The sequence below is a fragment of the Lissotriton vulgaris genome, chromosome 3_1 (assembly GCF_964263255.1).
Source record: "Lissotriton vulgaris chromosome 3_1, aLisVul1.2, whole genome shotgun sequence".
Lineage (NCBI taxonomy): Eukaryota > Metazoa > Chordata > Amphibia > Caudata > Salamandridae > Lissotriton > Lissotriton vulgaris.
The window spans coordinates 56482143-56554231 of NC_141689.1; the positions used below are offsets into that span (position 1 = coordinate 56482143).

The window sequence follows — 72089 nt, forward strand, 5'->3', positions numbered from 1 at the left end:
ATAGATAGGGATTCCCTGGCTGGGTCCAGTGTCAGGGGCAATGCCCCTTCCCTTTCCCTTTCCCCAGAGGAGTGGATAGATAGGGGGGAGCACCAGCTGGCTTTGGAAAAGCTCAGGATAGAGCATGCCAAGGAGATAGCGCAGCAGGGTGTGGAAAAGAGAAAGCTAGAGACTGAGAGGGTCTTAGCGCATGAGAGGATGGCGGAGGCTGAGAGGGCCATTGCCAGAGAGAAGTTAGCTCTAGAGGATAAATTAGCCCCTTAGCACATTTGTAGTTTTCTGGATTCCCCAGTGAGGGTAGAGTCCAGTGGTGGCAGCAATATTGTGTCCAGTGCAGGAAGTCCCATTCCCAGTTCTCAATGTATGGTACCTTGTTCCCGAGAGGAGGAGTACAGGTTGTAGTTCGGGGACAGTAGGAAACTGTCTCACCAGTCTTGGGAGGATTTTTTGGATGAATGTGATGAGGCACTGTCTGATTGGGTGATGGTTAACCCGGAAGCTGATTATCAGGAACTGTTTGACCTGGTTCTCAAAGAGCACCTGCTCAGTTGTTGTTTGCCGGGTTTGCGTCAACACCTGTTGAGGTGTGGGTTGTCTGAGCTATTGGAGCTTGCGATGGAAGCAGACCATTGCAAAAGTGCCAGGGGTTCTGAAGAGGCATTGGTGAGTGATCCCAAAAGTAGTGGTTCAGGTATCTTCCAGCCCAGAGTGGTGGAAGAGGTTAAGAGTAGCCCAGCTAGGTCCCAGGATAGCTAGAGGGGTGTAGGGGCTCACGTCCTGTCTCAGTGGAGTAGGAGTGAGTGTGGGACTACGTGTGCCCAGGTGCCCGAAACCCAGTCTCAGAACCTGGATGGTTTCTTCAGGTAACACCAGGTTGGGGACCTAGGCTGTCCTGTTACTCCATTTGAGGAGGATCTCCTAGTGTCTAGGGAACCTGGAGCGTCTGTAAATAGAGCTCCAGTGGTTCTACTGTCTGGCAGTGCCACTCCAGTTGGGAGAGTACAGAAGTCCAAAGTGAGGAGTGAATGGGGGATGTGTTTCCCAGTGGAAGAACCAGTGGGTCAGGGACTACCCAGTTGGGCTAAGTTCCCGTGGAGTGAACATGGTGACACCACTTCTGTTCCGGGGGATCTTCGTGCACTGTCAGGTGGACTGGGGACAGGAGATCTGTGCCAGACAGATGGTCACACAACACATGAGTCATGTGTTACCCTCAGGGGGATAGTGTGTGAGTCCCCAGAAGTCCTGGAGTGCCAGGCAAGTATTCCGCCAAAGGTTTTAGACCCAATGTTGGGAGGCCAATTTCAGGATCTGCCTGACCTGGAGGGAAGGACATCTGTAACCAGTGTCCTGACCGGTTCATCTTCCAGGGGTAGCACTCCAGTTGGGAGGGTGCAGAACTCTGGAAGGGGGTGCAGAGGGAGGGAATCCTCGCCTCTGTCCCCGGTGCAACCTGAGGTGTTAAACCCTAGGGTGGGAGAGTGGTGTTCTATGGGTGCCTCTCAAAGAAGGAGGAACCCTAGAAGGAGAGGTAGGGGGAGGAGAGCTTCACCCGTGACTTCTGGTCCGCCTGAGGGTGCAGACCCTATGTTGGAGGATTCGTGGCAGTCTAGAACTGTCCTGAGAAGAGGAAGAGTCGAGAATGTCTTCTATGTACCAGGGGTTACTACCCCCGCTCTGCGAATGGGAAAGGACCAGTGGCACCTCAGTGGCCTAGGGCCTGGTACGGGCCGCGGACAGCTTGGGAGTACCAGTGGGGTAGCCCAGTTGTTCCAGACAGCTTTTTCAGAAGGAATCACATGGGTTCACCGTGGCGTAGAACAGGAGGGTTTCCCTGCAGTTGCGGGCCCACGTCCGTGTTCTATCGCCCAAAGCAGGGGAGCCCATCACAGTGGTGGTTGGTCTGCCCTGCGTTTTGGCTGGAAGGGGGTTGTGTTGGACTTGGCCCTTTTGGCAGGTTCACCCCTAAACTTTTTGCTTTTAAATGTGACTTGGAGTTGGTTGTTTTTGACTTCTGCGCACTTTAACCCTGTGTCCCAGTGTAAAGTGCATGCGCAATCTGAGTGTGTGTGGTGAGATTGGCCTGCCCTCCCATAGGAATGCATGGGGAATGTGTGTGTCCATGGTAGTTCCTGATGTGTGGGGAGTGCAGGGGCGAGTTTGGTTTGTGCAAACTCGTGAGATTAAATGCTGCGCGACGGTCTGCGCAGATTTAATGTGTCTAGTGTAGAAATGCCACTTCTAGAAGTTGGCATGTCTGTGTAGTAAATGTGAATTGACTGTATAGCTTGTGATTGGCTGGAGCTGGCTGGTGTGCCTGGCTCCAGGAGTCAGGATGGGTCTGCCCCGGGGGTGAATGGAGAGATCTGCATGTTGATGGGAGGAAGGAGTGCACCTGGGACCTGAATAGGCCTGGGCCTTCCCTACACAATGCTGGCTCTGCCCCCTGTGGTGCGACTGATGTCACTAGCCTGTCCTGTGAATGGGGAGAAGGGTTGAGCACAACAAAGTGCTCCAGAACCATCTGCGTCTGGTTTTCCCCTACCCTGCACCCTCCATACAAAGGAAATATGGTATATAAAAGGGCTGTGACCCCATGCAAGTTATTCTCTCTGTGACCAAACTTGAGGGGGGCCTGCTGCTGCTGCTGGGCGCCAGGAGGACTGCCACTGGGGGTTGCCTCCCTTCTGAAGGGCCCTGTAAGCTGGCCCCTGGGCCCAGCCTTTGCCCCCCTACATTCTAAAGACTTTCCTTGGACATTGCGCTCCAGTGTCTGGGAGGCACTATATCTGGACTGCCTGAGGATCCCTTTAATTTTTATTCCTAAAGAAAGGGCTTTGCTGTCTTGAGGAGCACTGTGTTGCTGTCCAAGGAGGACTGCTGGGGGCCAGCAGCACGAAGCTGCACCGTGTGGGGTTGCCCCCGTGCCCCTTCCATGCAGGTGCCCACCCTGCATCAAGGACGCCTATTTTCGACCTTCTCGAGCAGGTGCCTACCCTACAATATGGCCGCCGTGCTGATGGTCATTTAAATTGCACGGGGGCCTACCCCTCGACTTTTGTCCATTTTTAAAGAGATCGGGTGCCCACCCTGCTGTTGTGGCCTTCGAGGGGACCCCCGGCGTGGGGATCCCCCTGTGTGCCGAGAGGAACACAGGAGCACACCCTGCATTTGCGTCGTGTTGCAGAGAGGGGCCGCTGCACTGCCTACTGCAACCCGGAAGTCAGGCGGCACCTTTCCTGACTTCCGCTGTCCTGGAGGAATCCCCGCGCCCACGAGAGCCCGAACGAAGGATCCTGAAGCCGAAGGGAGTCCACCCGCGCTCCTGTGCTGAGGAGAAAAGTGAGGTGTGGTGCGGAGGAGGACGGGAGACCACCCCGCCCCACAGGACCCTGGCAAAAGCCTCGCCGGCTCCCCATTGACGTCCCAGTCCCAGACGAGGGACCGGGCAAAGAGGAGTCCCACCGAGAATAGCCGGTGAGTGAAGCCGGCTGAGGGAAATACACGCAAGGCACCATGCCGGTACCTCTTTCCAGAGCAGTCCCACTGGACAGAGGGCTGCTCCAACGGGAGCGAGAGGTGCCTGAGCAGGAACGGGGGCATATTTGTTTAATAGATCCCACTGGGGGTCCAGAGGGTGCCCGGCCCGTATGTCTGTCTCCAGCTGCCCCGATGGTTAGAGGGCAGCTGCCACCTGGGCCATAATTATTTACAGGGCCAGCGGAGCCTATGTCCTATAGGTGGCCATTTCCTAAAGGGGGCACAGGATTGTTTTTAGAGCCTAGGTGGCTCCAACGTTTTGCTCACTGTTCTCAGAGCCCAGTGGCTGCATCAAACGGGGCATAAATAGTTTTAAGGGCCATGGGAGCCCAAGCCCCATTTAACTATTCACAGCTGCCCAGCAAGTATTTGGCAGCTGCACCGTGTAGGCGAACAGTTCTTTTGGGGACACAGTTGAAGTTAGGAGTGAGATGCACTCCTTCGCCCCATCCCTTTCCAGCTGCCCTGTAAGTAGTGGGAAGCTGCCACATTTAGGCTGTTCTTTTTTTCCTTGCTGGTTTCGCTGCGTGCGCAGCCAGCCCGGACATTCTGGACTAAGGGTATTTGAGCCCCAAGGAAGGCCAGTGTGCCTGGGGTCAGTACCTAATGTGATTTTTGCGCAAGGTGATGCCTAATGTGATTTATGTGTAATGTGCAATGCCTTTTTATGCCTGTGATACCTCTAAATGTGTTTTCATGCTTAGGAGGTTGCTTTTCTTAGTACAGTTTATACTCGTGAGTTTATGTGTACCTGCGTGATCTATGCCTCAGGTGATTAGGATTGCGTAGTATGTACCTACCTTTTACCAGTGGTTACTGGTTGCGTTCTATAATGGTTATTTTGTGATACAATTATTCTATGTCCTACTAAGTGCTATTTCTACTAAGTGCTATTTCTGATGGTGGCCCATGTGGCCCTGTCCTGTGTATATAATCCCCTGTAAATATTGCCCAGTGCCAGTTGGCAAAGTGTATCTGTGTGATTATGATCTAATGTGTTTATGGAAATACAAAGGCTATTTTTATATATAACCTTGTATGGAGTTCCTTTTTGTGGTGTGCCATGTGTGTTGCTGCTGTGTTTGTGTGTTGCGCAAACGCTTTACACATTGCCTCTGGGATAAGCCTGACTGCTCGTGCCAAGCTACCAAGGGGTTGAGCAGGGGTTATCTTGGAGTGTTACTCCCTTGCCCTGACTAGAGTCGTGGTTTCTGCCTGTCTTTGGCACAAGCCTTAGCCAACCAGAAATCCCATTTCTAACATTGGTTGTCAGCGGTGAGGATAGGACTTGTGTTTGCGCAATACCACAGCGACAACTGGTTGCACTATAAGCTCTGCATTTAGATAATCACATGTTTGGGGATTATTGTTTTTGAGTTTTATTCTATTGTTTCTCCTAAGAGTGTCATTTTTAGATTGTGTACTCTTGCTTCAGCTCAGACTGTTAGGTCCCCTGTGTGCATGTGTCCCTGAGCGTCCTGCCAAGATGGAGTCTGCTTTTAATTTCAGTGTTCTGTTTATATACAGTATATATGAGTTGGTAGAGTTCTGTGAAGAGAGAGACATAGCAGTGAGTATGTAGGACACCTAGTCCAAACTTAGGGACAATCTAATCCAATGGCAGAAGGATGAATGGGAACATGTGCGCAGTGAGGAGGAGTGGGCCTGGCCCCGCACGCCATGAGGGTGGTGGATCTGAGGGGAGCCCTGAAGAGTCTGAAGAGGAGGAAGAAAATGACAGTACATGGACGCCAGTAGATAGTGAAGACCCCATAGATAGGGATTCCCTGGCTGGGTCCAGTGTCAGGGGCAATGCCCCTTCCCTTTCCCTGTCCCCAGAGGAGTGGATAGATAGTGGGGAGCACCAGCTGGCTTTGGAAAAGCTCAGGATAGAGCATGCCAAGGAGATAGCGCAGCTGGGTGTGGAAAAGAAAAAGCTAGAGACTGAGAAGGTCTTAGCGCAGGAGAGGATGGCGGAGGCTGAGAGGGCCATTGCCAGAGAGAAGTTAGCTCAGGAGGATAGATTAGCCCCTTAGCACAATTGTAGTTTTCTGGATTCCCCGGTGAGGGTAGAGTCCAGTGGTGGCAGCAATATCTGTCCAGTGCAGGAAGTCCCATTCCCAGTTCTCAATGTATGGTACCTTGTTCCCCAGAGGAGGAGTACAGGTTGAAGTTCGGGGACAGTAGGAAACTGTCTCACCAGTCTTGGGAGGATTTTTTGGATGAATGTGATGAGGCACTGTCTGATTGGGTGATGGTTAACCCGGAAGCTGATTATCAGGAACTGTTTGACCTGGTTCTCAAAGAGCACCTGCTCAGTTGTTGTTTGCCGGGTTTGCGTCAACACCTGTTGAGGTGTGGGTTGTCTGAGCTATTGGAGCTTGCGATGGAAGCAGACCGTTGCGAAAGTGCCAGAGGTTCTGAAGAGGCATTGGTGAGTGATCCCAAAAGTAGTGGTTCAGGTATCTTCCAGCCCAGAGTGGTGGAAGAGGTTAAGAGTAGCCCAGCCAGATCCCAGGATAGTGAGAGGGGTGTAGGGGCTCACGTCCTGTCTCAGTGGAGTAGGGGTGAGTGTGGGACTGCATGTTCCCAGGTGCCCGAAACCCAGTCTCAGAACCTGGATGGTTTCTTCCGGAAACACCAGGTTGGGGACCTAGGCTGTCCTGTTAGTCCATTTGAGGAGGATCTCCTAGTGTCTAGGGAACCTGGAGCGTCTGTAAATAGAGCTCCAGTGGTTCTAGTGTCTGGCAGTGCCACTCCAGTTGGGAGGGCACAGAAGTCCAAAGTGAGGAGTGAATGGGGGATGTGTTCCCCAGTGGAAGAACCAGTGGGTCAGGGACTACCCAGTTGGGCTAAGTTCCCGTGGAGTTACCATGGTGACACCACTTCTGTTCCGGGGGATCTTCGCGCACTGTCAGGTGGACAGGGGACAGAAGATCTGTGCCAGACAGATGGTCACACAACACATGAGTCATGTGTTACCCTCAGGTGGATAGTGTGTGAGTCTCCAGAAGTACTGGAGTGCCAGGCAAGTATTCTGCCAAAGGTTTTAGACCCAAGGTTGAGAGGCCAATTTCAGGATCTGCCTGACCTGGAGGGAAGGACATCTGTAACCAGTGTCCTGACCGGTTCATCTTCCAGGGGTAGCACTCCAGTTGGGAAGGTGCAGAACTCTGGAAGGGGGTGCAGAGGGAGGGAATCCTCGCCTCTGTCCCCGGTGCAACCTGAGGTGTTAAACCCTAGGGTGGGAGAGTGGTGTTCTATGGGTGCCTCTCAAAGAAGGAGGAACCCTAGAAGGAGAGGTAGGGGGAGGAGAGCCTCACCCGTGACTTCTGGTCCGCCTGAGGGTGCAGACCCTATGCTGGAGGATCCGTGGCAGTCTAGAACTGTCCTGAGAAGAGGACGAGTCGAGAATGTCTTCTATGTACCAGGGGTTACTACCCCCCGCTCTGCGAATGGGAAAGGACCAGTGGCACCTCAGTGGCCTAGGGCCTGGTACGGGCCGCAGACAGCTTGGGAGTACCGGTGGGGTAGCCCAGTTGTTCCAGACAGCTTTTTCAGAAGGAATCACATGGGTTCACTGTGGCGTAGAACAGGAGGGTTTCCCTGCAGTTGCAGGCCCACGTCCGTGTTCTATCGCCCAAAGCAGGGAAGCCCATCACAGTGGTGGTTGGTCTGCCCTGCGTTTTGGCTGGAAGGGGGTTGTGTTGGACTTGACCCTTTTGGCAGGTTCACCCCTAAACGTTTTGCTTTTAAATGTGACTTGGAGTTGGTTGTTTTTGACTTCTGCGCACTTTAACCCTGTGTCCCAGTGTAAAGTGCATGCGCAATCTGAGTGTGTGTGGTGAGATTGGCCTGCCCTCCCATAGGAATGCATGGGGAATGTGTGGGTCCATGGTAGTTCGTGATGTGTGGGGAGTGCAGGGGCGAGTTTGGTTTGTGCAAACTCGTGAGATTAAATGCTGCACGACGGTCTGCGCAGATTTATTGTGTCTAGTGTGGAAGTGCCACTTCTAGAAGTTGGCATGTCTGTGTAGTAAATGTGAATTGACTGTATGGCTTGTGATTGGCTGGAGCTGGCTGGTGTGCCTGGATCCAGGAGTCAGGATGGGTCTGCCCCCGTGGTGAATGGAGAGATCTGCATGTTGATGGGAGGGAGGAGTGCACCTGGGACCTGAATAGGCCTGGGCCTTCCCTACACAATGCTGGCTCTGCCCCCTGTGGTGCGACTGATGTCACTAGCCTGTCCTGTGAATGGGGAGAAGGGTTGAGCACAACAAAGTGCTCCAGAACCAGCTGCGTCTGGTTTTCCCCTACCCTGCACCCTCCATACAAAGGAAATATGGTATATAAAAGGGCTGTGACCCCATGCAAGTTATTCTCTCTGTGACCTAACTTGAGGGGGGCCTGCTGCTGCTGCTGGGCGCCAGGAGGACTGCCACTGGGGACTGCCTCCCTGCTGAAGGGCCCTGTGAGCTGGCCCCTGGGCCCAGCCTTTGCCCCCTACATTCTAAAGACTTTCCTTGGACATTGCTCTCCAGTGTCTGGGAGGCACTATATCTGGACTCATATAATCAGGAGGGTAGGGAGGTAGAGAGAAGATCCTTTCAGTCTCCGGAGTTAACTCATTATAATCAAGGGGGGGGGGAAAGGATCACTTGTCCTGCTTAAACCTTGGGTTTCACAAGTAGAGGAACTGGTATCTCCCAAAATATAACTCTCATACACGTGTACTTAGGATGGTTCTTTCTTAGCGGTATATACTGGGTACCCGCTTTTTTACACGTGCGTGCGTAATCACTGAGTTATTTTTTGTATTGTGCACCCTCCACCAGGAGGTATTGCCTTTGGTTTAAGGCAGTAGTGATCGTGAATAGTAGGGGAGGGGTTGTGGTGGCGGTGTGGTTAAAAAATCCGGACAGCCAGACTGAGAGAATTTTAATAAGTCTGGATTCGGAAATGATTTAAAAGTTAATAGTGCACTTTTTGAAATTGTTAGTGGTTCAAGTGCATTTCGTATCTTAAAAAGAGGTCAACATGTTTCAGCCTTTGGTAGTCAGAGGATCTTAGGCTTTCGTCAGGACCAGTAGGGGTGAATAAATAGTGATTAAAGCAAAAATTGTGAGAAGGAAAAAGGTAAATTGACCTGATCCTTCGTTATTCAAGGTTTCATTGTACATAATATGTACAGTAGTGCCTAGTCCCTGCCACTATCGAAGCATGAAAAAGGAAGAGTTGACGCCTGAATTGAGTATGAGCTAAAGCATTGCTATTCATGAGTTCCTTAATATTTGAAAGGCACTACTGTACATATTATGTGTTTTCCCATCCCCTATCTCCCTTTTGTTGTCGTTTGTGTATGTCTTCTTTTTTTCACAGGTACAATGAAACCTTGAATAACGAAGGATCAGGTCAATTTACCTTTTTTCTTCTCACAATTTTTGCTTTAATCACTATTTATTCACCCCTACTGGTCCTGACGAAAGCCTAAGATCCTCTGACTACCAAAGGCTGAAACATGTTGACCTCTTTTTAAGATACGAAATGCACTTGAACCCCTAACAATTTCAAAAAGTGCACTATTAACTTTTAAATCATTTCCGAATCCAGACTTATTAAAATTCTCTCAGTCTGGCTGTCCGGATTTTTTAACCACACCGCCACCACAACCCCTCCCCTACTATTCACGATCACTACTGCCTTAAACCAAAGGCAATACCTCCTGGTGGAGGGTGCACAATACAAAAAATAACTCAGTGATTACGCACGCACGTGTAAAAAAGCGGGTACCCAGTATATACCGCTAAGAAAGAACCATCCTAAGTACACGTGTATGAGAGTTATATTTTGGGAGATACCAGTTCCTCTACTTGTGAAACCCAAGGTTTAAGCAGGACAAGTGATCCTTTCCCCCCCCCTTGATTATAATGACTATATCTGGACTGCCTGAGGATCCCTTTAATTTTGATTCCTAAAGAAAGGGCTTTGCTGTCTTGAGGTGCACTGTGTTGCTGTCCAAGGAGGACTGCTGTGGGCCAGCAGCACGAAGCTGCACCATGTGGGGTTGCCCCCGTGCCCCTTCCATGCAGGTGCCCACCCTGCATCACGGACGCCTATTTTCGACCTTCTCGAGCAGGTGCCTACCCTGCAATATGGCCGCCGTGCTGATGGTCATTTAAATTTTGTGGGTGCCCACCCCTCGACTTTTGTCCATTTTTAAAGAGATCGGGTGCCCACCCCGCTGTTGTGGCCTTCGAGGGGACCCCCCTGGCGTGGGGATCCCCATGTGTGCCGAGAGGAACGCAGGAGCCCACCCTGCATTTGCGTTGCATTGCAGAGAGGGGCCACTGCGCTGCCCGTGGCGACCCGTAAGTCAGGCGGCGCCTTTCCTGGTGTGAGTCGGGACTTCCGCTGTCCCGGAGAAAGCCCCGCACCCATGAGAGCCCGAGAGAAGGAGCCGGAAGCAGATGGGAGCCCACCCCGCGCTCTGGTGCTGAGAGAAAAGTGAGGTGCCATGCGGAGGAGGGCGGGAGCCCACCACGCCTCCACAGGACCTTGGCAGGAGCCTTGCCGGCTCCCCATTGAAGTCCCGGTCCCAGAAGAGGGACCGGGCGTAGAGGAGTCCCCGCCGAGAATAGCCGGTAAATGAAGCCGGCTTGGGGAAATACACGCAAGGCCCCACGCTGGTCCTCTTTTCAGAGCAGCCCCACTGGACAGAGGGCTGCTCCAACGGGAGCGAGAGGTGCTTGAGAGGGAACGGGGGCATATATTTCTGTCTCCAGCTGCCCGATGGTTATAGGGCAGCTGCCACCTGGGCCATAATTATTTACAGGGCAAGAGGAGCCCGTGTCCTAGAGGTGGCCATTCCTTAAAGGGGGCACACGATTGTTTTTAGAGCCTAGGTGGCTTCAACATTTTGTTCACTGGTCTCAGAGCCCTGTGGCTCTAACAAAGGGGACATAAATAGTTCTAAGGGCCCTGGGAGCCCAAGCCCTATTTAACTAATCACAGCTGCCCTGCAAGTAGTGGGCAGCTGCACCGTGTAGGCGCACAGTTCTTTGGGGGGCACAGTTGAAGTTAGGAGTGAGACGCACTCCTTCACCCCATCCCTTTCCAGCTGCCCAGCAAGTAGTGGGCAGCTGCCACGTTTAGGCTGTTCTCTTTTTTCCTTGTTGCTTTCGCTGCGTGCGCAGCCAGCCCGGACATTCTGGACTAAGGGCATTTGAGCCCCATGGAAGGCCAGTGGGCCTGGGGTCTGTACCTAATGTGATTTTTAGCGCAAGGTGATGCCTAATGTGATTTATGTGTAATGAGCAATGCCTTTTTATGCCTGTGATACCTCTAAATGTGTTTTCATGCTTAGGAGGTTGCTTTGCCTAGTACAGTTTATACTAGTGAGTTTATGTGTACCTGTGTGATCTATGCCTAAGGTGATTAGGATTGCGTACTGTGTACCTACCTTTTACCGGTGGTTACTGGTTATTTTCTACAATAGTTATTTTGTGCAACAATTATTCTAGTGCTATTTCTACTAAGTGCTATTTCAGACGGTGTGGCCTTGTCCTGTGTATATAATCTCCTGTAAATATTGCCCAGTGCCAGTTGGCACACAGTATCTTTGTGATTATGATCTATTGAGTTTATGGTAATACAAAAGGCTATTTTCATATATAATCTTGTGTGGAGTTCCTTTTTGTGGTGTGCCTAGTGTGTTGCTGCTGTGTGTGTGTGTTGCGCAAATGCTTTACACATTGCCTCCTGGAAAAGCCTGACTGCTCGTGCCACATTACCAACGGGGTGAGCAGGGGTTATCTTGGCGTGGAACTCCCTTGGCGTGGAACTCCCTTGCCCTGACTAGAGTGGTGGTTTCTGCCTGGCTTTGGCGCAAGCCTTAGCCAACCAGAAATCCCATTTCTAACAGGGTGGTTAGGGATTATCGTGCACCCTGTGATGGACACCACTTGGTGCCTGCCACACTGTGCATGAATCGGTCATCGTATTTGCTCACTCTCTATAGTCTATAAAGCTGTACAAATCAGCTCCCGAAAGGCTCTATGTCTCCGAATGCTTTTTGGAACCGATTGGGTCAGCGCTAGCGGATTCCACGCATCGTACTTGGTCGTTCAGAATTGGGAACGAGTCGGTCGGAAACAAGGGCTCTGGATCGGTTTAGGTAAAAACAAAACTGATTCGAAGTCCTTCTGACAGAGACCGGAATTGACCCCTTAACATGTTAGATTACAATAGCTAAACATAAAAGCCCTCCCATGTCTAGGATAAAATACAAAAGCTGGAATGCATGTTTTAGTTAAAGTACTGAAAACCAATCATATTGTTGTCTGTAAACAGCGTATGGGAAGTCTGTGACCTGTTTAGCTCATACCCAAATTACAAAACATAACCCCTATCTAAAACATTTGGCCCACATTTATAAAGGTTTTGCGTTAGATTTGCAGACATTTTTTAACTCGGGTCCAATGCAAAATCTTTTTTGGTATTTACAAACTAACGCATATTGGTATTTATGTTGATTTGCAACAAAGGACCAATTTGTGTTTCTCTGCATCAAAGGGGCAAACCCATGAGTAGTAGATGGGTGTTCTCATTCAACCACCCATGCATTCTGATACAAAAGCATATCTTCTAACAATTTGTAGATAGTTTTATGTGCCAAACCATAACAGCACTTGAAAGAAGACAGAAAGGAGAAATACTTTTATTTTTCCATTCTTTCTGACTTTGCAAATGTTCTGCACTGTACACCACACACAAAATATGAACAGTTTTACAGCTTGTCTAGACATAGTATTTTGTATTGGAAGGATATCCTTCCAGTACAAAGTCTATGCAGGTGCAATGGTGTATGCATGGTGCTCAGCAGCCTGATTCTGCGTCAGCACTAGGGAAAGGGAAGGAGAGTGCCATATCTCTGTAGATATGGCATGTTCCTGCTCCCTCCCTGTGATGCAATGCAATGTAGTAACTTTGGGTCTATGATGTGTTCTCTGACACTTTTCTGGGCCTAGGTCTGCAGGCAGACCTGCCCTGAAATCCTGAACTAAGCAGCTCTGAGCCACAGGTACTTTAAATTCAGAATTCCTGGTCAGAAGAAGGCACTGGAATCAGGTACCTGTAACCACTTTGATTTGAAAGGGCAGACTATTTGAGACTGTGTTGCGTCCAAGCACATACATATGAGCTCAACAACAGATTTAGCTTGTGGCCATTCAAACTCCCCCCTCCCCCTTATGGATCAATGTCTCATTTAAAGGCAGAGTTGTTTAGTGTGTCTTTGAGGTTATGCATCGAGGTATCTAACAAACCCATGCACAATAAGTGAGAAATCATTGCTTGATACCTGCGTGTAATGCGACTTCCATAGAGTGACATATCAGGCATGATTTTAAATGAATGGATAACAGGTTCCTGTTTTTTCTTTCACATGTGACCTGCTGCTGGTCTCTGGACTTGTGGACTATTCTGTGTCCTCCAGGAATTAGAGTGCGCTCGGTTGTATCCTCACTGGAATGACCTGTCCCTCTGCTTATTTACTCTTTTCGGATTCATAGCGGATTTCTGTTGGGTTGGGGAATGCGAAGAAGGGAAAGAAGGGAGTAACGCTGCTGGGTTCCTGTCTTTCTCTATCAGGACTATCAGGACTTTGTGCAGTTTTGCATCCTATCCACTTCGTTATGTGAAATTCGGGTGGAATCACAGAGTAGCTTCAAGACGGGCGTTTTTTATGCTCTCCGTCCTTTGCACTCTTGTTTGGAGTTTTTTTGATCCCCTTTGTGTTTAGTTTTTTCCCTTCCTCCCTGCCAAATTAAGAAGGTGTTATTTGTTGGGGATTCATGTTTTAGGACTTACTACCTTCGTTTTCACAAGAAAGAATTCTTCTTTTGTGTATTGGAGTCTTGTGTTCCTCCTGTTCTAAGACAACTCCACCTGCCTAAAGGGGGAGCCGCTTTTGCCACAGCCTCCCCTAAACCTCGGTGATTGGAGGGGGACTCGATCACCTAGAGAGCCCTGCCTTTGGCGCCAGGAGGCGCCGATGCTGCTGCTGTGCGCCCGGGGGCGTATATAACAACTCGCGGCACCCGCTTCACGGGACGCGCCCGAGCGAAGCGCGTCAGTGACTGGAAGAGGCTGGGCCACCTCTCTAACTCTTGAAAAGTAAGCTTTAGTTGGATACAACGGACAAACCACATAAGTGTGTTCTTTGGAGGTCAGAGTCTAGCAATATGAGTAAAGTGAAGGTGGGAGTAGGGGTTGTGGGTACGTTTGACGCTTTTTCCTCTAGGGCAGAATCAGTGCTAATGCATGAGATCCAAATCACTGAGCGCAGGTTATCACTTGAACCCCAAACGTCCCTTGGCACCCACAGCTCTATAGCTCATCCCTCCCAATCGTTGACTAATTGTACCAATGATATAGCATATAGCAGATTCACGACACAACTGAACCAGTGCCGTTTACCTCACCCATTTTATCTAATTCGGACTGCTCTACCAATATGTCCATGGTCACTACTTTGGGCAAGAAGCTTACTGGGGTTGCAGGTAGCGAACCGCCTTAAAAAAAAGGAAAGGCAGTGGACCTTCAAAGCCAATTCCTCCACCCTCCAAAGTAGCTTAACGTAAGGCAGTCACAAACGGAAATGGCAATAACGGTAGCCAACAGTCTAAAGAAAAGCCAACTATTGCTACATGCCCCCTTACTAGTTCTGCCCATTTACCGCCCTCGTTTAACATGAATGAGTTTGTTCACAGATAGAACTAAAATTGATAACTCTGATTGACCCCCGACTCAAGAAAGTGACCTCGATCAAAGATAGACTTAATAAAATAGAGCAGGGCATACTTAGTAGCCCCCGATAACTCTAATGGGCAGAGGGGCGCTGGTACTATGACACAATCGGTGAGAGGAGATGTAACAGTACCAAAGGGACCCCCAGAAAATGCATGCTGCCCTCTACCAACAACAACAACAGCAACAACCTCTGAGGCCACTCAACCCGATAACGCTCCACAGGGTGGAACGCTGCCGACATCAACTTCGCAGCTAGGGAAGAGCGGTCTTCGGGTACGGCATTCTGAGCCTTATGCTGCTAGTACTCAGAACCATCATACCTTCCTACAACTCCCCCCAGAAGCTACTCCTTATAAATTTTTTTGGGCCAATGTTCCAATGCTCCCATCCAATGCACGGAAGCACTAGTCAACAGTAAGAAACATTTGTTGAGTAATAGGATTGGCTTAAAGGAGTATATTTTTGTCAAATTTAAAATGGTTTGTAGAGTCCCCTGGGTTGGGAAATCTCACAAGTCTTTACCAGGTGATTGAATAGTCCTAAATTTCAGGTCACCAAGTCTGGTCCAGCATATATTAGAGAGGGCTGGGAACTTTTTCATCAAGGAAGATGACATAAACATCTTTCGGTAGTTTTTTTTAATCAACCAACCAGCACCCTCAGGTGTAGTGAGATGAGGGGGTTATCCAGAACACACAGCCAACATGAATTCCGGTGATCACAAGCAATCGATTCTTTAGAGGACATAGATTGACTGGGAACAATAGACAATCCCCCTCTAACTGGAACACAAGTATCTATGGGCCAGACAGGGTCTGACTTAGGACCGCGTATTCCCGACCCCGCTGTAATATCTGAACCTATGGCCAGTTAGAAAGTTACATATGCCAATAGTTCTGACATTGAAGGGGGTGCGTGCCAATCGCAGATGGAATTAAAAATTGGGGAGGGGAGAACACTTCATCCCACACACTTTTCGTAAGATCTCACACTTCATCCAGTACTCCCAGTCTGGTAACTGCAGAAAACGATCATGTATCTAACTCCCAAGTAAATACCAGAAACACAACCCTAGGGCCCTTAAAAACACATATGCCCATAGCCTCCTGGAACATCGCAAGTCTATCTTCCAAAACCTCCTCAACTGAGTGGTCAACATATATTGACAGTCATGATGTCTGGATATTCTAGGAGACTGGTCATTGGATAAAATTGACCACTCTGGCTTTTTACATGTTTCAAAGGCTGCTTTAGGAGGGCAGAGAGGGAGACCTATAGGCAGGCTGACCTGTTGCGTCATACAGCAAGGGGGTATTTCGGTGAAGGAAGTATTCATCTATAGTCCAGACATCATGGCCATACGGATCAGTATGGTGCATGGACCTGATGTTTTGATTGTCAATGTTTATGCAAGAGGGCAGCCGGGTGGCAGGGGATTAAGTGTGGGTATCGCACCCACTTTAATTGTTGCTTCGATCCTCTGGACCATAATGACGGAAACATTAGTGCAGAGAAGGACGTACAGTGGAACATTCCGCAATTGGAACCTTGCCCCATTAAAAAATGGACAGAGGCTGCACTACAGTTATAAGGGCTGTGTTTGGAAAGGGGACTGAGGGCAGTCAATGGGTGGACACAGTCGGATAGGAAAGGAGCTCATACTTTTGATAATGGTTGTTGAAGCAGCCGCATAGATTACATCTACCTCAATGTAGAATTTTGGCCATCCCTCTTGGATATGAAGGTGCAGGGGTGGACTGAAAGCAACCGTAACCCATTGGTCTTACAACTGCAAGCTACGGGCTTTTTAAATCCAAATAATAGGACAGTTGAATAAGTAACAGCAGAGGCCATGCTCACTAATGATATGAGGAGAGTTCGATGGGCTAAGATTATTGAAAATGAAGGTACTCTGGAACAAATGAAGGAACTGGTTGCTTATTCGACCACTACCCTTCTTAACTGTGATTCCCAGGAGGTCATTAATTCTATTATCCCCCAGGTTCAAGCAACTGAATATTTTTTTAATTAAAAGTAGCAAACTAAGGAAAAACTTTTGTGCTAAGGCGGCTTCTTGGTACAATAGTTCTTGCCAACAGGCTTATAAGATTTTATCCAGGGCTATTAGATCCAAAGTAGGGGGCAATATTAAAAAGGCTAGAGTAAGGTATAAGAAGCCCAGCAACAAGCGAAGAAGGATTGGGATGAGAACCGCTGGCAAGACTTGGTCTCAGCCAGCAAGGAGAAAAACATGATCCAATTCTGGAAGCTTGTCAAATGGGGTAGTGGAGAATTAAATCAGACACCCACCAATCATGTTGCCCCAGAACAATGGGCCCTTTATGAGGCTCAGTTCACTGCCACCAACGGCAGTGATAACATACCCCTACGGCCTATTTCAACTACCATCCTGTGCTTCACCAGTTTAGAGGTCAAATCAGTGCTAAAATCTATTCCGAGAGGTAGGACCCCAGGAACCGACTGTATACCAGCAGATTTGTTTGAATATGATAAAGACCATTGGGTTTCCCATATAAAGTTACTGGCCAATGCCATAGCTAGCAGTGCTTCCATTCCCGACATGTGGTCATGTGCCGAAATCCTACCCATTATGAAAAGGGGGACCGCTCACTACCAGGTAACTACCGGCCAATTAGCCTTATTGATTCCATCCAGAAGATTGTTGCCAGGCTAGTTCTCGGCGGAATCCAGGCCTGGATAGACAAGACAGATATCCTGACACCTCTTCAGGCGGTGTTTCAACCACATACAAGCACCCTAGATCAGGTCTTTAGGTTTGTGCTCATCTACTGGCGGGTGGTTATAATCGGAGAAGGTGCAATCTATGCAGTTTTTATTGACCTAAAATCCTCATTTGAATTAGTCCCCCGTACGAAAATGTGAAGTGCCTTTGTGGATATGGGGATGCCATCGGAACTGTTGGCTATTTTAGTTAAACTGCTATGCTCAGGTCTACTGGGGAAAGCAGGGAAATGTTACTGAGAGGTTTCCGGTTTCCAAGGGGGTTCGTCAGGGGTGTGTTTAGCCCCAACCCTGTTTTCTTTGTTTATAAACAGGGTTGTTCAGTACTTTTCTACCCATCCCACAGATGCTCCAGTGTTACCCGGCATGACGATACCCCTGCTAATGTTCGCGGACGACATCTTGATAATATCTAAGACTCGTCAGGGCCTGCAGGCCGTTCTGTCACGCTTCAAGGTGTTCTGCCACGACCATGAATTAGTGGTAAATGTGGAGAAAACAAAGTTTATGGTGCTCCACAAATCCAAAGCCATAACCAGGAGAGTGTATATGAATAATGTCCCCTTGGAACAGACTGATGTTTTTACCTATCTGGGTTTAACACTAGGTAGGGAACTAAACTGGAAGGCCCAGATCGATATGCTGGCCTTAAAACATGCACAATTAGATGGTGTATTGATAAAAGAGCAGAGGCTTTCTCAAACCAAACCCATTGTCCCCAACCTTAGGATTTACAACTCTAAAATCAGTACCTCAATATTATATGGCACTGAACTTTGGGGCTTTGAGGATATAACATTGATGGTATTAGCCCAAAATAAATTCATTAGCGCACTAATAGGCCTTCTGCAATCCACTCCACTTACACCCCTTTATCTTGATTTGGGTTGCTACAGCATAGAGGACTCGGCACGCTTCAGACCTATAGCATTCTGGAGAAGGCTCTGGACCACACCTGAGTTTACTCTGTATTCTAAAGCTCTCCTTGAAGTTCGGGAGTTGAGCTGCTTATACAAGATCTCCTGGTTTAATAACATCAAAACCACCCTGGCTAATTTGGGGATGAGTACCCTGTGGGAGGACCCATCTGCTAACCTATTTCCATCTAAAAAGTACTTTAAGGCAGTCTACTGGAATATGGTCAAAACTAAGCGGTTCTCCTCTATAATGAGGCCCACCCTGACTAGAGAATTCCTGAAGCTTAAGCATGAGACCAAGTTTGAAACCTATTGGGACCTCATCATCAGGTCAACAGACAGTAAACTGTATCACCCGTTCAGGGTGGGCTCACTCCCTATAAGATCTCTTACTAGTAGTTGGCATCCGCCAACGGATGACAAATGCATTTCATGTCCTGCCCAAATTGAGACATTAGCGCATATTTTGTTCGTATGCCCAGCCTATAATCCACCAAGGACCAAATGGCTTAAACCTATTTGTATGAATCTGGGCACAAGATTGGCTCTGGAGGCCTTAAGGATCCTAACGACAAACACCAAAGATTCTATAGTGGTAGCAGTGGCAACATTTTTGAGCTGGATGTGGGTCATCCGTGCCAACAAGATGAGGTATGCTAACGTTTTTATTTCTATTCTTGAGGGTTGAGATAAGATGGAATGGGTATGTTGATAAAATATCTGTCTAGACCCCGAGATAGATGAACACCTGCTGACCCTTTGCCTAAATTTGGTCCCCATTTTATGGGCTGATAAAAGGAAACTGTACTATCATAGTTGTTGTGTTTTTAAGTACATCCATTTTTCTATGCGCTTTTTAAATGTGCTTTTATCTTTTGTATTTACAACTTTGTCATTTTATGAAACAATGTTTTTAACTCATATGTAAATATATTTGCGATTTTTACATTAGTCTGGATGATTGTAGATCGCATATTATATCTGATGTATTTTAACTAATGATGTACTTTGTCTTTTATAATTTTAAAAATCGAAATAAAGACTTTATTGATGATAATGCAAGAATGGGCAACATTTATTTGAAGCAAGAAATGTGATACACCAAATGTAAAGTTGCTGCTATCCAAATCCATTGAATGGAACAGATTCCACCCACCACCTCCAAATCACACCTCAAGGGATTACCCATTACTTAAAGAGAACTTTTTTGCTCTCTTAGACAAAGCTAAATATGTCTCAACTTATGTTACTTGAATCTTCCACTGTGTTTGCCCCTGCATTTACAGCTTCACCAATTTGCTTCTTTTCGGCTGCTGACATGGGTGGGATAGCTGATCCCAGCTGGCAATTGATTGCATCAACTCTTGCCTCTATACTCTTGTCAAAGTCTTGTTTTTTTGAAATCACCAAATCTTGGATTGATTTTTGAGCCTCAGCACAACCACTTTGTAACTTCTCGCGCTCCAGCCGGAATGCAGGATTTGAGGGAGTCATGGTGAGAAGTCTTCCTAATGCGCTCACGCGGTCCATCAGGTAGCGTTGTGACACCTCGCAGTAGGTAGACGAGATCATGTGGACTAAGTTGGCAATGTTGCTGGCTTTGAAGGCTTGGTTGTACAACATGTCCTTCACAAAGGCTTCAGAAGAATAATTGGGAATGCTCTGCACCAATTTGGCGGACTCCACTAACTCATTGACATTTTTTCCTAGGCAGGAGTTAATGAGGCTGGATAACATCTGAAAGAAGCGGATCATCTTCTCCCACTGCTCCTTCACCTTCCCCAGGGCGTCCAAGCCTTTAATGAGCATATTTTTGGCTGTAACAAAATCAATTTCCTCCAGTTTGTGCCCCCTCATTTCAACCAGGATGGCTGTTAGTTTCTCATTTTCTCTTTTGACATTCTCAAAGGATTCCTTGTACATGTCCTGAACTTTTTTTAATTGAAGGTTGGCTAGTTCCACTCGTGCCTGTGCCATTTGTGCAGACTGAGTGCCGATGCCGACACGGCCTTGAGTGCTGGCTGCATTTGGTGGCTTTTGCTGCAAAGGCTGAGAGTAAGTCACTGATTTGCAGTAGGAATCAACTTTTAATGAGCTGCTAAACAGTGAATGTATCTTTTGAGCTATTGATTTCAATTCCTTCTCATCTGTATTATTAGATAATGCAGCTCTTTCCAAGTCTTCACAAATAGCAACAGCAGATAGTAAAACAGCATCCATAAGTGTTTGTGCTTTACACTCAGCCTCATCCGCTACATCCTGTTTCAAAGACAATAACAGTCTTTTTACATAGTTTGTTGTCACTGCGTTCTCTTTCTCATCATAAACTATCTTTAGGTTAATAGTTGTGCCTGTAATATCCAAGACTTTTCGAAGGCCGTCTGTGATAGCTGTCATCTGATTGGACTTGGAGCAAATATTGTGGGTTGCCTGGGTGGACTTCACATCCCTTGTGTCAGCAGTACCAACACTACCAACACTACCAGCAGTCCCACTGGCATGGCCACCTGGACCAAGAAATATGTCTATAACTTTGTACAAAGTTAAAGACAGTGCATCAAGAAGGCCACCCACAAAATTAGCACCTATGGTTTCCCACACAGAGGGCACTTTATCCAAAGCCTTCTTATAAGCAACTGATGCATCCTGTAGTTGTGTCTCAGTAGTCTTCTTGAATTCCTCTGCCATTTGCACAGATTTGTTTGAGGCTGCTTCTCTTATGGTGAGCTGTTCCAGGGCAATCTTCACATCAGTCAGCTTCTTCTCATAGCCCCTCTTGGAGTTCAGACAAGCTTCAAGCACCTCCTGGACTAGATGAATGGTGTCACTAAAACTCATCTCCACAGACTGAGCTAATGATATGCATTCATTGGACAAACTGAGCAAAGCGCTGAGGCGCTGTGGGAGCAGGGCATTAACAATAGCAGTCTTCTGGAACAGAATCTTGAAAATGTCTGCATTGGCCTGTGGCATGGAACCTGTGAGGAGCCTGATCTGATCCATGTTTTTGTTTGCAGTGCTGAAGGAAACCCAAGCTTTATTGCAGACCTGCATTAGGGTGGCAGCGAAGGACTCTGGGTATTTCATGTACTTGAATCCATCTTTTGGTGGATTCAGGTTGATAGAGAAGTCCCCCTGGCCTGATGAAATGGCTGCCAGCTCTCCCAGAATGGCGATGGAGATGGGGGCGGGCACCAGGAACTCTTCCCAGTTAGCGTAGGGTTTCATCATCAGCTCGGTTTCCAGCCTCACGTCCTCAGCTTTAGTGACACTCCTGACTGCATCGTCGAGGTTAGCAGCTGAAGATTTACAGTTGACTTCCCTCTTGAATCCTAGGGAAAACAGTTTAAAAAAATTGATTCATTAGTGGCTGACCATTAAACTTGAAAGAATAAAATAAATAACACCAAACATCTGGAGGAAAATATATCTTGGAGAGGTCAAATCATTCATTCTTTAAACCAAACATATGTAAACTGTACTCCTGCTGCTGAGCTAATCCCTCTCACAGAACCACACTTCACATGTGGGGCAGCAAATACAAGGTTCATCTTTTGTTTTCAAAAGTTCCTAATTTGGGGCAAATGTAACCTTTTCTCTAAACTATGTAGCAACAAGAATCCATGGGCGAATGAGCAATGTACACGTTATTAAGTAACTTTTCATCTTACATGTAAAAATGAGAAAATAGGGCGTGCAATCTCTTCCGGGTGACCCAAGTGCACATCCTGTTCAATGGCAGCTCCCTCTTTGATGCCTTATTTCATGAATATGTATGAAATGACTAAAACAAGGGCTTACTGGAAAATGTAAGGGAATATCAGGCATAAGCAATGAAGGCGAGACGGTGCTCCTAGGAGATTGTAAACTACGAGTTAATCACTGTGTCAAAACAAGAATTGGCAAAGGCAATAGGGCTGGTGTTGGCCAACCACCTTTGGAAACTCTTGTTTGTTTTGCCATGCTTTTGTAAAACTGTACTGCTCATGAAGCTCCTTGGCCACCATCAATCTAAAACCAGAATGGTCTTGTCAGCAAATTGGACTCTAAACCCAGAGACAACACTAAAGTAATTATAACGCGAAAACAGAAAGACTGGTACTTAGGGAACTACCTTGCTGAAATAAACTGACCCATTGCCCAGTACTTTATGCTGTAGTGGGCTGATGCAAAATGCAAATAATGCAACCAACCAATGGCTGAAGAGAGGTGGCTGAACGCCCATTTTCTTTAAGTAGGTATATTATTCACCAAAGCAACATGAATTCACAAAAGTTAATATTGCTGCATAAAAATGACCACTCTTACGTAATATTACCTAAAGCCAGTTCAATACTTTGCAGGAGCGAATCTCACACGAGTGGACGAGATTTTGTGTTCCAATGCATGGTCAGCCTTGAAAGTTTATCAATGCCCACATACACCTAAGGCTGTGCCAGGCACAAGCTCTCTTCTGACCCTTTTCCATTCAGACCTAGTTGGAGATTTTCTCTTAGCAAGGAAAGGAAGAATTCATTTTCCAGGGATGGTAGGGTAGAAGACTATCCCCAAACTTCGTGGGTGTTAGCTAAGTGATTCCTCAATGGAAATATTATTTTTCCCCTGAAGAAAAAAACGTGCAATTGCAGAATTAAGTTGACTTTTTTCCCTGACTAAATTGCACACAGATACTCCATTGGAAATGATGATCCAAATGAACATATAGGAATTTGAGATGTGTTCCTCAAGCATGACCGGAAAACTGCAACGTTGCAGAGGGTATCAAGACAAACTGCTTCTGGAGAAAGTAGAAAATCTGCCCCAGTGCAAAGCTGTCATTCTCTGACTGCAGGTTTAGCTGTTTACATTAGTCAAACTAACTAGATCTTCCTACCATACCAGAAGTCATGTTATGCTAGGCATATACTAGTAATATCAGACATGGATGTATTAGAATTAGTGCAGGATACACCTCAGGCAATACATTTCAGAGCATCAGAGGATAAAACTGGGTCTGACACACAGTAAGGAGGATTGAATGAAAGATATCTAGTTGGGCAGTGCCTCAAATGTAGTGATTGAAAATTAATGTGGAATCAAATACAATCCATATAGGCTCTCATTATCAAGAATGGACTTGTATTTCCCCACACCTAGAGTTACTGATGCCAGGAGTATTGACAACTCACTTGGGGATACAAATCCCACCAACCTGAGGATTCACTTAGAAATGATTAAAAGCAATTTTGTTCCTTAGATGCCTTCCACGAAAACAGAGGAATCATATTCTGTAGTAAAATGAGGAGCATATGTGGGAAGATTAAATAATTGAAGATTCTATGAATTTTTAGTGAGCTTGTGTATATGGACCCTTCTTTAAATATTGCCAGTCACCAGGAATGCCCAAGACAACTAGTGGCCCCTGGTTAGTAAGTATGAATCTTTGAACCTACATGGGCCATTATAGCAGTGATTCCTAACCTTCTGGCTTCCGATGATCCCCACTTAATCATTACTGGACTCCAGGTATCCCTGTTGATTCGTTATTATAATCTGAGACCCCCACTGAGTTATTACTGGAAGTTGAGTAGCCTGGCATGATCATGTTGGATGATTTGAACCACAAAATAAAACACAAAAATAGAGACAGGCATGCATTAATCACAAAATATTAAATATTTTATTTAATTATCAAACAAATTACATTTGAATTTTAATGGGAAGCTTAGAGATTTTCTAAACTCAACTGAGGCCACCCATTGTCTATATTATACTCTGGGTGATACACCTGCACTGCGTCCAGGAATCAATATGAAGATACCAACTTAGGGGCCAATTAGGATCTCGAGCGGATCGCCACAGCCCGCATGGCGGTGGCGATTTGCCCGAGATCCTTCCTCGCCCGCCACCCATTTCCCACTGCCATATTACTATGGCGGGGGACCGTGGCGGACGGAAAGACAATCCGCTGCTTTACCGCCCGGTCAGATTAAATTGAACGGGCAGAAAAGAGTTTAATATGGTGGTGATGTCTCTTAGACACCGCCAGCCATATTAAGATGGGGGCGGAAACATGCCTTTCTTCAGTGGAAATGCTGGGGATTGCTTGCGGGGGCCTGTTGCGGGCCCCCAGGGACTCTGGGGGGTGGGGGTGCACATGGGGGGGACCTATGGTACCCCCTGCAGTTCCATGCACAACATGACAGGCACCGTGGGGTGCCTGCCATGTTTTGCATGGAAGTGCACGACATGCCTTCCTGGCATTGTGGCGGACGGGCTGAGTGCACCGCCCACCACAATGACAGGAATGCAGGATGCGCCCGCCACTGTGGCGAGCGCATCCTAATAGCCCCCACGGGACCCCTGCCCTTATGGCGGGCCGTCCCGTTTCCCGATAGGAGGGCGGGCGGACTTTGTCCGCCCGCCATCCTAATGACCCCTTTAGTTTCTGGCTTCCAATTTCAAATTCCATCATAATTTCAGAAGATTTTAGAAATTTCAATTTTACAATTGATTCTTTATGTATGTATATTGTATTGATTTGTTAATATTATTTAATTTTGTAAGCAGTCCGGGACCCACTAATTAGTTATCCGGGACCCCGAGTTGTGCCAAGACGACAGGTTTAAAAAAACTACTTTCTGTCTACAGTCACAGATTCATTGATATGACAATGCAGGATGCTGATGCAAAATTTGCGGGGTTCAGTGACATAACAACATAAGTGCCATTACCAAAGATTGAGCACGCCAAATAGGGTGTGAGGGTCTGTTGAAGCTGTGTATAAGTGTGTATTCTGCTGTAGTTTACAGGATACAGAGAGTGTGTGTAAGTAAATAAGATTTTTATAGGTAAGAGTAAGACGTGTTTATAATGCTGTGTCTGCTTTTGTGATTTTACAGGCATAAAATCGAATAGAGCTTGGTTTGATCGGATCGGTGTGTAAGTCAATAAGTTATAATGCACTATCTGGACTGCATCAGCTCTGGATACAGTACTGTCTTCTGCCTAGCAAAGGGATGGGTTCAGTGAGAACAGAGTGCGGCACCAAGGTCGTGATTCCCATCAAGGACATCCTTCTTCAATGGAGCTCTTCGCTTCTAGGTTTAGACAGAGCCATATGTGGCTTTTGTCCTTTTCTCTTAACTCTTTCTGTGCTGATGACGGAACCGCTCCGTCATCAGCCACAGTGGCGCTGTGCTGATGACGGAGCGGTTCTGTCATGGCCCGCCCGACGCGCCTGCGTGGCGCGGATTCCGCGCCTGCGCTGGGCGTTCTATTGAGCAGGCGGGGCCATGACGGAACCGCTCCGTCATCAGCACAGCTCAACCGCAGCTGATGACGGAGCGGTTCCGTCACCAGCATGTGCGTGCCGCACGGCCCCCCGCCCCCTAAGCCCTGCTGCAAAATAGCCGCCGCAGCGAAGGTGTTAACTGCCCAAATCATGATGTTACTGAAATGGGTGACTTTTCCTCTTCAATCTGAGGGGCACATATGGCCCGCATCCCTCTCTACTAACTGCCCACACTATGATATTACACACATGGATGAGCTCTCCTTCACACCATGAGAGACACATAAGGCTTTTGACTCTTTCTATTAACTGGGTAAGCCATGACTTTACACACATGGATGAACGCTGTGTCCTTAGATTACATTTGGCTTTCTTACCTCTTCGTAACCTGACCAATCCATAACTTTACTCACATGGATGAACGCTGTGTCCTTAGATATGCATATGGCTTTCTTCCCTCTTTGTTAACTGTCCAATCCATGACTTTAAAAACATGGATGAACGCTGTGTCCCTAAATATACATATGGCTTTCTTCCCTCTTCACTAACTGCCCAATCCATGACTTTACACACATGGATGAACGCTGTGTCCTTAAATATACATATGGCTTTCTTCCCTCTTCGCTGACTGCCCAATCCATGACTTTACACACATGGATGAACGCTGTGTCCTTAAATATACATATGACTTTCTTCCCTCTTCGCTGACTGCCCAATCCATGACTTTACACACATGGATGAACGCTGTGTCCTTAAATATACATATGGCTTTCTTCCCTCTTCGCAACCTGCACAATCCATGACTTTACACACATGGATGAACGCTGTGTCCTTAAATATACATATGGCTTTCTTCCCTTTTCGCTGACTGCCCAATCCATGACTTTACACACATGGATGAACGCTGTGTCCTTAAATATACATATGGCTTTCTTCCCTCTTCCCTAACTGCCCAATCCATGACTTTACACACATGGATGAACGCTGTGTCCTTAGATTACATTTGGCTTTCTTCCTTCTTCGTAACCTGACCAATCCATAACTTTACTCACATGGATGAACGCTGTGTCCTTAGATATGCATATGGCTTTCTTCCCTCTTCGTTAACTGTCCAATCCATGACTTTAAAAACATGGATGAACGCTGTGTCCTTAAATATACATATGGCTTTCTTCCCTCTTCACTAACTGCCCAATCCATGACTTTACACACATGGATGAACGCTGTGTCCCTAAATATACATATGGCTTTCTTCCCTCTTCACTAACTGCCCAATCCATGACTTTACACACATGGATGAACGCTGTGTCCTTAGATTACATTTGGCTTTCTTCCCTCTTCGTAACCTGACCAATCCATAACTTTACTCACATGGATGAACGCTGTGTCCTTAGATATGCATATGGCTTTCTTCCCTCTTCGTTAACTGTCCAATTCATGACTTTAAAAACATGGATGAACGCTGTGTCCTTAAATATGCATATGGCTTTCTTCCCTCTTCACTTACTGCCCAATCCATGACTTTACACACATGGATGAACGCTGTGTCCTTAAATATACATATGGCTTTCTTCCCTCTTCGCTGACTGCCCAATCCATGACTTTACACACATGGATGAACGATGTGTCCTTAAATATACATATGGCTTTCTTCCCTCTTCGCTGACTGCCCAATCCATGACTTTACACACATGGATGAACGCTGTGTCCTTAAATATACATATGGCTTTCTTCCCTCTTCGCAACCTGCCCAATCCATGACTTTATATACATGGATGAACGCTGTGTCCTTAAATATACATATGGCTTTCTTCCCTCTTCGCAACCTGCCCAATCCATGACTTTACACACATGGATGAACGCTGTGTCCTTAAATATACATATGGCTTTCTTCCCTCTTCGCTGACTGCCCAATCCATGACTTTACACACATGGATTAACGCTGTGTCCTTAAATATACATATGGCTTTCTTCCCTCTCCGCAACCTGCCCAATCCATGACTTTACACACATGGCTGAACGCTGTGTCCTTAAATATACATATGGCTTTCTTCCCTCTTCGCAACCTGCCCAATCCATGACTTTACACACATGGCTGAACGCTGTGTCCTTAAATATACATATGGCTTTCTTCCCTCTTCGCTGACTGCCCAATCCATGACTTTACACACATGGCTGAACGCTGTGTCCTTAAATATACATATGGCTTTCTTCCCTCTTCGCTGACTGCCCAATCCATGACTTTACACACATGGCTGAACGCTGTGTCCTTAAATATACATATGGCTTTCTTCCCTCTTCACTGACTGCCCAATCCATGACTTTACTCACATGGATGAACGCTGTGTCCTTAAATATACATGTGGCTTTCTTCCCTCTTCGCAACCTGCCCAATCCATGACTTTACTCACATGGATGAACACTGTGTCCTTAAATATACATATGGCTTTCTTCCCTCTTCGCAACCTGCCCAATCCATGACTTTACACACATGGATGAACACTGTGTCCTTAAATATACATGTGGCTTTCTTCCCTCTTCGCAACCTGCCCAATCCATGACTTTACACACATGGATGAACGCTGTGTCCTTAAATATACATATGGCTTTCTTCTCTCTTCATAACCTGACCAATCCATGACTTTACACACATGAATGAGCGCTGCTCAGTTGCAAAGTAACACACATGGCTTTTGTCCCTTTCTAGTAACTGGCTAAGTCAAGAATGTATACACATCGATGTGTTCTGCTGTGTGCCCCTCAATGACGACACATGTGACTTTAGTCCCTTCTTTATTTAACTGCCCAAACCATAACTTCAAACAGATGGATGAGCCCTGCTCTCTGTCCTCAGAGACACATATGACTGTTGTACTGTTTCATTAACGACCCAAGCCATGACTTTACACGCATTGGCGAGCTCTGCTGGGAGCCTTTGGAACTACATTTAAAAGATAAGAATAATGACTAACGTGCACAGCTTTCTGCTGTATCAATTTATTCAAAACACATGTTCAACACTGTTTCAAGAAAGTGAAATTTGAGTCTTCAAAACAACTTGCAGGAAAGTGGTGGTCCTGATGTGCAAACTCCTGTTTGTGCCTGTATCATAGGTGAAGCAGCTCAGTGAATAGGGTGTCCTCTGATCACCTCTAAATGGGGCCTAAGCCACGTCTAAGAGCATGAATACCATGGAGACATCACTAAAGCTGAGCGGCAGCATATCTGGGGTGTGGCAAGGTTTTGACCAAATATATGGTGCTTTATTACTCTTTGTAAGGGTGGGATGGACTCCACCCTCTTGCAGGGGGGGGGTCTAATAGTGTCATGATCACTGTCCCTGCATGAAGTCACTCTTTAAACTGAAGTGCTTCAGACTCCTGTGTCAGATCACTTACTGTAAATGGCAACTGGACCAGAATAGGAGCTTTCCAGGATGGAGATCACGATGAGCAGCGAGTAAATCAGTATTCGGGGTCCCATGGTGGCAGGTTTCAGCGATTTGCTTGCCGGGTCTTTGTCCTGCATAGGAGGGCAGAGAAATCATTTAGCACTGATGTAGAAAACAGAGACAGCTAAATACCTGAAGCTGTGACAATCTAGAACAGCATTGTGGCTGAAAAAGACTCCATAGAAAGGTTGTGAGGTTTGCAGCAGTTTGTCTCTACCTCAACCTTTCTATGCTTGCACCTTTTCTCCTCCAGGACCTCACATGTCCAAACACACAGCCCCCTCCCCCATCACACTGAAGTGCTTAGGAAGTACAAGAGATGGAGAAGGTGTGTTACTCGGGGTGACAGAGGTTGGGTGTAGTATTCCCATGCTGGATGTGCTGCATCAGAAGAGTCTCTCTGTTGACAGACTCACCTCCATCCCCGGGTCCACACTGCCCCTGCTGTGACGGTCAGCAGTTCTGGAGGTGCAGTGTATTGCTGTCTGCTTCAGTCTATACTATGACATTGGAGTGGTGATATAAGACATGGCTCAGGTGCCAGCAGTTGACCAATCCTGTCTTAAGATTCAGCTCTTTGCTGACTCCATGTTCACATGGAGATGCATCTGCAAGAGACTCCCCTGTGGTCCAGCTCATCACTAAACTGTTGATGGTTTTAAGGGAATCACCCACTATTCCAACATAACAAAAACAATACTAGGTGTCTGATATCCTTTTGTTAGGTCGAGCCTCTGAGACAGTGCATGCTCTCTGGCTGCGCAAGATCTACTGTCCGCTTACCAAGATTTTGCAGTGTCTTGAAAGCCCACCTCTGCTTGCTATAGGGTGGCTTTATTGTCACTCTCATTTGCTTGCTTCTTATTGGATGACTTGCATTGTCCATCTTGCCTTTGTCCTTCCCTTGTAGCATAACCTCTTTACATGAATCCTTCTACTGCTAGGTTTCAGGGAACAATTATTTTGCTGAAGCGCTCCATAAGAGTGCTTTTGTTTTCCAGCTGTCTCCACCATGCCCTTCTCTCCTTTCCTCTTTCTTATTTTTCTTTCTTTAGTCTGTCTGCTTTTCCTCCCTCCACCGGCTTCTCGTTTCTCTTTTATTAAACAATAAGCACTACACAAATGCAGCTGTCTGATTGATTTGATTTGATTTGGGATTTATAGAGCGCGTAGCTACCGTAGGGCATCCCAGCGCTAGTGATCATAGCTCCAGAAAGGTGGGGAAGGAGGGGAGAGGTAATCAGGGGAAATTAGGGGAAGAGCCAGGTTTTTAGTTGTTTCCTGAACCTGAGGTGGTTGTGTTCTTGCCTCAGAGAGAGTGGGAGGGAGTTCCACAATCTGGGGGCATTGTAAGAGAACAGACGACCGCCGGTTCTGGCCTTCCTGATTCTAGGGACGTTCGCGAGAGATAGAGAGTTGGATCTTAGATGTCTACAGGACTGATGCTGTGACAGAAGTGGTCTGAGAATGGGGGGGCCTTCATCGTGCATTATTTTGTGGGCAATGGACAGGGTTTTGAACTTGATCCGTTCTTTTACTGGCAACCAGTGCAGGTTTCTGAGGGCTGGCTTGGCCGAGCTCCTCGCTTTGGTTCCAGTTAGGATTCTTGCGGCCGCATTTTGTGCACATTGAAGTTTATAGACTACAGAGGCTGGAGCCCCCAGATACAGCACATTGCCGTAATCTAATCTGGAGTTCACCAGCCCCTGCATCAGGAGTTTCCTGGATTGGGGGGGGATTAGATGGAAATTTTTCCGTGCCATCTTTATGAGGCTGAAGCAGGTTCCCGCCGCTTCCGGTGTTTCTACCCCCCTTCATTTACTCTCTTACCTGTGTACTGCTATTTCCCCAGCGCTACACTTTCGCCTTCTTGCATTTCTCAGTGTTGCCTTCTCTCACCTGTGTGCTTCTGTGGTGTTCTCTCCCCTTTTCCCTCACCCACCCCCACACACTCCTCCATATTACCCACAAGCCCTAGGATCTCTCTACTCATTCCGCTGGTGAGTACGTGTGCTCTCATGCATGTGTCATTGCGCCTTTACTGTTTTTTTTTTATTTTGAGGTACAGCATCATCACAAGCAATTGTCTGAGCCAATAAGCTCCAAAGGCGAGGCACGGTGGCTTTGCTGTGGCAGCGGCTCTCGGCCGTCTAACAGGTAGGTCGTATAGTAGGGTATGACAGCCCCTTGAGCGGCCAGAACTATCTCTTTTTATTGTGGACAAATCATTCAAATGCGCAGACAAAGTTTTTTCAGCTGTCTGCACCAATCCATAGTCAGGACCTGTCGCGATAGAGTGAGTGAAGGGCAGAGCCCGCTCCTGTGTGTGCAGCTCTGGGAGGGAGGGCTGAAGCCTTGCGGTGCATCCATTGGGTGGCAGGCGCTACCAGGGTTCAGTGGGGTGGGGAGGGTATTTGAGAGTCAGTAGACTCTCCCCCCCAGCACCCAAGCAGGTCTAGAGCTCATGAGGTCACATTGACATCCACAGGTCATGCCTCTGTTCCTGGGTGGGATGCAGACGTGGAACATCTGCTTTCATTCTGAAGTGTGCCGGCCCGAGGGTGACACAGATTCCAGGACACCCCTCCATGGATGAGGGGTGCACTGCAATCTTCATCTATCATGCCCCTACTTTATCTGAGACATAATGGACATATATGCAATATGTAATTTCAATGATAATATTAGAGTTGCCACCAGACAACTACAGCTGTGTGGAGCCAGATGTAGACAGTAACAGAGTGCCTGCCCCTTCTCAGGATATCTGTACTAGAGATATGAGGACAGTGTTCTCTGTTCAAAGGGGCAGGATACACTAGAAGACAATAGGTAACTAGCAGCCACCATTGACAGAAGCATCGTGCAAGTGTGTGCTATTGTGGGACAAGGAAAATAGAGGGTTGCTCTGGTCACGAGCTCTGCAGGTGGCATTAGGATGTTGGTTGCCATTCCGTAAAAGTAAACACAATCTGCACACATGTACTTCGCACACAATGCATTGTGACTTTGTGAACCAACTTATGTGCTAATAGGTCATTCCACAAAATACAGACCCATAGTGCGTCGCTATTCAACCTACATCATTGATATTAATGACGTAGGTTGCAAATTACAACCCACATTGCAGTCAGAATGCCACCACATCTATGATTGCTTTTAAATAAAGCAATATTTTTTAAAATATGCAACACGCTTTCCTGAAAAGATAATTGACAGCATTAAAAAAGTGTCTCAAATCTTGTTAGGAGTAAGCAGTTATCCCATGGACCAATGCCTGCTACTAAAAGAAATAGTTTTCAGCATCCCCAGTGTGACAGGACCTCTTCTCAATTGCAAATGGTTAATTTGTTAAAATAGAAGGATCATACTTATCAAGGTTTTGTGTCTCCCTTGCGGCATGAAAGCAAATTCACGGCGACACAAAAGGTAGATGTGATTTCCAAAGCCACACAAGACTGGAGTTACTCAAAGCCCGCACAAGTAGCTGCCTTACGTTACTCTGCTCCAGGTGGGCATTCCAGGGTGGAGTGTGGGACTCTGGCTTTCACCAGCCTTTACCATGAGTGGCGGACCTTGGAATGCATGAACATGCCACACCTTCCCAGGGGAGGCGGAACAAGGAGAAATATTTGTATTTCTCCTAGTTTTTTCCTGTTTAACATGTGCTGCATTCTGTAAAGGAGTGTTTCTGTGCAGCAGGCGTCCCTTGATGCATGAAATCAATCCTGCCTGCATTGGCACGAGGCAGCCAAAGTGCGCCAGTGCACGGCGAAAGCAGGACTGTGGCGGGTTTTGATAGATGTGGCGCATGCTTGCCCTCTCCGTTTCACACAGCGCAGCAAGGCGTCTTGCTGCGGTGCATGAATTAATGGTCATTATGGCCGTCAATGTTTGCGGATGGATTAATACCCACCAGCATAAACCTGTGTTTAGAAGGAATGCCCCTTGCAAACACCAGCTCGGTGTGGTTTCCTCAACCTGTTCAATGACTCAGAAAAGCTTTTCCGAATCGTTATATGGGCTCAGATCATTTGAAACCCCTTTGAGATCCTGCCCTAAGCAATACAAGTCTAAAACCCATGATGGGAGTGCTAGAGGGGGATACTATGCTTATTTAATGGAAGCACTTATGTTGGAGAAATGCCTCCTCTGAACTGTGTGTGCCCTTTGAAAAGGATCACAGGTTTGCAAGTTCCCTCTTCTTTTCTTGCAGAAGATGTTTTTTTCCCACTAAAAAGAAGGGGTTGCAGTTCTCAAAACATTTGTTGCCAATAAAAGCCCTTCTGTTGCTGACGATTTCTCACACAAAGTAACATTTTGCAGAGATGTCCTGCTAAGACATTTGTATTTGTATCTATTCAAACTTCACAAAGTTGCCAAGAGAATAACCTTCTCACCTTCTGGCTGATTACTGGAGGTCAGGTCACTTCCCAGGTGGATTTCCTAAGCTCAGAAGGGCTCTCCCACACTCAGTGAGTGATGGTGTCAGCTCTCACCTCTGCCTGCTGCTCTCTTCTTCCAGCTCAGGATGGATCTCCCGCACTCAGTGAGTGATGGTGTCAGCTCTCACCTCTGCCTGCTGCTCTCTTCTTCCAGCTCAGGAGGGATCTCTCCCACTCAGTGAGTGATGGTGTCAGCTCTCACTCTGCCTGCTGCTCTCTGGTGGGATGTCCCACTCAGTGAGTGATGGTGGAGTGGAGATCTTTGTAGACATAGAATCTGCAATGCCAACAATCACCAGCTGGAATTTTTCGTCCTTTAACTATTAACCAGATGGTGAATAATCTCGGCAAACACCTGTGAGCAAATATTGCGCATTTTACTGATATTAGGAGTGACATTCAGAGCCCCCCTGAGCATTAAATCATACTCCACCTTCCTAATAATAAGTGTAGTTCCTGGACAAAGCATTTAATGGTGCACATGTAGGCACCCAGGCTCATGCTACATGCACCCTACCGAAGGACAGTGTGAGCCAGGCCAGTACATGGACACATTTCTGGGAGCCTGGAGTGTCTAAGCATGCTTCTGAAATGTGACATAACAGACCTAAAATAAATTCAAATACTGACTTGGCTAACATTATTCATTTCATTTGTATTCAGTACAAAAGTGCAGAGGAGGACCACATTATGTTGCAGGCTTGACTAAATCATGTAGCAGGACAAGGCAAAGTTTCAAGATTAAACCGTGACATTCAGAGAATAAAGATAGAAGTTGTAATATCTTTTTCAGTTAAAGGACCTAGAGAATTGCCTTATCAGGTATTTTATAAATCATCAGTGTTTATGTTTTACTCTGAGAAATGATTTAGTATATTCTGTTCAATTACAGTACTTTTACAGAATGGTATAGCCGTATTAAAATGTTGCAAATACGTCCCACATTTTCAAAAAACACAGCAATAGGATTTGGGTAGAGAAACTGATGGGTTTACATGTACAGTCCAGAAAGAGCATACCCTATTCAGATGTCATAGTCTACGAGAGCAAGGAAATTCAGCTTGTGAATATTTATCAAATATATAGTCCAGTTTTGCCGTAGTGGCGTGTTTGGGCCACTTTGGCAAAATATTGTGTGTAAGTGATAAAGAGGAGAACGTGGGGGCATGTTATCAAGGGCCTTATCGCCGCTTTAGCTGGACTTCTTCCCGCTAAAGCGGTGATAATTTTATCGCCCTATTAGCAAGCTGTCGCTAACAGCAGTTAACAACAGTTTGTAGGCGCTAGCGAGACAGCAGTTAACAACAGTTTGTAGGCGCTAGCGAGCGGTTTGGGGCCCGCTTTGCATGTCAGCGATATTTATCGCTAATGACATGCAAAGTGGGCGTACCCAACCTGTTAGCGACTGAAAGCAGTCGCTAACATCGCTGTCACCTATTATCAACGCAGGCGTAGCGATAAAAAAATTTGCGCTAAGTGCAAATATTGCTGAAAACTAGCGCCTGCTCAGACCACTTCTTAACCTGTATATCCAATGAGAGTTAGATATTCAGGTTAGGACCCTACTGGCGTTAATGCCTGAATATCACAGGATTTCCAGCGATATTCACGCATTAAGCCGCTATCGCTGGATATTTTAACGCATTTGAGATAAACGTTGCTAATAGCACGTTATTGCTGCGATAAAATCCGGCGATGCTTGGCGATAGAAAAAATGTTGCTAAGGTTATTTAGCGATTAATATCGCTAGTTGCTGATAATATGCCCCATGGATTTTTGGCTATGGGATGTATAGCATTTTGCCTCTATATTCTAAGCTTGCATCACAGCTGTAAGAAGTTGGGTCATCGGTTGAGGAGGGTGAACCCCTACTCAAGCAATAAACACAATCCTTGTCATGTTGACACATAAAAGTCGCTAAAATATACTTTGCTGTACCCATGGAGAGGTTCGCACCAAAGCAGTCAGGCCTAACTTAGAGGAAGTGTGTTTATGCCGCACACACAGCGATGAAGTGAAAATGTAGGAAACTTGGTTTTTGTTGCAGTTATCCCCCGACTTTATTGCACCCCTTTTTTTTGCTAATAGATGCTGATTTTTTACTTTGACAGTGCACTGAGGCCTGCTAACCAGATCCTAGTGCCAGTGCTCCTTCCTTGAACCAATTTGACGTCTGATTGTTGACAATTGGCCAAGGACTTTATCTCCCTTTGTAAGTCCCTAGTAAATGGAACACCTGCTGTCTAGGGTGTGGGTACAAAAAACGGTCCCTAAGGGCTATCTTATGCCATCTAAGGGACCCTCACACAAATTCCACCCAGACTGCCATTACAGGCTGTATGACGGGGAACAAACTATGAGTGAAAACACAACCTGACACACTCCTGGGTGTCATGCCAAAGTCACTGCATTTAATATATGTAAGTCACCCTCCAGCAGGCCTTCGAGCCCTAAGGCAAGGTGCATTATGTTTTATGTTAGGACATATCTGCATGAGCAGATATGCCCCTGTAATGTCTAATTCTATTTCTAGACATTGCAAGTGAACAGGGAAGCCATCCTAAGGTATGCACTGGGCACTGGTCAAAACGAGTTACTCAGATACTTAGTGACATCACAGAAAGCTATGGTGCTTGGTATCAAACACCTCGTATTCATAAACTCACACTGATTCCAGAGATGGTTTTGCTAATACATATGCCCAGAGGCTACCTTAAAGGTGCCCCATAACTCTACTGGTCCTCTAGTGTGCTGGCTAACTGGTCCACTCCAGCCTGTCACCAGGTTTCTGACCCTCTAGGAGGTGAGAGCCCCGCTCTCCGATGTCAGAGATAACGCTTGCTCTCTGAAGAGGTGTTTAGACCTTCTCCAGCAGGATGGCAAAAAAAATTAGCATGTCAAGGCAGGGAGCTTCAAAAAGCACACCACCTTTGATATGTGAGCCTGGCTTCCCACAGACCTGGGAGATGCCACCCCATGCCCAAAGGCCCCTGTGACACCAGGACAGGTGGAAAATTAGCTATGCAAGGTGGCGTGTTGTTGCACATCAAGGCTAATCACACCCCTAAGGTGGGCAGCCTGAAAGAGAGAATTCTATCATCTTGTGTGTGGTGGAATAAGGAACTCTGGGACAGGGTGATGCCCACTCCCCACAGAAAATGGTAATCCAGCGTGTAGTGACCCCAGGGATAAATAGCCAATTGGCTACTACTCTTCACTCCCCTTAACGCCTCTAAATAGATTTTATAGTGGCCCCATGACACCAGGAAATCAGATTCAACTACTGGGAGCCAATGAAGAAAGAAGAAGGACCGAAGAGAGTGAGAATTAAAGACCTGCCCCAAAGATTGGTGAAAATCCCTTCTAGGCTGAATGCACTTTGACAATTGCTGGACTGCCTTTGCTAAGAGCTGGACATCCTCCCCAAACCCTTGGAGGATTTCCCAGCCCCTCAACAACCGGGTAAGATATCCCTTGGAGTAGCGGAGCTGCTTCCCTGCATCTGCAAACCTAGTGTTCTAGCACAACTCTAACTTAAAACAAAACATCATGGATTTTTCACTGTACGAAAGAATGTATCAAAAAAATACTCTGATATTTGTCCAATGATATTGCAGATGTTTCAGTTTTGTATTCTAAAGCAATGTTTCACAAGAGACTGATCATTATGTCATATTCAAATGAACAGGTGCTCCAAGTAAAAATCAGTGATGCACAACAAATGGACTAAAATAAAGTAGAAACAGCAGTAAGGAGAAGAATATGGTAATCACCTATTCCGACAAATCAGGGGGAAGTGCAAATCAATCATAATCCCACTAATAATCCTTTCTGATCCCAAATGTGTATGGGGATGTCAATGCGTACTCATAAAAAATCAGTGACAAACAATGTGTCTCCTCCATTTTACATTAAAATTATGCAGTAACCGCAAATCATCTGCTGGCACCGTGTTGCTAGCCATCTGGTTCACCAAAGGAGCAGCCCAACAGGAGAAAGGTCTTCGTGCTCCAGGAAGACAGATCCTTCCCCTTACTGAGTTTGAAGACCCCAGGATTTCCATGAGCTGCCCAGCACAAATACCATGGGTACAGGAGCAGTTGCAGCAACCTAGGCTTGATGTTGGTCCAGCACAAATGCAAGATCTAGCATTAGGGGACCACAATATCCAACAGGCCAGCACTGAGAGTGGCCCTGCTGCCCTATTTCCCCTGTTCACCAGGTCACCAAGACTTGGAGAAAGTCTCGGATTGACCGCGAACCAACGCATCGAAGGACTCCTGCACCCCACAGCCTAAATTCAAGGGAGACAACAGTGCAACTCGGTTCTGAGATACTCTAAAGCTATGCCCCCCCTTTGGTTTAGCCAGACTGGTCCTCCAGTCACCACCTGCAGCATCTTTCTACAGGAATCAAGAACTGCAAGAGTCTACAGCAATGTGACCTCGCTGGACAAAGCCCCACTGCACACGGGCCCCCCAACCTGAGTTCAAGTGGACTGATGTTGTTCCTGCTGGACCAAGACCTTCAAGACTTGAGCCCCCATGTGGGGTCTACCGGACTGGAACTCCAGTCCCCATTTGCAGTCTCTTTTCAACAGGACTCTTTCGCATTGACTTTAACGGCGTACCTGATGCCAAAAAGCACTTCTGCACCCGGACGCCCCAGAGCTGATCGAGGTGATCTGTTGTTTCTGCCTTGAACCTTGCCCCATACCTACCTTAATTCCTGAAGAACAGTCATTGTCAAGTGACTGGATGAAGTATATGTTTTTCCCATAGGATAACATTACAGCTTTAAAGATACATTACAGTGCATTTTCTAAGTCTTGAAAAATCACTATCTTAAAAAGTACGCACTCGATTACGATGATCTATGTGTCTAAATTCATATCAAAATCTGTGTTATTTTTATAAATTGGTGTCGGATTTCTTTATTGATTGTGTGTCTCACTTATTGACTCTGTGCGTGCAATAAATGCTGAACTAAGCCTAAAATACTCGCCCAGTCTACCACAAAAGAGAGCATTTGGGATTATTATTTTAACCCCTGTAAACCAGTAAGGGTCGCATGGACTCTCTACACAGTGTACCTCATTTTGGGGCACCATCTAGAGAGACAGTTTCCTGCAGAAAACACCACACAACAGAAATCCCAAACCAATTTAAGATAATGAGATAACAGTTATTGATGACAAGAATTAAATCAGTAGAACCAGAGCTATCAACTTTCCAGATTTTCAGGTAGATACAGCACCTGAAAGCACAAAGCACTGCTCCTGGTCAACTGGTCATTTGAGACTGGTGGAAAGTCACAAGTTCAGGCCAGCCGTGATAGAGTGCAGGCCAGATACAGGGACCAGGTTAGTCCTGCTCAAAGTCTGGTGCAAACAGTTCCGTTTGTGGTGAAGGCGACTGTGATGAGCAGGGAGTGCATCGAGGATGGAAGTCGCTGTAGCATGAAGAGCAGGCCGGGCAGTGCAGGCTGTCTCTCATTAGCGCAAAGAGCCAGTCAGGCGTCACGGACTATTTTTGCTGGAACTTCTTGTTGGTGGCAAAACTCTTGCGCAAACAGGCCCTTTGGCCATCACTAAGAGCCCAAAACATCAGTGTTTCTCCTTTCTTCACAGATTAGTGCACGTAGATGTCAGCCATGCATCTAGGACCTGGGAAGGAACATTTTGGGGATCAGAGGCCTACTCTAGCAGAGGCCAGCAGAGCTCAGGCAAGTCAAGTTGCAGGTCCAGGCTGGTCACCTTAACAGATGCAGGGAGACCTTTGGAGGTTACTGTGTCCCTCTAGATTAGAACAAGAGGTCAACTAACTTACCTTTGGAGTCACTCATGTTAGCCTGGGATGAAGGAAGCAGGCCCGGTCTTTCTTCTGAGAGAGCAGGACAGGCTTAAACTAGCACAGCAGTTCTCCAGTGAGCAAGGCAAGCCTCTAGCAAGAGGGCAGTCCTCTAGTGGAAGCAGGAAAGCCCTCTGTGGAACACAGCAGGCCTCAAGCAGCAAGGCAGTCCTCTGGGGGAAAAGGCAGAACTTCTGCTGTAGTCCACAGGGCTGGGAGTGTATCGAAGATGTGTTCCGAGGGTACAATATTTATATCTACCCCACATCTTGTTTTTGAAAGTTCTTCCCCTGCCAAGGCACCAAGAAATCTAGGGTGATAAAGGGCCAGTGTCAGGTTCATTTATGTGTGTGCTGAAGGCAGCCCTTTGAAGTGTAAGTGGGGAAGAGAACAGCTACGCCACAGCCATACTGGCAGGATGACCCATCCTGCCAACACCTAGTCCTTCTTTCTCTAACGGTCTAAGACACACAAAGCCAAGTTAATCACAGTCATGTGACACAGGACACTGGCGTCAGGCACACAATGGTTACAATAAAAAAATCAATTTTCAAACTTTACCATTAAAGATTATTTTAAATTGCTATTCATTTCAGCATAAACAAGCCCCTTGCAACATTTTTACGACACTGTTGTGTCACTTCTGTGACGCACCGGCGTCGGAAACCATGCACCACTATGCAACAGATTTACTAGTGAGATGCGTCATGTTGTAAAGCCCTGCGCTACATTAAACCTGCGTCAGGTATAATGAATGCAGGGTGGGCGTTCCATCACAAGGAAGCCCCGTAAAAGTGACGCAGTGAAATGTACAAGATTTCACTGAGTCACTTTTACATTCCCGTTGAGTCAAAACCTTATGCCTGCTTGTAGCAGACATAAGGGGTGACGCAGCACAGCAAGTATAGGCGAGCCCTGAGCACTGCTGGAGTTGTGTTGTGTTTGTGATTTGACTCCAGCACTGCGCCACCTATAAGCTGACAGATGCGTCGCGCATCTGTCTCTCCTTCCGCCATGATGCCCTGCATTGTAAATGCGGCGTATCCATGGTGGCGCAAGGGATGCCTAACGTCACACAACATAACTGGAGCATCCCTGCTGATCTTCAGGGATGCGCCAGTTATTGTAAATCTGCCCGACATCTTTACCGCGCTCCCAACCCAATTTTATCAGGTATTCAATGTAGTACAGTAACCCAATGTTATCCAATAGGATAAATAGGTCTTACAGTAGAGAAAAACAAATGTATGTATTTTTCACTACCAGAACATATAAAGCGCAAACCCACTTATTTTACTTTTTAAATACATTGCCCTGTGAGCAATTAGTTCACCCTAAGTTGGCAGGGTTGCCTAGACGTGGGTCCCTGCTTACTTTGCCACTGGATTCAAGCTAGCCTGGCTGATGAAGGGTGTTATCTAGAAACCGGTCCCAGGATGCTTGTTTCTGGTTCAGGGAAGACCTGGCTTGGCAGTTTGGGCTGAACTGTTCCCATGAGACACAGGGTCAAGACTAATTTGCATATAGCTGGGTCTTAACTGAGGTGGCATAGTGAGCTAAAGAATGATGATGGATTCAACCCAGATCTGTGACTGGGGGGGAGTGTCTGAAAAGTTGCAGCGCTCCGTCCATCATCTCCTTGTCTTGCTTTAACATCTACTATTCCCATTCCAACATAATATATTTTGGGGTGAGTGTTGGAGACTAAAGGGGGTTACATTTACTATTCCCACTCCAATCTAACCAATTTTGGAGAAGATTACAATTACTATTGCCACTCTAAACTATACTTTTTTTGGGATGGTTTTAGATGCCAAAGGGGTTTCACTCCCCTTCCAATCTAATTTATAAATACATTCACCTTAATTGTTAGTTATTTTCCATAATATCTAACTCATTTTTTTAAATGATAATTTTCCAAATGTTACAAGATTCATTTGTATATCATTAACAATTACATTTAACATTAACATTAAAATATTGATATTTTAAAGATCTCCACACATGTATCACCTAAAAGCCCAACATCCTACTATGATAACACTCTAACACAAACATTAATAATGCACATTCATAACATTTAATACAAATCATATTTCATAAAGTAATACATTATTTTACTAAATATACTAATTACATTTTTTTATCAAACACATATAATAAAACACACTACATTAAAATGCACATAAAATAAGACTTAAACATAGTATTCTAAACAATGACATTTTCTGCATCAAAATTTTCCACATTATTAAAAACAAGCATTTGCAATGCAATAGGTCTCACATTTGCGAGATTTTGAGCTATTGGCAGTGTAAATGACAAAGCATTTTATTTATGTGTTTAAAAAACCTGCAATGATAAAAGGCATTGTCATTTACAATACCAATAGGTAAAATTTTAAAAAATGCGAGACCTATTGCATTGCAAATGTTTGTTATAATTATCCTAATAGATATAAATATACTGCATTCACACTTTGTAGTAATTCCTTAGTCAAGCTCACTGGTTTCAGGTGATATGTAAACAAGTTTCAATGTGTTCCTTAAGAGGTCTGATATCCTTTTGTATACATGGAAAGCATCCCTCTAGCGGCAGCTTCTGTCTCTTTACGTGTCCGCAGTTTGTGCACCTCTAGCAGCTTGATGTGCAGAGAGCCGATGCACCCTCCTTTACTTACCATCTAGAGAAGTTTGACACCTTGTGTTGCGGTGGCCACCAAGATGTTCATTTTGTTGTCCAGACAGGCAGGATCACTGTTCATTATTGGCTTGCATTTGATGCCAGAGCGCATATTTACAAGCCCCTATCACCACCATAACTTCACTTTCAGGGATGTTGTGATGGCGAAAGGGGCCTCACCTTATTTACAAGGCAGCGTTAAGCCACTTCACGTGGCTTAACACCGTCTTGTAAATAAGGCCCCCTCTCACGTTGCCTTTAGCCTGAAAGGGGTGGGCAAGCGGTGTTGGGGTTGGCGTTCCACCGCAACACCAATTGATTTTGACGCTGCCTACGATATTCTCTTGGGCAGTATAAATAGGAGGCAGCGCTAGAATTAAGACCAGGGAAATCCTGGTCTTAAACAGGCGCAAAGAGAAGAAAGGCTTTATGTCTCCTTGTTTTTAAAGTTTCCATGTACGCTGCCTTGAGCATCACACATGGAAACAGCAAATGCCATCGATTGTTTGTGTGCAGGAAGGTGCCCCTTCCTGCACATAACATTTTTTTTTTAAAATGCTGTTTTGCAACTTTTAAGTAGAAGTTCGAAAACTGCCTTTAAAGATTGTTTATGTGCAAGAAGGGGGACCTTCCTGCACATAAACAATCTTACCCTCAACACAGGCCCCCCTGCACTATGGTGCAAGGATCCGACATTGGCGCTAGGCAGCTAAGTTTAGCACCAGCGCAGGGGGAAATGCAGGGCTGCGCCATATTCTCGGTAATATGGCGCCCCCTGCGTTTCTAAAGTGATGAAGCGTGTCGTTGACCTTGGCTTAACTTGTAAATATGCCCCCATGTCTTAAATATGGTGTACCTTGAAGGGGCAACCTGTGCAGCTCTCTCAGGGTCGGAGAGATGCTGTCCGAGTGCTTCCGCCCTCTGAGGAGAGACGCAGGGGCGCTGAGGCTCCTCTTCGGGGGGCCAGGGTGGATTCAGGAACTCCCCCGGGTGAGCACGGCTTGCGCCCCGGTGTCGAGGATCACAGCCTCTTGTGGGAAGGTACGGCTACTGTTATTAGGATCGAGAAGAGATATCACCGGCCTATGTTTTATTGGTGATCTGGGTTTTAAAAGTGAGGCGGGAATCACGTTTTTTCTGAGCTTGAGCCATCCTTCAATGCAGGGCTTTAAGTGGGATGAAAAAACTGGGGGGGTCTCTCAAAGTGGCGTGGCCAGTGTAATTAGGGGCGTGGCCTTAAATCACTTTCGCAAAAAAATCTGTGCTTAGCATAGTGTGCCGCCCGACTTGTAATTTGCTGTTTCCGTCATTGCATCCAGATATTTGATACAAGTAACATCATACCTACAATAAGTAAGTAATATTGGCTTTGTCAATGGTTATTACTTGCAGAAGATAAATAAGCTGCAACTATAACTTGTATATAATATTGATAAAGCTTCCAATTAAATCCTTGGTGACCCTACCACAATGTTGCTGCTCCCGAGTTTCAGAAAGAGAAGGGAAATCCAGAAAGAAAATGACTCTTAAAGGATTTCCCTTCCCCCACAACGCTCCCCTGGCATCACATCATGCTGTAACTTCTCTACTACTGAGAAGTGAGCAGTGTGGGCAGCGCACATCCATGTGCCTGGTGCTGTCTTGAAACGGGTCTCTATCAGGCTTTGTTTTGTGCCCTGGCACTTTTTACTGCAGTGACAGCAAACAGTGGTCATCGCAGTCCGGGAAAAAGAACGGGCTGCCTGTCAGGGCTCAAAACAGAGCCCGATAGAGACCCGTTTCGAGGCCCCCTGAAAAAAACTGCCGGTGCTCAGACCCCTTGAGACCCGGCCCACTTAAAGCCCTGCTTCAATGTATATACAGGTGATGATCACGGAGGGGGACTTGAGCTGTTTTGGATCATTTTATCTATTTCCACCACCGTGGTCAGAGTTACAGGCCTAGAGTCCAGAACACTTCCTCCTGCTTTTATCTAGTGCAAACACTTACACTGCCCTTGGGGGAGAGAATGTGGCATAACGGTCAGAGCTGCCGACCTTGGAACTGGGCCGTCGGCTAAACATCCTGTGATTCTGAGCACATCTCTTCATACCCCTGCCTACCAAAGGAATGTGTCCTTGTGTCATTTTAATGGTGCTCATGTAAAGCGCTCCGATGCCTTCAGGGTCGATGTCGTGCTTTATAAAAACTGCAACAACAAAAAATGATTGATTATAAAGAGCTTCGCTGTATTGTTCACGTACCTGAAAAAAGCACTTTGTTGGAACTGACAGCTTGTGGTGCACCGAGCCCCCGAATTCACTCGTATTTTGGTTGCACACTGGTCTGTGCCAGCAGAAAGCACAGATGTGTCACACCACAACAGTTGGCAATCTGACTAAAAGAAATGCACTTTCCGCGTCAGCCTCACTGTCTCCAAGGGTCAGAGGTCGCCGGTCAACTAACGTTAAACAGTTCATTGATCCTTAGCATGGAATGTTCCCGAAGGCCAGAAATGCAGGTTGGTGGCTTGTTATTGGAGGATGATAAGCTCCCATGACGAGCTGTCAATCAAGCAGGGCCAAAGGGCATGCTAGGAATGGTGAAAATGCACTTTGGAAACTTGTCACCTGAGCGCCCCCTGGTGTCTTTACTGTGTATAGTTTTATCTGGCTCCTAACCCGCCAGCAGCAGCCAGCAGTACCTGGCTTCTCTGCCCGAATATTCTATGAAGCTATTTGGCTGACACCAACGTCCTAAACAAAAACAGCATCCCACTAAGTGTACATTTTCTATTATTGATTTCGGTGGCCCACTATTTTTCCAAACGATATTTAGGACACAAAATGTATGCCAGTCTCTCGGCACACAGGTGCCCAACTTTGGTCCAGGAGGATCGCATCCATGCCACATTTTCACTATTGCCACTACGTAAATGGCTCCTGATTGATATTTTTGCAAGTAAATTTATTCCATGTGGATATCCGGAAACCCTGGGAGGGACTGCTCAATACTAATGAATTTACTTCATTTGCACGAGTGTAAAACTGACGTAACCAATGTCTGTTGCTAGTCTCATAAATAACAAAAGGAAATTGCCAGTACTGATATCAATAAGTAATATACATGAATTCAAACACAGTACCTGAAACAACATTCAAGACCGGGAGCTAGTCAATAGCTTTTATTATTCTTTAAGACTTTGTCAGCAGAAAATCATATTTTATCAAATGCATATTCAAAAACAAACATATAATACATGCTAAGCGGGAGCTCAATTTTGGGGATCATTCATCATATCAGGCATATCACAAGCATACGGCATACAACCATTCATTGGGGAAAGGGATGCAATGACTACAAAAGCTACAAAAAATGCAAAAAGATGCAATATTTACAATATAATGACAGGCACAAGACAAAGGGAATACAAAAGAAAAGCCAAAGTCTGCGGAGCAATTGAAAAGTGTTATCATTTAGACGTTAATCCAACAGAGGGTACATTCCTATATCAAATTCGGATATCCAAGGTACTTTGTTAATCATTAAGTAAGGGTAATGTACACAAAACAGTGATAAGCAACAGGAATCCTTTCATTAGAGCTTATCACTCTTGCAGACAGCGGTATGGCTATGTCTGGGGCCCACAGCCATACCGCTGTCTGCAAGAGTGATAAGCTCTAATGAAAGGATTCCTGTTGCTTATCACTGTTTTGTGTACATTACCCTTACTTAATGATTAACAAAGTACCTTGGATATCCGAATTTGATATAGGAATGTACCCTCTGTTGGATTAACGTCTAAATGATAACACTTTTCAATTGCTCCGCAGACTTTGGCTTTTCTTTTGTATTCCCTTTGTCTTGTGCCTGTCATTATATTGTAAATATTGCATCTTTTTGCATTTTTTGTAGCTTTTGTAGTCATTGCATCCCTTTCCCCAATGAATGGTTGTATGCCGTATGCTTGTGATATGCCTGATATGATGAATGATCCCCAAAATTGAGCTCCCGCTTAGCATGTATTATATGTTTGTTTTTGAATATGCATTTGATAAAATATGATTTTCTGCTGACAAAGTCTTAAAGAATAATAAAAGCTATTGACTAGCTCCCGGTCTTGAATGTTGTTTCAGGTACTGTGTTTGAATTCATGTATATTACTTATTGATATCAGTACTGGCAATTTCCTTTTGTTATTTATGATTACGGCTCAGCCATACTGATTAGAGCCAACCCTTAGTTGTTCTTTTGTTGCTAGTCTCAGCAGAGAGGCCAATAGCTTGCCTAACTTGAGAACACACATGAGGAGATGGCTAGGGTTAGGAAGCGTGCACCAACCACGTCCCTTCTAGAACACCACTCGCCAGGCCTCCTAATGCTGTGCAGTGCACCATGATTTTCACAAATACTTGTGCACCGAGGCTTACAAGTGGGACCTCTCGAGGCCCGGCAGCTCACAGATCTCTGGCCAGGAATGTCACGCTTGTTCGTGGAGACCGTCTCTCAGCGCGCCCCTCTCTAAATCTGGGACTGAACTCCTAACTGGAGTCAAATGGACTTTGTACCACAGTGCGCTCTGGTTGCAGAGGGGACACGTCAGACCTGTTTGGGTCCAGTCACTGTTTAATTAAAAAGATTATTAAGCGCTTAGTAACGGGAGGAGAGGGTGTGAACATGGCTGTAGCGTTGGCAAGGGGTAGGGACAACCTATGCCACAGAGTGGGGCCTAACTTGACCTGCGTGCAATGCCTGACATGGACACTAGCTGGTGGTTAGGGACGAAGACCCCGAGGCGGTCTTGAGGCAGTCTCGCGCCCGTTTATTTATACCTGGGGCGTGACCCGCCCTCATGCTGTGTGCGTGCATGCGTGCGTGTGTGGACGGGCCGGGTGGCTCCGTCAGTACATCCCTCCAAACTCACAGTTCTTTAGTCCCGGTTACTTTACTGTCCCAGAGACACAGAGACCCCATGCATAGTCCTTAAGTCTCTGACTGGGGGTTGGATTGGGTCGAAGATTATACCTCCGGCTCCGCGGCTCTGCGATTGACTCTTCGTTTTCCGGGTCCTCTGTGGTACTTGGTGAGTTCGCTGGACTGACACTAAGCTCCGAGGCAGGTCTGGGCACCGATGCTTCCCGAACAGGTTGGTCCCTCGGCGTCCCAGGGGGCGTCAGATCTGTGTCGCTCGAGGTTCCTTCTCCAGAGATCCGTTTGAACCACAACACATTCCTCGTCACAGCTCTCATGACACGTGTGGCCGACACCATGGTGCCGTGGATGTTCACGACTTCCCACACCTCGGGTTCAAATGTCGTCTGATATTTCCAGTTGTGCAGACGAGTCTTTAACACCATGCGGTCGCCGACCTTAAGTGGTCTGACCTGGGCATGTCGCGCTCTGCTGGCTCTTTCATTGGTGTTTCTCCTGCGGTTCTGAGTTGCCTCATGGTCTAGCTCGGGGGCTCTCCAGGCGGGGCTCGTCGGTATGCAGTCTTTTGGTATTCTCCTAAACATGACGTGCGCCGGCGCACACTTGGTGGTACAGTGTGGGGTTTGTCGATATGTGCTTAGGAACTGGGCCAGGCACTCTTCCGGCGCTTCTCCCTGCTCCACACCAATCTTGAGGGCTCGGTTCATGATCCTCATGAACCTCTCGGCATCGCCGTTTGCCTGTGGCCACTGGGGTGTGATCTTCCTGTGGTTGATTCCTCTCCTGCTCATGTATGTTTTGAAGTCGTTGCCTTTATAAGGCGGCACATTGTCCGATTTTATCTCGTTTAGGAAACCTAGCATGGCAAAAGTGCGGTCTAGTGCTGTCTTCACGTGGCTGAATGCCGTGGAGGGTACCACCTCGACTACTGGAAACCTGGAGCATGAGTCAATGAGAACTAGGGCTTGTCGTCCGTCAGGGAATGATCCGAAGTCCATGCTTATCTTCGACCATGGGGTCTCCCATGGGTCCTCCGTGATGACCGGGTGCGGAGCAGGTTCTTGGCTGGTGATGATACACGAGTGACAGTTTTGGATTTCGGTTTCCACCGCACTGTCGAGTCCCGGGAACCATACCCGGCAACGCAGGCGGGCCTTTGTCTTTGCTACTCCTTGATGACCTTGGTGAGTGAGGCGAACTACTTCTTTCTGCAGGCTCGACGGTATGACAATGGTGGTGCCTCGCAACACCACTCCATGGGGTCCCACACTTAGTTTGCTCTGAGCTCGCCACATCTGTTGCCGAAAGGTCTGTTCTTCCTGCATGAGTGCACTGTAACCATCCAGGAAATGCTTCCAGGAATGACTTTCGAGTGTGGCTTTTACCCTTCTGAGGCATTCATCTCGGTCCGTGGCCTCACCTATCGCCTCAAGCGTGAGTGCTTTGGGACACGCATCCTGTGACAGTGACCTGACAAACTCCTCCACTTCCTCTCCGTCTTCTAGCTCCGATGTGGGAGAGGGTTGCCCTGGATGTCTTGACAAGAAATCCGCCGGGTTGTCCGCGCCGGGGCGGAAGATGACTTCGAAGCGATAGGGTTGAAGCTGGACGGCCCATCTTTCGATCCTGGGTGGCGCAAGCCTGGCGGAGCCTCCGAACAGCGGCACGAGCGGCTTGTGGTCCGTGATGACTTTGAACTCGTGGCCAAACAGGTATAAGTTAAAATGCTGACACGCCCATTTGATGGCGAGCACCTCCCTTTCTATTTGTGCGTACCTTATCTCCGTCTGTGTTAGTGCTCGGCTCGCATACGAGGTGGGAGCCCACTCCTGGTTTTCCGTCTTTTGCATCAGGACTGCACCTAGCCCCACCGGGCTAGCATCTACTACAACCTCTGTTTGTCTATGCGATCTGAAGTACGCCATGACCTTGTCGTCTATGAGGGCGTCCTTGACTGCTCGGAAAGCCTTGTCCTCCTTCCCTGACCATGACCACGGATGCCCAGCCTTGGTGAGTGTGCGTAGGGGTTCCGACAGGGACGCCAAGTTGGGGATGAAGCAACCACAATAAGTGGCCATCCCTAAGAAGCTGCGGACTTCGGTCGCATACGTTGGCTTTGGTGCTGCCCTGATGGCATCCGCTTTCCTTGGGTCTACTTTCAGGCCGTCTCGGGAGAATACGTAACTAAAAAACTCCACTGATTCGTTGTAGAAAGAACACTTTTCCCTGTGTAGGGTAAGGCCATGCTCAGCAAGCCTCCGCAGGGTGGCCCTAAGGTGTCCGTGGTGCTCTTCAAGCGTCTTGGAGAAAACAAGAATGTCATCACTCAAGTTGATGACTCCTGGAAGTCCCGATAGTGTCTCCCTGATTGCATTTTGAAATACTTCGGCGGCCGAGGAGACACCGAAGCTCAGACGCTTGTACCTGCGGAGGCCTACGTGGGTCGAGAAGGTTGTGATGTTCCGGCTGTCGGGGTGTAGCTCGAGCTGGTGGTATCCAGCAATGAGGTCCAGCTAAGAGAACCAGCGAGCCCCATTTAGATCTGCCACTATATCGTCCATCATTGGCGTGAGGTGCCTCTCCCTCTTGATGGCCTTGTTAGGGAGGCGCATATCCACACAGAGTCTTATGGCACCGGGTTGCTTTGGCTTGGGGGCCACCACGAGGGGCGATACCCAGGGAGTGGGCCCAGAAACTTTCTCTATCGCCCCGAGTTCCTCTAGTTTCTTCAGCTCGGCTTCCACCTGCGGCCGCAGGTGAAAGGGAACCCTTCGGTGCCCCAGTGCCGTTGGTTTCACCGTGTGGTCGATGTGCAACTTGAACGTCTTTCCCTTCAGGCGGCCTAACCCTTGAAAGAGCGCTGGGAATTCGTCTAGCATGGCATCCGCATGTCGCTCGTGTATCTGGTTGGCGAAGAACACCAGTTGCAGGTCCTCCGCTGTATGGCAGCTGAGGAGCGTGCCCCACTTGCCGCCTGTCACATGGAACTTGGTGTTTACTTCTTGGCCGTTACAGGCGACTGTAACTATATAACAATATGAAGGAGTACCACCAAAGACAAGGCTAGATAGCCAATATTGGTGGAATGAGACACTAGTGTAAAAGAAGAAGTCCTCCTTTGTTTTTAAGGAACCCCTCACTCACCGACCTGGTCGGTGACATGCTTCATCATCGGGGCCACCTTGACAGCCGAGTGCCGCCAAGGTGTGCTGCGACACCTGGAATACAGTGGAGCGGGTATGTGAGTGATGAATGTGAAAAAAGAAAAAAAGTCAGTGAGTTAAAAATTGTCCTGGTATGACTTATCCAAATATTATTTATTCTAAGGCTACTGGACAATATTAAAAACAGTGTTGATACAGTAAAGGCTTTAATAGGACCTAGTGTATCTGTGGTATGTGTTAGGTCTACATGTTTCAAACCAAATGGGAGTTACCGGTTTTTCTTCAGGACCAAAATGATGCAAAAGGAGTTGGGTGGTCAGGGTACACTAACACCCTGCCATACCTGCAACCCTTTCAGGACCCTAAGTAGCAAAATAGCTAAATGGGTAAATATAACTGTAACCCAAATGTGGTTACAAAAAATTTAAAAATTCCACAATGGAGAAATGTTTGCTGCAAGGGGATTGAGGGGAAGCTACAGAGTTTCAAAACGTATTAGTTTCTCTGGTCGGTAAAAGGCTGATAACCTACTTCGCTCCCTCCGTGCACCCGTTACAGGCGACTGTCACATCAATTACTCCTCGCAGGGGCAGCGGATCATCACAGTCATACGTGTATATTCTTGCTTTTGATGGTGATTGTGAGAAGTTGGCCTGGTATATAATGCTCACTAATTCTAGTGATCACTTTGTACCATGCCAAGCAACCCTTATGATGATTGGTTGTAATTCAACCTTGTAGACCAGTTATCCTAATGGTAACGTGGACAAAGCAGTCTTAGGCTAAACTCTGAAAGGCATGTGAAGCCAGCTGTTATACCATACACAACCCCCTTGAATACCAAATGAAAGGGACACCACACAGATATATATTGAAAATATATATTGATTTATTAACTATAAAATCCCCTGGACTCTTTATGAGCACAGAAGCACAAGCGTAAAATCACAAGACAGTTTAAAATACACAAAAGTTGCACAATATGGATGAGCCCTAGGGGCCACCTAAACCATATACTAAATAAGTGGTATAAGAGATACCAGGAGGAAAGTGAAGAGGCCTAGGGCCTTGGGAATCGCTGGAGCTATTCGAGACTGGAAATAACTAAGTCGGGAAAGGCCCACGGGACTCGGGTGCAGTGTTCAAAGTGCACGCACTTCTCAATACAAAGTCTATGGTGCGTAAAAAGCACAAAGTTAGAAAGTTAGGAACCTTCCGAGTGACCTACGGAGCTGAAACTTAAAACACAGGCCCTTGGGATGTGTACCAGTGCAGGAGCACCGGCGGAGCTGAGTTACCTCACCCACAGGAAGCGGGTGCACAGGGTCGAAGATGTGTCGGGTTTCGTCACGCTGGTCGATGGTGCTTGGAGCAGGAGATGCTGCAGGCGGCTCGATGAGAAGAGTTCCGGTGGATCCAAGGGTGGATCTGTAGATGTGAAGACCTGAAAGCAGAGGGGACAGTGTTCAAAGTCACTAGCCAGTGACTACCGTGGAACCAGATTGGAACCAGGCGATGTCGTGTGCAAACAGGCGTTGTCGGGTAGCTTCTTTCTGCAGCCACGTGGATACCCGGGGTCGAGGACGTCCAGGAGTCGGTCACGAGCTGTCCCACGTAGGCTTCTCGCTGTTGGCGGTGTCGGCGACCTGATCGGAGCAAACAGGCCTTGGCAAATGCAAGCCACGCAGAAGTTGAAAGATGCTGTTCACTCGGACCAGCAAGGTCAGAGCGGGTGCTCCTTTTCACAGGAGCTTGGGTAGGTCTGGAGCAACCAGACCTGCTGTTTAAATCTTCGGGTTCGTCGCCAAGATGGCCGCTGGCCGCGTGGCTAGTGGCCGGGATGGCGCGTCGAGTGGCACAGTGCAAAAGGGCCCCACGCAGATCGTGGAGATGCTGGGGGGCTGATCTTCGGTGCAAGGGCTGCTCGGTGGTGGGGGTTCTCAGTCCCCAAAGCACAACGTCGAGGATGCCTCAGAAGCTGCGCAGTCAGCTTTACGAGTGTCTTCCAAGAGGTCCGGTCCCACGTCACTCGGTGCCTCCACGGGTCCCTTCTTTGCAGGGACTGTGGATCGGGCTCTGAGAGGTCTGGGAATCTGGTTCTTGTCGGGCTCTGGGCTCGGGCTCCGGCGGGAGGCGGCGGCAAAGCAGACGTCGAGTTGCTGGTTGGTACCTGTGTTCACAGGGTGGTCACTCCTTGGCCACAAGGGAGATTCTTCTTCAGTCTTCTGTGCAGCAGAATGTCGAAGTCCAGTCTTCTTCTTAGTTTAAGTTGATTTCGGGATGATCTGCTGTGCAATGGCACTGCTCCCCCTCTTATTCCAATCTAGGGGGTGGATCACCTACTAGGTCCCTCCTCTGGGAGGAACCAGGAAGGGGGGCGGTTACACCCCCTTTCCTTTGTCCAGCTCCGCGCCAGGACTGGGGCTGGAAGGCCCCAGAACCGGTTTGGGCTGGCCTATGCACGGGGACACCTTGTGTGCCCCGGGCATGTCTGATTCTATTCAGCCCTGTCCTACCCAATACACAAAATCCTGTCTGGGGTGGTGCTCGCACCTCCCAAGGCAGGAAACCCTTTGTCCAGGCCACCATCTGCCGAGTTTCGGTCAGCAGCAGGAGGCCAGACTTGTGTCTGTGGTGGCAGCGTCCATTTTGTGAAGCTGAGGCTCTGTTTAACTTTAACCGGGGTTAAGGCTACGCACATGTCGTGTCCCTCTAGAAGGGTGGAATGCTATCCCCGTCGCCAGAATTGGCGAGGGGATAGTATTCCAATTCGTATGACACCTTACTCGACATGTTTTGATAAAGCCAAACCAAAGATAGCATTTAACCGCGAGGATTATAATGCACTTAAGAGTATATGGTATGGCAATATCCCGGAACAGCTTAGGGAGTGGTTCCCGACAGCTGCAGACAGGCTCAGCTCATGCTAGAGCACCATCTCACATATTTCCAAGCACTCTGCCTCCAGGATTGATGAGGCCTTCCATAGGAGTGGCTGATAGGAACATATGTGTCCAGTTTAGGGTTAGGCACAGACATACTGTACCTAAGTAAGAGGTGGTTACACCGACTTACCCCAGCTGAGTGATCAGCCAGTTGTGTCACAGATGGAGGCCAGGCCAGGGGTGGCACAATACGTGCTGCAGCCCCTGGTAGGCCTTGGATACACCTATGCCCTGGGCACCTAGGGTGCACTATTACAGGGGCTCATAAGGTGAACCAGTTCCAATTCGTAATGCACCTAGAGTGCATGGGCATCAATTTAGAGAGAGAACAGCAGGCTGTGGGTCTGATTAGCAGGCCCACAGCCACATTAAGTCAGAAACCAGTGAAGCAAAAAGCAAAAATTTGGGGTGACCATAGGATAGCAGACCCTACTCTCCTACATAACCCCCCCCCAAACGCAGGGACATTAGACTAACCTTGACCAGTTGTGTCTTCATGTTCTAAGTGGAAGTACCTGGAGAGACCATCTGCGTTGCCATGGTCAGTCCCTGGGCGGTGCTCCACTGTAAAGTCCATCCCCTGTAGGGAAATGGACCACCTGAGTAGTTTGGGGTTTTCACCCTTCATCTGATTAAGCCATAGGAGGGGCTTGTGGTCGGTCTGAATCTTGAAGTGAGTGCCAAATAAGTATGGTCTCAACTTCTTCAGGGCCCACACCACAGCAAAGGCCTCCCTCTCTATAGCTGACCAACGTTTCTCTCTGGGGGTCAGCCTTCTGCTAATGAAAGCAATGGGCTGGTCCTGGCCATCTACATTAAGCTGTGAAAGCACTGCTCCCACTCCCAACTCAGAAGCATCTGTTTGGACAATGAACTCTCTTGAGTAGTCAGGACTCTTCAGGATAGGTGCAGAGCACATGGCCTTCTTCAGGTCATCAAATGCCTTTTGACAGATTTCTGTCCACTGAACCTTTTTGGGCATCTTCTTGGATGTCAGATCATTAAGAGGAGTCACAATGGACCCATAGTTCTTAACAAACTTCCTGTAGTACCCAGTCAGGCCCAAGAAAGCTCTGACCTGAGTCTGGGTAGTTGGAGGGGACCAGTCCTTGATGGTCTGGATCTTACTCTCCAGTGGTTGAACTTGGCCTCCACCTACAAGGTGGCCCAGGTATACAACCTTGCTCTGCCCTATCTGGCACTTTGTTGCCTTGATAGTGAGGCCTGCCTTCTGCAGAGCCTCAAGCACTTCCTTCAGGTGGATCAGGTGATCCTCCCAGGTGGAGCTAAAGACAGCAATATCGTCCAGATAAGCTGCACAAAAGTCATCCAACCCAGTGAGGACTTGGTTCACCAACCTTTGGAAGGTGGCAGGTGCATTTTTCAAACCAAAGGGCATCACCACAAACTGATAATGCCCACTAGGGGTAGAAAATGCTGTCTTGGCTTTAGACTCCTCAGCTAACCTGATTTGCCAGTAGCCAGCTGTTAAGTCAAATGTGCTCAAATATTTGGCAGAAGCCAACTTGTCAATGAGCTCATCTGCCCTTGGAATAGGGTGTGCATCTGTCCTGGTGACAGCATTGAGTCCTCTGTAATCCACACAGAACCTCATCTCTCTCTTGCCATCTTTGGTGTGAGGTTTGGGGACCAGAACCACTGGGCTAGCCCAGGGGCTCTCTGAAGGCTCAATGACACCTAATTCCAGCATCTTTTGCACCTCAGTCTTTATACAGTCCCTGACGTGGTCAGGTTGCCTGTAAATCTTGCTCTTTACAGGAAGACTGTCACCAGTGTCCACCACATGGGTACACCAGTTAGTCTGACTGGGGGTCAAGGAGAACATATGCCTGTATGCCTGTAGAACTTGTCTGCAGTCATGTTGCTGATGTTCAGTGAGGCTGCCACCTAAGGCCACACCATCAACTGAGCCATCCTCAGGGTTCTGAGTGAGCAGGTCTGGGAGAGGGTCACTCTCTTCCTCCTGTCCCTCATCTGTAGCCATGAGCAAGCCCATGTCTGCCCTGCTGACATATGCCTTCAATCTGTTCACATGGAGCACCCTGTGGGGGCTCCTGGGAGTTCCTAGGTCCACCAAGTAGGTAACCTCTCCCTTCTTTTCCAGAATTGTATGGGGTCCAGACCATTTGTCTTGGAGTGCTGCTGGGGCCACTGGCTCCAACACCCATACCTTCTGTCCAGGCTGAAATTCAACAAGGACAGCCTTTTGGTCATGCCAAGCTTTTTGTAATTCTTGGCTAGCCTCAAGGTTTTTGGATGCCTTTTCCATGTACTCTGCCATCCTGGAGCGGAGACCAAGTACATAGTCCACTATGTCCTGTTTAGGCTTTTTGAGAGGTAACTCCCATCCTTCCTTCACAAGACACAGGGGTCCTCTTACAGGGTGCCCAAACAACAATTCAAAGGGGCTGAAGCCAACCCCCTTTTGAGGGACCTCTCTGTAAGCGAACAAAAGGCAGGGCAGAAGGATGTCCCATCTTCGCCTGAGCTTTTCAGGTAATCCTTTAATCATGCCCTTTAGGGTCTTGTTAAATCTCTCAACAAGCCCATTGCATTGTGGGTGGTAAGGAGTGGTGAACTTGTAGTTTACACCACATTCCTTCCACATAGCTGTCAAATATCCAGACATGAAGTTGGTACCTCTATCTGATATTACCTCCTTAGGAAACCCCACTCTGGAGAAAACTCCAAGTAGGGCCCTGGCCACAACAGGAGCTGTTGTGGTCCTAAGGGGAATTGCCTCTGGGTACCTGGTGGCATGATCCACTACCACCAGTATGAATCTGTGCCCAGATGCTGTAGGGGGATCCATTGGACCAACAATATCAATCCCCACTCTCTCAAAGGGAACCCCCACCACAGGTAGTGGTATCAGGGGGGCCTTTGTTGTTCCACCTGCTTTACCACTGGCTTGGCAGGTTTCACAGGAGCGACAAAACTCCTTGGTGTCTTCAGACATGTGAGGCCAGTGAAAGTGAGGGACAAGCCTGTCCCAAGTCTTGTTCTGGCCTAGGTGTCCTGCTAAAGGAATATCATGGGCCAAGGTGAGTAGGAAGCCCCTAAATTGCAGAGGTATAACCAACCTCCTGGTAGCACCAGGCTTGGGGTCTCTAGCCTCTGAATAAAGGAGTCCATCGTCCCAATATACTTTATGGGCACCTTGAGCATTCCCAGCAGCCTCAGCAGCAGCCTGCTGTCTGAGGGGTTCAAGAGAAGGACAGGTTAACTGAGCCTGCCCCAAGTCTGCCCTAGAAGGTCCCCCTGTCCCCAGAAACTCAACCTGATCAGGTTCAAGTTCTTCAGGGACAGTTCCTTCAGGGGTCTCTAGATCAGTTTCCTGTGAAGCCTGATCCTCACTTGTAGGCAGTTGGGAAGGCACAGCCTTAACCCTCCTGTTCTTCTTCTTGGGAGGTACTTGGTCCATTGTTCCAGGATCCAAGACCTGAGGTTCAGAGAGGCACTTTTTGGCCTGTGACCTGGTCACAGCAAGGACATGTGATGATATCCCTAACATCTCTGCATGAGTCCTGTACTCAACTTCTGACCATAGAGAGTTCTCCAGGTCATTGCCCAACAAACATTCTACTGGGAGATCAGCACTAACCACAACTTTCTTTAGGCCAGTTACCCCTCCCCAGGAAAAGTTAACAAGTGCCACACTATGTGTAGTAGTGACATTGCTGGCATTGGTCACCAGGTAATCATCGCCTGGCATGTATTGTCCAGGGTCCACAAAGTTAGGTGTCACCATAGTGACACTGGCACATGTGTCCCTGTAAGCTTGAGCCACTTTGTTGTTAATCAAAGGTGTCTGTCTGTATTTGCCCAGGTTACTGGGACTTATGTCAGGGGTCAAATCTATGTCCCCTTCACAAACCAGAACAGCCTGTGTAAGGGTTCTGACTAGGTCAGAATCTCCTTCAGTTCCCAAAGTGATTCCCACTAAACCCTTGGCTTGAGGACCAACACTGCTAACTGTACTAGTGGGTGCAGGTGCCTTAGGGGCTGCAGTGTTGGGGGCTCCACCCTTTTTACACTCACTTGTCCAGTGAGAGGTGTTCTTACAAGTTTTACACCAGGGTTTCTTCTGACCTTCTTTCTTCTTCTTCTTGGAAGTTTGGGACCCACCCTCTGTCTCAGTTTGGGGCCCTGTTGAAGACTTCTGGTCTTTAGCTTTCTGCTCCCCACCCTTCTGGTCTGTTTTCTTCTGGTCACCACCCTGGTTCTGGTTCTGGTTCTTTTGCTTAACTCTGGTTCTTACCCATTTATCTGCCCTCTTTCCCAATTCTTGGGGAGAGGTCAAATCTGAGTCAACCAAATGTTGATGCAACTGCTGGTTCTGACAATTATTTAAAATTTGTTCTCTCATCAGCAAATTGTACAATCCTTCATAGTCTGTAACCTTGCTTCCCAGCAACCATCCCTCCAGAGCCTTAGTGGCACACTCAACAAATTCAGACCAGTCCTGAGTCTGTGTCTTCTGGGTATCTCTGAACATTAACCTGTACTGTTCAGTGGTTAAGCCTAACCCATCAATCAGAGCACTCTTCAGGACCAGGTAGTTTCTAGAATCCCCATCACTAACTGTGAGGAGTCTGTCTCGGCCTCTACCTTCAAAGGAGAGCCACAAGATTGCTGCCCACTGCTCCTGAGGGATCTGCTGTACTCTGCAGGCTCTCTCCATTGCAGTAATCCATTTATGGATGTCATCCCCAGCTTTGTAGGGGGGCACAATCTTACTCAGGTTTCTATTATCAAAAGACCTGTCTTTATCCTTGTGGATATTGCTGCCACCAGTGGGTTCTATTACCCCACTCTCTCTAGGCTGTCTTGCTCTAGCAAGTTTCTCCTTAGCCAGGGCAACCTCTAACTCTTGCCTCTGGATCCTAAGCTCAGCCTCTCTCATCTTGGCCTCATGTTCCCTTCTCTGAGGGCTAGTCATCTCCTTTCTGGAGTGACCATGAGAGCCTCTAGAGACATGGGAGGTGTTGGATTCACCTGAGTGATGCCTTCTCCTCCTATGGCCCTGGTTAAGTCCACCTGGGGGTCTGAATGGGTTGTTACCTGATTCATTCCCAAGTTGACTTAAGTTAGCCTGGTTCAGTCTACTGACCAGCACCTGACTATCTCTGTCATCATCTGACTCACTGCTTTCCACCTCCTCCTCCTCTTCTTCTTCTTCCTCTTCATCTACCTGAGGAGCTCCAGTGGTGGAGGCTTCCTCATCTACTAGGATGATAGGGGTAGGGGTGTCTACAGTGTCATCCTCTGAAGGATGGCCTCCTTCAGCATTCCCTGTGGGGTTTGCTTTAGAGGTCTTTAGAGCCTCAGACTGATCCAAGAGCTCTCTTAGGTGGTCTGTAGTAGGGGTAGGCCCTGTCTTCAGACCCCTTAAGACACAAAGCTGTCTTAATTCCTTAAAGGGAAAAATAGCAAACTGGGATGGTGCCCTTGGAGGGTCACTCTCAACAGGAGTAAGTCCACTGGACCCCTCTGTTCCAGACATTGCTCTAGTGTGGGTGGATGTGTTGCAATCTACCTACACTGGTGTTTTCCTACTAAACCTATCTAGTAGTTGTAGCTAGGGTGTGCTACTCCCTTTGCTCTACAACAACTAAGTTCAGTAGAACTTAAGTATACTAGTCTTGTTTTATATGTACCTAGCAGGTACCTGTATGATCTTTCAAATGATAATCTCAAAGATTGTAATGGTAAAACAACAGCAAGCTCAGATCCCAATCCGCTGCTCACCAATGTGAGAAGTTGGCCTGGTATATAATGCTCACTAATTCTAGTGATCACTTTGTACCATGCCAAGCAACCCTTATGATGATTGGTTGTAATTCAACCTTGTAGACCAGTTATCCTAATGGTAACGTGGACAAAGCAGTCTTAGGCTAAACTCTGAAAGGCATGTGAAGCCAGCTGTTATACCATACACAACCCCCTTGAATACCAAATGAAAGGGACACCACACAGATATATATTGAAAATATATATTGATTTATTAACTATAAAATCCCCTGGACTCTTTATGAGCACAGAAGCACAAGCGTAAAATCACAAGACAGTTTAAAATACACAAAAGTTGCACAATATGGATGAGCCCTAGGGGCCACCTAAACCATATACTAAATAAGTGGTATAAGAGATACCAGGAGGAAAGTGAAGAGGCCTAGGGCCTTGGGAATCGCTGGAGCTATTCGAGACTGGAAATAACTAAGTCGGGAAAGGCCCACGGGACTCGGGTGCAGTGTTCAAAGTGCACGCACTTCTCAATACAAAGTCTATGGTGCGTAAAAAGCACAAAGTTAGAAAGTTAGGAACCTTCCGAGTGACCTACGGAGCTGAAACTTAAAACACAGGCCCTTGGGATGTGTACCAGTGCAGGAGCACCGGCGGAGCTGAGTTACCTCACCCACAGGAAGCGGGTGCACAGGGTCGAAGATGTGTCGGGTTTCGTCACGCTGGTCGATGGTGCTTGGAGCAGGAGATGCTGAAGGCGGCTCGATGAGAAGAGTTCCGGTGGATCCAAGGGTGGATCTGTAGATGTGAAGACCTGAAAGCAGAGGGGACAGTGTTCAAAGTCACTAGCCAGTGACTACCGTGGAACCAGATTGGAACCAGGCGATGTCGTGTGCAAACAGGCGTTGTCGGGTAGCTTCTTTCTGCAGCCACGTGGATACCCGGGGTCGAGGACGTCCAGGAGTCGGTCACGAGCTGTCCCACGTAGGCTTCTCGCTGTTGGCGGTGTCGGCGACCTGATCGGAGCAAACAGGCCTTGGCAAATGCAAGCCACGCAGAAGTTGAAAGATGCTGTTCACTCGGACCAGCAAGGTCAGAGCGGGTGCTCCTTTTCACAGGAGCTTGGGTAGGTCTGGAGCAACCAGACCTGCTGTTTAAATCTTCGGGTTCGTCGCCAAGATGGCCGCTGGCCGCGTGGCTAGTGGCCGGGATGGCGCGTCGAGTGGCACAGTGCAAAAGGGCCCCACGCAGATCGTGGAGATGCTGGGGGGCTGATCTTCGGTGCAAGGGCTGCTCGGTGGTGGGGGTTCTCAGTCCCCAAAGCACAACGTCGAGGATGCCTCAGAAGCTGCGCAGTCAGCTTTACGAGTGTCTTCCAAGAGGTCCGGTCCCACGTCACTCGGTGCCTCCACGGGTCCCTTCTTTGCAGGGACTGTGGATCGGGCTCTGAGAGGTCTGGGAATCTGGTTCTTGTCGGGCTCTGGGCTCGGGCTCCGGCGGGAGGCGGCAGCAAAGCAGACGTCGAGTTGCTGGTTGGTACCTGTGTTCACAGGGTGGTCACTCCTTGGCCACAAGGGAGATTCTTCTTCAGTCTTCTGTGCAGCAGAATGTCGAAGTCCAGTCTTCTTCTTAGTTTAAGTTGATTTCGGGATGATCTGCTGTGCAATGGCACTGCTCCCCCTCTTATTCCAATCTAGGGGGTGGATCACCTACTAGGTCCCTCCTCTGGGAGGAACCAGGAAGGGGGGCGGTTACACCCCCTTTCCTTTGTCCAGCTCCGCGCCAGGACTGGGGCTGGAAGGCCCCAGAACCGGTTTGGGCTGGCCTATGCACGGGGACACCTTGTGTGCCCCGGGCATGTCTGATTCTATTCAGCCCTGTCCTACCCAATACACAAAATCCTGTCTGGGGTGGTGCTCGCACCTCCCAAGGCAGGAAACCCTTTGTCCAGGCCACCATCTGCCGAGTTTCGGTCAGCAGCAGGAGGCCAGACTTGTGTCTGTGGTGGCAGCGTCCATTTTGTGAAGCTGAGGCTCTGTTTAACTTTAACCGGGGTTAAGGCTACGCACATGTCGTGTCCCTCTAGAAGGGTGGAATGCTATCCCCGTCGCCAGAATTGGCGAGGGGATAGTATTCCAATTCGTATGACACCTTACTCGACATGTTTTGATAAAGCCAAACCAAAGATAGCATTTAACCGCGAGGATTATAATGCACTTAAGAGTATATGGTATGGCAATATCCCGGAACAGCTTAGGGAGTGGTTCCCGACAGCTGCAGACAGGCTCAGCTCATGCTAGAGCACCATCTCACATATTTCCAAGCACTCTGCCTCCAGGATTGATGAGGCCTTCCATAGGAGTGGCTGATAGGAACATATGTGTCCAGTTTAGGGTTAGGCACAGACATACTGTACCTAAGTAAGAGGTGGTTACACCGACTTACCCCAGCTGAGTGATCAGCCAGTTGTGTCACAGATGGAGGCCAGGCCAGGGGTGGCACAATACGTGCTGCAGCCCCTGGTAGGCCTTGGATACACCTATGCCCTGGGCACCTAGGGTGCACTATTACAGGGGCTCATAAGGTGAACCAGTTCCAATTCGTAATGCACCTAGAGTGCATGGGCATCAATTTAGAGAGAGAACAGCAGGCTGTGGGTCTGATTAGCAGGCCCACAGCCACATTAAGTCAGAAACCAGTGAAGCAAAAAGCAAAAATTTGGGGTGACCATAGGATAGCAGACCCTACTCTCCTACAGTGATAGTGACGGTCGGGAGGACAATTGTTCATACTGTACGTTGTCCATCACATTCACCGATGCGCCAGTATCAATTAGTGCTTGCACCGGGGATCCTTCAATCTGAACTTCGCACATGGGCGGGGGCCGTCTTCTCGAACCTTCCCGTCCCACAAACGAGACAAAGAACACCTCGTCATCATCGTCATCTATTCTGCATGCTGACTGGGCGGCGTCACCACTGGGCCCAGGGTCTTCGAGCGATAGTTGGCGCACTCCTTGGGCGACGCTTCTCCCGCTTTGGCCAGTCCGTCGATTGCCACTACTGCGGCACACCTTTGCGAAGTGGTTCAGTTTTCTGCAGTTAGAACAAGTCTTCCCTCTCGCGAAGCACCGACCATTCGATGGGTGGTCCATCCGGCAATTCCCACAGGCAGATTGCGAAGATGATGGCTGTTGGTTCTTCTGCGTGTTCGGGAATGGCCTCCTGCGGAGGACGTCAACGTGTTCCTCTTTCACCGACACGTGTTTTGCTGGCGCGGCAGGCCTGTCGAGAGCAGCTTGCATTGCTTCTGCTCGGGCTTTGGAGAGTTCGTGTGACCTGGCCAAAACGAGGATTTCATCCAAGCTTATCCGGGGCTGCCGTAGGATGAGGCGTCTCAGTTCAACCAATCTGCAGCCTTGTATGAGTTGCGCTCTGATTTCCAGCGTCCGGTCCGGCCGCTGGAAATCACAGGAGGTAGCCAACTTGCGAAGCCTCGCATAGTATACGTCGATCGACTCGCCTTCCGCTTGACGGGCCTGGCGCAGCTTGAACCATTCATAATCAGGGTTGGAGCGTGGGTCGAAATGGCGATTGAGTGCCGCGACCGGGGCTGTGTAGTCATCTTCATTACCTCTGTCCGGCAGGGTCTCGAACAGCTCATACAGTTCGTCACCTCCGAAGCACATGAGCAGTAAGCGCTTCACTTTTGCGCCCGTTTCACGCACTCCGACGAAGTAGTGCTCCAGCCGCCCCAACCATAGGCGCCAATGCGCAGCTGCTGTGGGCGGGTCTGCCAACTCGCTGAAGGGCGGGAGTGGCACAGCCATGGCATGTCCGGGCAGGGCAGGTGGGGCCTTGGCGACGGGGGCCAGAGCCTGCGCATTAAGTGGTATCGCTTGTTGTTGGACCGGAGCCTGTGGGGCCGGCGCATAGCCATCCGCCTGCACAATCTCCCTTGGCCCGTGGTAGCGGGTGGGCTACGTGTGGACGCAAACTCTGCACGTCGGCGTTTGGCCGTCTGAAGCAGTGGAGGTGTGGGTGGGCTTCCGTAGCCGCCAAGGGGTGTTGGGTGTGCACAACCCATGTAGTTATTGGCCACAGGGGAAAGGAGAGCCTTGAGGATGCGCAGTCCGGACACAGGAGTAGCACCAATTGCTTCCCCAGCAGGAGAAAAATGGGCCTCCGCGAGATGCGTGAGGATTAGCAGGCCAGCAAAGCACACGCCCGCGAGATGCGTGGGAGAACACAGGGGCGGGCTGTGCACGTCCGCGAACTTTGAGCGCGGAGGCGGGGTGCGCGTCTGGGGCCGATTCCTCCCCCCAGCTGACGCTCCTCCGACACCCGCGTGTTCCAGCGCCCACAGGCCTCGCGCTGCAGCGCGAATTCGTTGGGGACTGGGGCGTGTGGCAGGGCCCCTCCCAGGTACGCAGCGGGCGGCAGCCAACAGCAAGGTACTCACCCCGAGGAGGGGGCTCACCTGAGCGCCAAGGCAGGCGCGACGACCTCGTTGGCGGTCTGAAGGGGCCGGACAGGCCCAGGCGGCAGGGCCACCCACGTGGGTGACGAAGTGGTTCACAGCCGCAGGCTCGAGTGCAGGCAGTGTGAGCGCGGCGCCCAGGACACCGCAGGACACCCCATGCATGTCCGCGGGGCGAGGCGTGGGCAGAGTACCCGCCTCGTCGCCAGTGTAGCGTTGGCAAGGGGTAGGGACAACCTATACCACAGAGTGGGGCCTAACTTGACCTGCGTGCAATAACTGACACGGACACTAGCTGGTGGTTAGGGCCGAAGACCCCGAGGCGGTCTCGCGCCCATTTATTTATACCTGGGGCGTGACCCGCCCTCAGGCTGTGTGCGTGTGTGCGTGCGTGTGTGGACGGGCCGGGTGGCTCAGTCAGTACAATGGCGTCTCCACGGCTGATACTGCCCTCCCCCATGGGTGTGCTTCAGAAGAGACATGTAAGGGCTACACTGCTCTGTCTGGCATCAGTCCACGCTTGAGTTGACGCCATTCCCTCTTAATTTCTGCAACAACATCCAGCGCTGGTAGCGCTTCGAGGTGAAGGGATATGAACAGCCACAGGTGCGCTGCAGGTGTCTAGGTTCGGTCTTCCATGCACGCGGCTGGTGCTGCCAGGGCCTGATAAAACAAGGAAAACATGCTATTGTTAACAAGACATGCAGGGCAAGTGCCGGTCCGGCTAGAAGGGGTGGGACTGCGAGAGCCGATTCCGATGCGCGCCTTCGGATTGGGCCGCGCGACTTCACGTGAGCTGTCTACGGTAGAAGCTCACGCGCGCGACCCGAAGGCACGCGTCGGAATCCGACGCCGCCATAGGGAATGCTGGGCGCACGGCCAGCTCTTGTCTCCCCTTGTCTTGTTTTTTGGCTGAGACGCCGACTATAGTTCTCGCTGCGAGAACGGGCTTTTAGCGCGTTTGTCATAGCGAGGCCTAACAAAACTTACTATCTTCTTACCTTTGCTATTCCTGTCCACGATATTTGTGACATTACAATATTTCTGACCTGATATTTTGGTATCACGGTCTTTTTCATTTGGTACTTTGTCCAAACACCTTCAAGTATTCATTTGTGGCTTATTGCCTCTCAGCTTAGGGATCTATTTACATGGAGTCATAACATCTGTAGCCTTAACTGAGAATAATTCCATCTTTGAGCATTTCAAAAGCACACATTTATTAGATGTTTGTTACTTTTGGACCCCATTAGCTTAGAACTGAAGCTTATTACAATGTCAGCTTGTGGAAAAGGTATGCAGTCACATGTCACTTTAACAAGAAAATGTCCCTTTAGATGAAGAAAACTATTCGTTTTCAGGAAGGTTAGAAAATAAAGTAAACAGTAACCTGTTGGTCAGACCTTAGGCACATATATAAAGAAAGTGCACACTCAAAGCACCACTCAAGGCAAATACCCAGACTGTATGTTCATGAATGGCGGTCTTAGGACTATATATACATGAAGGGTGGGTATAAGACACTGAAGGAAGAGCTAGAAAGAACAACCTCCACATCATCAGACTGTGGAAGGGTGCAGAGGGTGACAGCCCATTTGCCACATAGAGAACTGACTGTCAGTGTCTGTTGCCTCACTCAAGCTTAGGGGCTGCAACACAGTGAAGTTGGTTCTGGTAGGGGCATGATTTCCCCAGAATAAACACTTGTGGTATGGCACTGCAGAACTATCTTCATGAAGGTAGCAAAATGCTATGCACACTTGGCCTATGATATGCTCCCTTTGTTCCCAATAGGTTGAATGTCATTTCTATCCAACAGACATTCTTTTCAGCAAACCGGAGGGGGCCCGGCCAGCACAATTTGAGGTAACAATCAGTGTGAAAGAAGAGGACACCACGCAACCTTGCAGTTCCACTCAATGTGGTGACATAGTCAAAATCCCACACATCAGGTACCCCCTTATCTTTGCAAGCGTAACAGAATCAACACGACACCATGGCCACCTTGTCGGCTTTCACACAAACAAAATAGCCTAGGCATCTGATGTCACTGGTGTGACACACTCTCATAATGAAAGTGTAACTTATTCTAGCAGCAACATGTCTTCTATTTTACGGATGATAATGCTACAAAGTGCTCATGAAAGACTTAGAATTTGCATGGCTCTTCATTTTATAAACTGATTCTAATATACTGGTGCAGCTTTGTAAGTAAGAAAGTAACTTTTATTGTTTAGGTTGATTAAAACCATTACAAAAAAAAAAATACATTAAAACAATCTCCATAAGTAGAATTAAAAAGGAAAATGTAAAAGCAAGAAATTTTTGTTTAAAAGTAACATTACTAAAATCAATAAACGTGAGTGGCAAATTGTTCATAGCAGCTGGTCACAGCCCGAAATTTCCTCTTTAGCCGACTGCCTGGCATTGTAATTTTCATTCTGCTAGTATCAGAAATTTCACCAGCTTCCCATTTTGCGGTGGAAGACCAGGATCAAAACAAGCAAGAACTGCTTGTCTGCGTGAGCGGGTACTTAGTTCGTTAAAGGCTGTTTTTAACAGGGCTGCTCTCTCCTCGTTCAGCCTCGAGCAAGTGCATCTTTGGATTGATTCATGAAACATTCATGATTTAAAACCTGCTATAATTCATAATGCAGAATCTCTGCGTGGCGCAATGAATAAAAAGATGGGGGCTGCATTTGTTGTTTGGTGCTTCTACCGCTGTTTCTCTTCCAGAATAAGACTAAGCTGTCAGTAAAGCTGGAATTGCCCTTCTCTTGTATTTAGGGAATCATCAGTCACATTAAAAAAATCTTTTTGCCACTCACACAACAGTCCTGTTTCTGAGTATTTCCTGTGGTATTCAAGTCAAGTCAAGTCAAGTCAAAAAAATTTGTATAGCGCACTACATACCCGGAGGGTTTCAAGGCGCTAAGGAAGGGGAGGAGGATTATTTGCCAAATATCCACGTTTTAAGCTGCTTTCTGAACGCTAGGTGGTTCTGGGTGAGGCGAAGGTAAGCGGGGAGTGAGTTCCATGTTTTAGCAGCCAGGTATGAAAAGGATCTGCCTCCCATGGTGGTCTTGTTGATGCGAGGTACAGTGGCGAGGGCTTGGCTGGAAGAACGTAGTTGGCGGGAGGGGGTGTAGAAGGACAGTCGAGAGTTGAGGCAATCTGGTCCGATGTCGTAGAGTGATTTGTGTGCGTGGGTAAGCAGTCGGAAAGTGATTCTCTTATTGACGGGTAGCCAGTGGAGGTCTTTAAGGTGACCAGAGATGTGTTCGTTGCGTGGGATGTCTAATATGAGCCTGGCTGAGGCGTTTTGGATTCGTTGGAGTTTCTTTTGGAGTTTAGCGGTGGTGCCTGCGTAGAGGGTGTTTCCGTAGTCCAGTCGGCTCGTGACCAGAGCGTGGGTGACTGTTTTCCTTGTTTCGGTGGGGATCCAGCGAAATGTTTTTCTGAGCATTCGAAGAATGTTGAAGCAGGAAGAGGATACGGCGCTGACTTGTCTGTTCATTGAGAGTGAAGAATCCAGGATGACGCCAAGGTTCCGTGCGTGGTCTGTCGGGATGGGTGCTTTTCCGAGGGCTTCCGGCCACCAGGAGTCGTCCCAAGCAGAGGGGGATGTACCTAAGATGAGGACTTCTGTTTTGTCTGAGTTCAGTTTCAGACGGCTTTGTTTCATCCATTCGGCAACTTCTTTCATTCCTTCGTGTAGGTTAGTTTTGGCGGTGCTGGGGTCATTGGTGAGAGAAAGGATCAGTTGAGTGTCGTCCGCGTAAGAGATGATGTTGAGGTTGTGTTGGCGTGCGATGGCCGCGAGGGGGCTCATGTATACGTTGAATAGGGTGGGACTGAGTGAGGATCCTTGAAGTACGCCGCAGATGACTTCAGAGGCCTCGGACTTGAATGGAGGAAGGCGGACTCTCTGGGTTCTTCCGGTGAGGAACGAGGTGATCCATTCAAGTGCTTTTCCTTGAATTCCGATGTTATTGAGGCGTTGTAGAAGGGTGCTGTGGCAGACTGTATCGAATGCTGCAGAGAGGTCGAGGAGGATGAGGGCGACTGTGTCTCCATTGTCCAGTAGAGTTCGAATGTCGTCTGTTGCTGCGATGAGGGCGGTCTCAGTGCTGTGTTTTGCTCGGAAGCCAGATTGTGAGGGGTCGAGGGATTTGTTGGCTTCGAGGAAGGCGGCGAGCTGGTTGTTGACGGCTTTCTCGATGACTTTGGCCGGGAATGGAAGAAGCGAGATGGGGCGGTAATTTTTGAGTTCGGTGGGGTCCGCTGTTTGTTTTTTCAGAAGGGCGGTGAGTTCAGCGTGTTTCCAGTCTTCTGGGAAGGTAGCGGAGTTGAAGGAGCAGTTGATGACGTCTCGGAGGTGCGGTGCTATGACGGAGTCTGCTTTGTTGAAGATGTGGTGAGGGCATGGGTCTGTGGGGGATCCTGAGTGGATGGAATTCATCAGGCAGATGGTGTCCTCAGTGGAGATAGGGTTCCAGGCGTTAAGGGTGTTCATGGGGGGAAGATGGACAGCAGATGGTAGGGTGGGTTGGTTTCCGGATTGGTTGTCAAAGCTGTTGTGGATGTCTGCAATCTTGTTGTGGAAAAAAGAGGCTAGGGAGTCGCAGAGGGTTTGAGAGGGGGTGATGTCGTTGGAGTTGGCTGAGGGATTGGAAAATTCCTTGACGATGTTGAAAAGTTCCTTGCTGTTGTGGGCGTTGTTGTCAAGTCGATCCTTGAATGCTGTTTTCTTGGCTTTTCGGATCAGTTGGTGGTGAGTGCGGGTGGCGGTTTTGAAGGCGACCTTGGTGCTGGTGGTTGGGTCTTTTTTCCAGGCCTTTTCAAGGGAACGGCAGAGTTTCTTGGACTTCTTGAGATCATCGTTGAACCATGAGGCCTTCTTGCTGCCAGGTTTACTTTGACGTTTTTTCAGTGGAGCTAAGGTGTCGGCGGTGTTGGATAACCATAGGGTGAGGTTGGCGGCGGCTTCGTTGGTGTCAGAAGAGAGGGCTGGGGAGTTTCGAAGGAGCGATGCGGAGATTTGGTCCGTGGTGATTTTGTTCCAGTTTCTTTGTAGGGTAGGTTGGAGGTGGATGTTGGGTTTTGGTTTGTTGTAGGTGAAGTGAACGCAGCTGTGGTCAGTCCAGAGGAGATCCGTAGTGTGGCTGAAAGAGACATGATTGCTGGAGGTGAAGATGGGGTCGAGTGTGTGACCTGCGATGTGGGTGGGGGAAGTGACTAGTTGTTTAAGTCCGAGGTTGGCGAGGTTGTCCAAGAGGGTGGTGGTGTTGCGGTCGTGGCTCTTTTCAAGGTGAAAGTTGAGGTCTCCCAGAAGGATGTAGTCTTTGGAGGGGAGCGCGTGTGGAGTGATGAAGTCCGTGATGTCTTCACTGAATTTTGCGCGGGGTCCTGGTGGTCTGTAGAGGAGGGTGCCTCTGAGTGTGGTCTTGGCGTCGATGTGGATCTGGAAGTGGAGGTGTTCGGAGTTGGCGAGGTTGGCGTCAGAGCTGGTTGAGATGCGGATTGATTTCTTATGGACGATAGCGATTCCTCCTCCTGTGTGGCAGGTACGGTCTTTGCGAGTGATCTTATAGTCTTCAGGGATGGCAATGGTGATGTCAGGTGCGGAGGAAGCATTCATCCATGTTTCCGTCAGGAAGGCGATGTCCGGAGAAATGGTGTCTAGTAGATTCCAAAGGTCAATGGCATGTCTGTGGACGGATCGGGTGTTGAGAAGGATGCATTGAAGGTGATTGGGGTCGGGGATCTGTGCTGTGGGCGTAGCGGAGATGTTGACAGTACCGATGAATTTGCAGGAGTAGCAAGAGAAAGGTCCATGGGTGTGACCAGGAGCGGCTTGGACGCAGTTGGGGGCGCGACCGGGGTTAAGGGCTAGGAGAGTGGCGGCATCGTAAGTAATGCGGGAGGGGTGGGCAATGCGAGGACCAGGGGGTATGGCGCTGGGCGCGGTCCAGGCGCGGACGGGCGTAGACGGGCTTACCTTTGGCGCACCATCGGCGCGGATTGGGCGCGTTCGCTGCGCGCGAACGCTGCGCGGAAGTACATCAGTCATATAAAGGAGTTGGGGGGAGGGGCGAGGGCGGAGCAGCTGGGAGGCGGGGTGGATATCCGGGGAGGGGGGAGACTAACAACAACAAGGTAGTAAGCAAGATGGCAGTCGGGGCACACAATTGCAATCCCACGCTGAAAGGTACTATGAGGGCACAGGGAGACACAATCGTAATAGCGAGGCACTTCAGGTGAAGCTCAGCGTTGCAGCGCGCTGTGCTAATATGTAAATTAGTCCGATATGGACTAGCGCTATTCTGCTCTGCTGGAGTAAGGAGCGCTATATAATTAAATGAATGGACAAATCGGGCGCAGCACAAAGCAGCAAGCAGCTGAGAGAACAAATGAGCAAATAAATTGGCCAAAGAGAGCACAGCAGAACGATACCGCAGTGGGGCCGGGGAGGCAGCGTGAAGAGGAGCTCAATGATTGAAATAACTATAATGGTGAATTTTTTGCAGTGCCAAGCTGTGCCATTTCCTTGTAAATATCCCCCTGGTTACACAACAGCCATTCACGTATTCTGTGGAATAATTTCTCCTTGGACATGAAGAACTTGGCACTGGAACAAAGTGGAATGTTTTGGGTCCCATTTTGATGTACATTTTCCAGGCCGGGAATGTGAATCCTCTGTCTGAAACTTCATAAATGTTTTGGGGTGATTTCAAGTTTTCTACTCAGGATACATTCCAGACACAGCCTGTGTGCAAAGTGATGCCTGCCACATCAGGCAGAACATAGGATGTTTCCAAGTTGCAGCAGTCACTACATTGGCACGGTGAAGTGTGATGTTTCTGCACCTGGCTATCATTTTTCCTGAACAGTAATCAAGAAGAGACAATGAGCCTGACCTAGAAGCCTCCTCTTGTTGCACTACAGAACCTGCAGTCGAGACCCTAACCCTACCATCAACCAAATGGCAGGGCTAATCAGCAACCACTTACTAGCAAAGTTGTCAAGGAATTTCTAAAAGTAGCCCCATCGTCCTTCTCCTTATTTCAATGTCTACAGTTCCACCCTCAAGCAAGTGGAGGAGTGTGGCTCACTGATTAGAGCGGCAGACCCTGATGCAGAGGTCTGGCCCGGGACCAGGGGTTCAATTCTAGACGCGGCAGGGTCCTGAGCCCCAAAATGTCCACGGACTCGATAATTCTCGCCTCTGTGCCTATTCTAATCATGGGGTCCCACGCTGCAACTCTGGGCAATAGCTTACTTAATCTCCACTATGGCGTCCCACCCGCTGCGGGATGCCTGGCTTTCATCTTGGGGATGCCCAGTAGGGGTTATCTCACAGGGAAAAGCCAGAACGGGTTCCCAAGGCAAGCGCCTTGATGCCTTCGGGTGATACGTGTGCTATATAAGTCGCAATACATTTACAGGTAATACACTTATACTGTCTTTGGAAGTCGTTGTTCTTCTTCACCCGCAGTAGAGAAGTGTGGCTCAATGGTTAGAGCGGCAGACCCTGATGCAGTATTCTGGCCGGGACCAGGGTTCAATTCCCGCCTCGGCGGGTCTTGGGCTCAATTTCCTCTGACCTGATAATTCTCGCCTCGGTGCCTATTCTGATCATGAGCCCCACTCTGCACCTCTGCGCAATAGCTTGCTTAATCTCTACAACGGTCCCAACAACGCTGTGGATGCCTGGCTTCACCTTGGGGGTGCCCCAGAGTGGGCTCCTCACAGGGAAAGGCCAGGAAGGGTTCATCAGCGGTATTCGTACAAGCGCCGAGATGCCTCCAGGTAGTCGTGCGCTTTGTAAGTGCGTAATTATCATTTATCTATTTGTGCTAGGACAAACCAGGGGCATCCAAAATGGAACCCACGGGTTTCAGTATTCAAATACAGACACATACACACACACTCCTACTTCCACCCAAGTAGTACACACACGCATGAGCTTTACATAAACCCAGGATGTCAACACTCATGATTGGGCTTCACATAACAGCAGAACTTTACAGAAGAGAGGCATTTAGGCCACAGTCTCACTGACACAGATACAATGGCATAGCCACACACAACACATAAACACAGTAAGCTGATGCCAATGTTTTTACTATAAGGGCATGCCTAATATGTCCCTCAAAGTCACACAAATGGTCCTTGACTTCTCATTGTCAGAGACAATCTATGACAACTGAATCTATCCTAGGATTAGTGTGACTCCTAAGCCAAAATACAAGTCATAATGTCAGATACACATTCATTGCAGTACTTAGGGCAAGGGCATGTGCTGGATTATCATGCAGGGTACAATTCCATCACAACACCTCCTATCCGCATGCCAGAGGAGAAGATGTTGCCAATCATTGAAGGTAATGTGGACATAAAAGACAAAGAAGGCAGTGGTGAGCACTCTGAAAACATGCAAACAGGTACGTAAATAAGCAGGCATACTTGGAGCTATTTTCCTTCTATCACAAGACTTCTCACATGAACAGCATTCTTTCCTCTTAAGAAAACATTGCACTATTTGAAGTTAAAACTTATTTGCGATATCCTCTGGAATTTTAACCTAAACAATTATTGTTAGAAGTTAGTGTTTATGCTAGCTTCAATAGATGGCCGGGGATAAACAATAACTCTATTTCCAGGTTTCAGCTTCAGTGAAGGAACTGGTCCTTCTTGTGTGCCAGGTCTTTCCAGAAATATACACATAGGTTTAGTGTAGAGTGCTCGCAGGTTGAACTAACATTTGTTTAAAGTGTTGAAAGTTCTTTAATTGCATATTTGAACATTGGTGCGCTAACCCTGTTCTTCTGTTACAGGGCCTCAGCTAAAAGTGTCCTTTTTTTCTCTTCTTCCTCATTTTCCTCATTCATGCTCTATGAAAGCCCACATTCCCTACTAATAGTAGGCCTACAAATCCCAGGACCTGTGGTAGGAGACATTACACACCTTGAAGGTCTCAACTTTCCTGTCAAGTCAGGGTCTACGCGTATGCCAATGTTTGCATGTTCCTTTCCGTTGACTTCCTTTCCTAATCCCCTCCCCCTTCTGTCATTCAGTGATCCCACTGGGTGATT

The 72089-nt window shown here is 48.0% G+C and overlaps 1 protein-coding gene across 2 annotated transcripts; it reads right to left on the minus strand.

Annotated features, from left to right (window-relative positions):
* Nucleotides 1–19072: 19072 nt before the first annotated feature.
* Nucleotides 19073–44119, minus strand: LOC147725935 (uncharacterized). Of its 2 annotated transcripts, XM_086960064.1 has the most exons (4): nt 43970–44119; nt 33151–33550; nt 28701–28824; nt 19073–21361 (listed from the first exon to the last, which is right to left on the minus strand). In XM_086960064.1, the coding sequence occupies exons 3-4, from the start codon at nt 28783–28785 to the stop codon at nt 19266–19268; spliced, it is 2181 nt and encodes a 726-aa protein (XP_086816190.1). In that variant the 5' UTR covers nt 28786–28824; nt 33151–33550; nt 43970–44119; the 3' UTR covers nt 19073–19265. The 2 variants fall into 2 exon arrangements, with proteins under 2 accessions (XP_086816190.1, XP_086816189.1); XM_086960063.1 differs by lacking the exon at nt 33151–33550.
* Between the last annotated feature and the right edge of the window lie 27970 nt (nt 44120–72089).

Coding starts and splice junctions, on each gene's coding strand:
- LOC147725935 (XM_086960063.1), bottom strand. CDS start 28,785: ATGGGACCCCGAATACTGATTTACTCGCTGCTCATCGTGATCTCCATC. Junction 21,362..28,700: donor TGGTCCAGTTGCCATTTACA/GTAAGTGATCTG, acceptor TGTTTTCCCTAG/GATTCAAGAGGGAAGTCAAC.